Source organism: Stegodyphus dumicola, chromosome 3, assembly GCF_044657685.1.
Source record: "Stegodyphus dumicola isolate Sdum_Otavi_A_Nest chromosome 3, ASM4465768v1".
Lineage (NCBI taxonomy): Eukaryota > Metazoa > Arthropoda > Arachnida > Araneae > Eresidae > Stegodyphus > Stegodyphus dumicola.
The window spans coordinates 22,274,006-22,346,094 of record NC_140770.1 but is presented as its reverse complement, the minus strand read 5'-3'; the positions used below and the strand labels follow the sequence as shown (position 1 = coordinate 22,346,094).

The following is a 72,089-nucleotide window of genomic DNA, read 5'->3' as shown; positions in this document are numbered from 1 at the left end:
GCATATGTATATTTTGTATTAATAAAATTCCATAGTCAAAATTACACTTAATTTTCTAACTGAATGTTCTTTTCATTTTTAATGGCGACGTTCTCTTATTTGAAAGCACGTGGAATTAAATCTAGAGCCCCGTAGTCAAGTTGTTTTTCCCGCCTTTTCTACACGTACAGTTATAGAATGTTATGGAAATATTTAAAGCGAACTGGATTGGCTGACGAGGCTGACGTCATTTTTTTGAAGCTCCGCCTTTCCAGAGGCTATAAAAGGACTCTCAAATGAATATCGGGGGCTTTTCTTTAATGTAAGGATGCAGTAAACTTCATACAAAAAGTTATTAGTAATTCTTTTTATTTACTCCGGATATCTGATTTTGTAACTGCTATTACTCCTGAATAATAATAAATGGATCCTGTTTTGTAAACTTATCGTCTGATAATTTAAGCTAACACTACATCTATGATTCTTCAGAAATCTATTCCGGACAAAAGCTGGTACATCACATATATATATTATAATAAAAATATATTGGTATAGATGAGGTGAATACAGGTGATTCATCAGTTGATTCTGAATACAGGAAAGGAATGATTTTTTAGAAGAGAGATTTTAATTGATTTCAATGTTTCCATGCTTCCTCCTCCTGATGACGTGGCAATTTTAATTGATTCTAATGTTTCCTCCTCCTGATGACGTGGATTTAAATAAATTCCGCTTCTTTCGTATTCTTTTTATTCATTAATTTTTTAATTTGGGTTTTACTTGTTTGCAGTATTTTGGTTTTAACATTTTTTAAGTTCTTCTTTTGTACATTTATAGGATTTTGTTTTAAATTATGAATTTCAATTTTTGATCTTTGTGTAAAATTAGTTCTAAATTTTTTACTTCAGGTCTTTACTGATTATTTTTCAGCTGCTTAATGTGCGAAAATACTTGGCATAATTATTTAATTTTATTTTTTAAAATTCTTTTATCATATATATAGAATATATATGGAGGCAACTTCCTTTTGAAAAGATCTGTCTCCCGCCTGTTCAATAATTTTTCACTTTATGCAAATTAAATTTAGTTTTTTTAAACTTTTAAAAGGTTTTAAGATAAATGTTTGGATTGTATGATATTTTTTCACGTATTTACCTGCTTGCTCTGTATTTACTTATGTTTTCTGAGTTTGAATGGCATTCCAAATTAATTCGCAGCAGCAGTGATAATTTTATTTGTTTTATATGAATGAGATATTATATTATATTGTATTTTATATATATATATACAATCTTAAAGTTAAGGCCTTTCTACTATAAAAAGCTGTATTTCAGCTTTGCGTTTTAAAAATTGAATTTAATATTTTTTAATAAAATCAGCTCAGATATTTTTTAATGAATTCCTCACTTGGATTCAATATTAGCAGAATGCTAATCTTGCTTGTCTTACCGGAGCTAGCATGTGACGCCGCTCGAAGAGAAAGACTCAAATGCTGTAAAAATTCTCTGCGAATGGTAATTCGTCTGTTAACATGCTCAATCACTTGTTTAATGTTATACTACATTTTCTGTTGTGATATTTATCTGAATACCAAAACTTATTAACTATTTCTTCAGTTAGTTAATTAATATGCAAAACGAAAGCTTGGTGACTGAAGAAGGTAGTATTCTTTAACTAATCTTCTATGAGACGGGTGTTTTAAAAGAGAACAAAAATTCAATAAATATGTAATGTAGCCTTCATTAATAAATGTAGTATCAATCTCAAGTAGAAGTCGGCTTAAAATTATTATATGCTCTCATTTCAGTGTAATTTAAGTAACAATTTACAATTAATTCAGTGTAATTTAAGTAACAATTTACAATTAATTCAGTGTAATTTAAGTAACAAATTCAGTGTAATTTAATTAATTTAAGTAACAATTAAAAAAGCTGATGTGTACACCACATGACTTCCTTGCACGGAATATTAAATTATACTCATTTTTTCCTGCACTTCACTTACACTTATTTCGCCGCATCTCATTGGAGATATAGTATTTCTCATTCAATTAATTCAGTTCTCATTTCGCGGCAAGGCAAAATTGCATAAAAACTCAAAATATTTTCATTAAATATTAAAAAGTATTGAAAAACATAATACACCAAGTATAGATAAAACAATTAAAAAAGCAACTTTTTCAATTAAAATTACAGTTTCTACGCAAAAACAAGCAATTCGCCCAGGGGGCGAGAAAGCAAATTCTTCGGAGCACAAAATTAAAAGTTTCCTTTCGTCTCACTCGGCTAGAAGACACTAAAGCTACAGAAGGAATTAATTCATTATTCCGCTATGTTTCAAATGTAAACATATATGGCTGCTATGGTACAAAATATTAGGATTAGCCGCACTTAAAGAACTTTTAAATTGTCGATAATTCTACAACTATTGCATGCAGATTAACTAAAAGACTAAAAACCTTAATCAAAAGATAACAACAACATAATTTAATCATTTTTAAGGCGAAAATGCACAATTTACCAACATATAAGACTAAAAAACTGAGCCCACTGAGCCGAGTAAGAGTGGGTATATATATATATATATGATGTACCAGCTTTTATCAGGAATATATAGATTGTTAAAGAATCATAAATGTAGTCGTAGCTTAAATTATCAAACGATAAGTTTAAAAAACAGGATCCATTTATTATTGGTCAGGAGAAATAGCAGTTACAAAATCAGATATCCGGAGTAAATAAAAAAGAACTACTGTGATGTAGCCGTTCCTCAATAGACACTAATGCCGGCTAGCTTTAAAAAGGATTTATTAACAGAGCACACAGGAACGGTTACAAAAGAAATATACATAAAAATGAAACATATACCAAATGGAACATCAAACATTTGAATAACATAGTAAACTATCATCATGGCAGCTGGAGGTCGACTGACGTTTTTTTCATATCGCCACGAGATCGCGTTTAAATAAAATAGTTCGGTTACAGTTCATGAGTTCATGACATTGAATAAAATATTTCAATTACACTTAAATAGTTCTGTTACACTGCTAATAACATTTTGTATGAAGTTTACTGCATCGTGACATTTAAGAAAAAGCCCCCGATATTCTTTTGCGAGTCCTTTTATAGCCTCTGGAAAGGCGGAGCTTCCAAGAAATGACGTCAGCCTCGTCAGCCAATCCAGTTCGCTTTAAATATTTCCAGAACATTCTATAACTGTACGTGTAGAAAAGGCGGGAAAAACAACTTGACTACTGGGCTGTGGATTTAATTCCACGTACTTTCAAATAAGAGACCGTCGCCATTAAAAATGAAAAAAACATACAGTTAGAATTTTAAGTGTATTCTTGACTATGGAATTTTATTATTACATATTTATATATTTTTTGATTTGTTTTTGCAAAGATTGCATTATTTTTCTTATATTTTGTAATTTTGTAATGTTTATTTCAATTACTTTGAATTCTATTTCATAATGCCAATTTCCAATGTTTAATTTTTGCAAATAGTTTTGAACTAAAATGCATAAACACGAGGGTGTCGGGGGGCAATTATTCGAGTAATGTCAATTTAGCTGCAGAAATTGCTTTTCACTCAAAATTGAATTAGCTAAAATGCTTAATCGGAATGAATTCTTTGGTTCTCTGCATTGGTTCTTGGTCTCTTTTATTCACGGAAATGTTTGGCCTACCTTGATTTGCCGGTTTGGCATCGCCTTATTGCTCGAGTAAAGGACGAAACACCTTCGTTTTTATTTCTTAATTATTGTTCATTGAACGGGAGTTGGTTTGTTCCCCTTGAAAAGTCAACTGATTTCCGATCAATGGCAATGATTACTTGCATTTAATTTAATAACTTGCTTTTAATTTATTTCTTTTTACAATTGAAATTTTATTATTCATGATTTAATTCAAGTCTCCGTTAAACATTTTTAACAATTTATATTCAAGTTACTTTAAAACATTTTTTGAAATTGAACTTACTAAGTATGGATTCACTCTTTTAAGATAATTCTACTAAAATTAATCTTAGGAGATAATATAATCAATATTTCTTTAGTAAATAATACATACATATATATATACTTTTGGTGCGACCGATTGCAATCAAAAAGGGAGTTATAGCTACATGTTATAGCTGTCCTATATAGAAAATTTCAACGTTCCATAACTACTCGATTTTTTTTTTTTTTTTTTTTTTTTTTTTTTTTTGTTATGCGAGACACATAAATACGTAGGTAAGAAAGCCACGGAAAAAATGTCTTCTGAATCCATTTTAAATCAGTTTTATAATTCGTTTGGGATAAATGAGTTCTCTATTCTGTCCTTACGTACAGATGCTACGCAAAAACATCGTTCAATTGAATTCGATAGCAGTTAAAATGCATAATGTCGTTGAAATATGGTACCCGGAATATTTCGTGATTACAGTGCTTCCTTCACTTCGTACAGGGAAGTAAAACGTTTAAGTACTCTGAAATTTATCACAATGTTACCGAAAAACTCGAAGCGAGTATGGTGTGGTTGAAAAAGTGATCCGGAATGATGAATTCCATTCAGTGATTCTTTCACTGACCTCCAATTTGGTGAAAAGGTGTAATAATATTTACAAAACGCATTAAAACGAGTGAGATGTGCCTAAACATTTCTGGGAATACTTTTTCGAACGGAAAAGTACCTTTCGCGAGTGAACTTCCTTCTATGAAAACTTTTCAACCTTGTTAAACATTTCGAGATTGGATCTTTTTTTCTCGAAGATTAATGTTTTGTTTACAGAAAACTTGCCTCATCCATTATATATACCCTTTTTCAGTTTGCGTGAAAGCGGGTCTTCATTTAAAATCGGCTTAAGTCTCTTTCTTTCTGTTTCAGCGCCATTATTCTCAAATTCCTCTATGTCTCTTATAGATTACAGAGAATCAGTGTTTCCCTCCAGAAATCATAATGGGGTTTTTAGGAAACCCGGATCAGACCCTCTTTCCGCTTCGAGTAACCTCGAAGCTTCATCCTACTCCGCAGGCTATGCCAAGACCCGCAAGCGAGGATTAAGCATTTCGTGCTTACCCTTTGCGTGCACTCATAATAACAAAAGTAATTACATTAACCACCACTACTATTTTGAAATTTTTTTGGAGAAAAGTAATATTCTGTTGTGTGCTCGGATTATAAGGAATTTTGAAATGTAATGATATCAAAATGTTTTTCGCTCCATGTATTATTTGTTTGGGCACAGTTGCCATTAATCGTTGTTTATTGGGTTCGTAGTTTTGAATTTACTACTGGCAACAGAGTTCCTTCTGCTTTTGTTCTTTTGAGTAATTTTAATAATTTGCTAATGTAATCCGGATGTTCTTATGCTAATAATTTTTAAAATCGTAATTTCTGAAAATACGATTTAGGAAAGATAACCTTTCATACTACATTTACGTATGGGAAATTAAATGCTATTAACATTTAAAATATACTGTACTCTTTTAAAAGTATCTCCGGATGTCAGATAATCTTTGAATATAAAAAAGTTATATTATCTCTAAATAATGGGCAAATTATTCAAGAAAATCCTTGAAACTGAAAGATATAAAACCCCTTTTTGCGATTTACTATTATAATTTATGCACAAAAGATTCATTAATAATATAGTCATTAGAATTTAGTTAAAAAACGAAAATTTAAAAATGTAGAAAACCTTTGAAATATTTGAAACTATTAAAATTCAAGCAAATTTTTAATTTTTACTCCAAAGGGGTAATTTTCCTGGAAGGGCTATTAATTTCGTTTTGGCATTTTGCTTGGATTCACGATTAGCGTTGTTTCACTTTTGAAATTTTTGCCACAAAATATTATAAATATTATCGCCCTAAAGAAATTAAATAGTGTAGAATTTGCATGAATATGTATATATTTATCGCATTGTGATAAAGCAAAGGTACCTAGAGCCATCCAAATTTAAATAACGTAATCTTCCATAAAATATGGGCTAATCTGAATTTGAAATTTGATTTATTATCAATTTGATATTTTGTAACACTTCAACGAATTTTTGATTAACAAACTCAACGATTTCAAAACGAGCAAAAGCCACCACTGTACAAAAAACAAAAGCATTTTTATCTACAGCGCGCCAGAGTGTGTATCCGAAATTCTAATGATATGCTCATTTTAAAATTATTTTGCGATATTGCTGTTGAACTGAATTTTATGGTTTAAATGCGAAGAATATGATATTTAATAAATAAAGGTAACACACAAAATGTTAAAAAAAACGCCTCTTTGGACGTAATTTGAAATTTGAAACTTTTCAGATATTTTTATTAAAATTACGTTTACTTTTATTTTTTGTTCACTTGAGAAATTGTGCCTCTCCTTTTTTTTTAGCCCAAACGGACGTTAGCCCAGAAGAACTGTTATTCTCAAAATGCCATTTTACGTAGAATCACTAAAAGCTTTGAATTACTTTTCAAATTGTTGCCACCATACATTATCCCTATGTGTTATATTTAAAGAAATTAAATAATGAAGAATCTGCATGAATGTATATATGTTTCTCGCATTGTGAGAAAACGACGGCACCTAGATTAAATCCATTAATTTTGAATAACTTAGTTCTCCACCCGTATATGGGCATATGGAAGCCCGAATTTTAAATTTCGAATTTATTTTACTGTCTTTTCATAATTTCTAAAACTTTAACGAATGAATTTTTTATTAAAAAACTCAAAGATTTTAAAACGAGCAATGACAAAACTATACGAAATAAAATTTGGGGGCAACTTCCCCTTGATAAGTCTGTCTCCTGCCTGCTCAACAGTCATTCACTTATGCATTTTTTAAAAAAATTGTTTGGATTAATTTTAATTTGCTAAATTAGTGAATTTATTTTCATGGATTGGTTTTGCACTTGATTTGCTTATGCTTCTGAATTTAAATGATATTGTAGATTAGTTCGAGAATTAAATCTTTTAAATCTTTTTTATGTTTACACAATTTTTTTAAATATTTTTTTTAAATTTTTTTGGCTTTATATTTTTTTTTTGGCTTTAAATTTGCTTTTTTACTTTTAAACGTGTTTGTTAAAATTTAAATTTAATTTGTTTAAATTTATATTTAATTAAATTTGTATTTAAATTTAATTAATTTATTTAATTAAATTAAATTTTTTCTTACGGAATAAAATATTGTTATCTCCAGCTTGCGAGACTGTCTATCGGAGTTTCTAATGCTATGCTGTTTTTAAATATTTTAGCCCAACGGGACGTTAGCCCAAATGCTCTTGAAACGTGCATATGTGTGTAAATGAAAGACCGCTGGCGCATGTGCATTTAACATTGAATAAATGGATACCTCAGTAATTTGTATTTAAATTGAATAAATGTAATTGACGACTATGTTAGCTGTAACCGTAATTCCACTCTGTTTGCTTTCCAGAAATGGCGAGAAACAGAAAGTACTAGAAATATCTCGTGAGTGATTGAAAGCTATAAAAAGGCAGAAAGAGAGCATCTCACTTCAGTTGTTTTTAGTTGCTTAGTTACTGTTATTGCGGGTTGTTATTCCCGCGTGAATTGAGAAATCCGAGTTAGCTTTCTCTTTAGATGCGCTTTGCACTGCTTTATTTTTTAACATTTTTAGTAGTTTGAGACATAACTACTGATTATATTCCGTGATATTGTGAACACCTGTACGAATATCGCTGAGGAAAATTTCAGAGTTCTGATATATTTCTTTTGATAAGAATAAATTTTATTAACCTATAATCGAACTTATGCATTCAATCTATTACGAACTTGTACGTACGCAACAATAAGTGTTATATTTCAGTTTTTGAATCTGCAGACTTAAAATATATACAGCTAGTTAAACTATCGTTAGAATCGCAAGTCTGAAGGCAGATAAAGAATTGAATAGTTTTATTTGAACATTACTATGCTATATACTTATATGTGCATTATAACTGATAACATTCTGTTATGTAATTTCAAATATCTGGTTTTATATAGATGTAGTCTTGAGGAATTTTAATAATTTTTTCTTTATATTGGATGATAGTATGCAGTCAGCATGAATTCAACAACAGGTGTACATTCCGAACAAAAAAAAAGGGGGTAGATAGTTCTTCTATGCCTCCCATTCTACTGGGCCGATTGAAGAAACTTAACTTCATTTCTCACATCTCGAAAGAATATATATTAGATTTCTATATAGCATTATTCTAATATACGTATTTGGACACAAAATCGGATTTTTTTCTGAAATGACATACCGATTTTTTTTCCATATTCCTATTCCGAGACTTAAACTATGCGAAAGTGCCAGGTTTTGTAAAAAGCTTAACTGGTAGCTTAAAAAATTATCTCACAAAATTTTATCTCAACGTTAATTGAATTTGTCATATATTTATGTCATATAATTGTGGACTTTAATAATAACTCTTCCGAAAATTATTTTGGATTATAAACTATAAAACTTTTTCCATTACCTTAAAGTAAATGCATTTCTAGGAATACCTGCAAATAATTAGAATTTTTTATTCAAAATTTCCCGAGATACACTTCGATTTATATACTGGTGCGTTTTGAAATTTGGGCATATTTATTATAAGCGGTAATAACGCCAAATACCGTTTATGCACTTCGTTAAAATTACTTGAAAATATCAACCATGCGCCTTTTTTTCCGGTCGTGCATAATGACAGAGAATGAAAAATAGGTTACCATAAATTAAGAATTACGCCGGGTCAATCATTCTTGGCGCAAACTGCAAAAATTGCTACAAGGTAAATTTTTAATTTTCTTGCAAGTGTCTCACAAAATTTTACGAAATTTAATATTTAGACATAGTTTGAGTTGTAGAATCGATTTATTTAAAACCATCGGTATATCATATCAGAAAAAGTAGGATTTTGTATAAGAACTCTATGTTAGAACAATGCCGCATATAAATTTAATATATATCCTAAGTCGAGCTTTCGAAACATGAAAAATACAAACTAAATTTCGTATATCCGCCCAATAGAACGGGAGATATAGAGCTGTCCGTTTTTTTCAGCAGAGTGTATCAGTAAAAGGTAATCTGTAACAATTTGAAAAAGTAAATACACTGATTTTTAATTAATAAATTTTACGAATAACGTTTTTTTTTTAAGAAACTGTTATTAACGGCCTTCATAGATCTTGATGATAAACGAAGAATTTTCCCACATTATTTATTTTAAGTTGGAATCATTATCAAAATCACGCTTTCTAAAATTAAAATTAATTTCCTCTTATTATAATGAACAGCTCCTAAATGGTTGAAATACAAGATTAAATTTAATTACAGTTCTATTTTCTTTCAATAAGGTAAAACTTTATAAAACAGTCATAAAAAGTGTTGAGTTCTTTTTTTTTTTTTCTGCAAACTTAAAGTGAATCTGGCCGTGAAGTTTTAAATTGCAACTGTTTTCCAGGCACTAAAATCACTGATGCATTTGTAATTACATTTATAGCGTCTTGAAATCGCTTTTAGAAATCTAAATGTGTTTACGTAATTATTTAACGTAAATATGTGTGTTATTTTTTAAATAAATTCATTGCTATTTGCATAAAAGAAGAAACATCAGTAAATAAAGAAATATAATGTGTTGGCAGTTAGCACTCAGGCTTACAGTCATGGAAATTAAATTGCTTAGATAGATAGTTCAAATTTTTTGTAAATATTCGTGTAATAAAAATTATCCAAAATTACGGAAACACCTAAAAAGTGAAAAAATATCGCAGTAGTCTGGGATCGAATCAACTTTGGCTTCCAAAACTGCTTGAATTTTTCTTGAAATAGAAGCATATATGTTTTAGATGGGGATAAAAATACTTTATACTCTTCTTCTATCAGAAAATGTTCTAAATCCTTCAGAGATGCTGCAGAAGTAGGTAAGAAAAGAGGAATTCTCTATGTTTTCCAACAACGCAGGCCACAATGGTTCAGTGAATGCAGGCCGAGGAGAATAAATAACTTCAGCTTCGTCTTCGTAAAAACATGATTGATCATTTTGGCTTTGGTGAATTTATTTGGTTTATTTGTTTATGGCAAATCGCTCGACAGCTATCTCACTAAGGGAATGGTTGCCTTCGTGGAGGTCCTTTCTAAGGGAAACGGGCTCGTATATATGTTACACATTAGGAAAGGCACAAAAACGCCCACGCAGCCTATTCGCCGGGATTCGAACCTTTGAATGGAACTCCTACTTACTTACTTACCACAAAAGAGTTTTCTTTACATACTATGATAATTTGAAAAGTTTATTGTAGATTCATTTTTGGATCTTAGATTCTTAAAACAACGGACCTGAAGTGGTAAAATAAAACAGGAAATTTTTTTAAATCGCCCAAATTCAAACATTAACTTAAAAACTTTAGTATAAACTTCATTTGAAAGATATTTCCCGCTCTTTCCATTGGTGTTACAATGAAATTCTTTTCTTTTTAATCTATTTATTAAGCGAAGATGTGTGTAAAATGTTGGAAAAAATCGTTTTGAACGTTAAATAAAAACACATCGAATTTTGATAAAACAACTATTGCTTGGAGATGCCCGTATTCATCATCCGAACAACATATGTTGCAAATTTCACAGCTATGGCTTATCCGTCTCTGCGCTATGTAACGAACAAGTACAGACCCTTCATTTCATAATAATATATATTTTTCAAACTACCAAAGAATCCTTTCATAGGTGTACTTATCAATTCTACATTTATTAATGCACTAGCGGAAGTACCTGATGCCAGTTAAGTTAGATTGACAGTATTGTATCTAACAACAGAAAGAATGATACCGCTGGAATTCTTCTCCAATAACGATGCAAAAAATACGATTCATAGCCATACATTTTTCAGTCTGATGCGATATGGAACCCACATAAAAAATTTCAACACAAAAAATAAACTAATTCTTTTTCATTATCAGCAACAATGGCACGGAATTTTTAGTCCAAAGGGATTTGAATCCCGAAGGACTATTAGTTTCGTTTTGGCATTTTGCGTCGGACGGATAAATGTTGGTTCACTTTTCAAACTGTTGCCATAAAATGTTAGAGTCCTGCATTATATTTGAAGAAATTAAATAATGAAAATCTGCGTAAATGTATGTATATTTCTCACATTGTCATAAAATAACGGTACATAGAGTCATCGAATTTTGAATAACGTAATCCTCCAACGAATATGAGTATGTGGAAGACCAAATTTGAAATTTGTTTTATGATCGATTTCCTATTTTTTAAAACTTTGACGAATTTTTGATTAACAAACTCAAGGATTTCAAAGCGAGCAATGGCAACGTTGTGCAGAAAAAACATTTTTATCTCCAGCGCGTGAGTCTCTGTATCGGAAATTCTAAAGATATGCTCGTTTTAAAACTATTTTGCGATATTGCTGTTGCACTGGATCTTATGGTTTAAGTGCGAGGAACATGATATTTAATAAAGAAAGGTAACACAGAAAATGTTAAAAAACGCCCCTTTGGACGTAATTTAAAATCTGAAACATTTCAGGTTTTTTTTATTTTTTTTTTTTTTTATTGATTGATTTTGGTCTTTCTAATCAAATGGTCGTAAAAGCTCATCTTAATCTTGGTCGTAAAAGCCAATATTTAACCTATATTCAATTTTAGCGGATTAAATGTGGCAAAAAAGGACAATAATTGATCAGAAATCAATAATGCGAACAAACAAACACACAAACAGATATTCTTCTTAATATGTATAGATTTTGTAAAACTAAGATATTTTTGATTAACAAACTCCACGTTTCGAAAGCGAGTAGTGGCAACACTTTTCGAAATAAAGCATTTTTATCTCCAACGCGTGAGACTGATGCCACTCGGAAAAATGAGTACGAAAATCAGTGTTTTCAGAGTTTTTAATTAATATCTCGGCTGATTAAAGTCGTACGAAGATGGCAACAGTCGGAATGGCTTCCCCCGAGGTTTTGAAATCGGGAATAATGTATTTAATGCTTGGCAATGCTATTTTATTTCATTGTAAAACTTACAAATTTTTTATTAATAAACTCGCATTGAAGCTCGATTTAAAAGCGAGCAGTGGCAACAGTTCTCGAAATAAAGAGGATTTTTACTTCCTTATACGAGGTAAAAGGAAGTATTGTAACCGCGAAAAGTTTCAGGCAATATATTTCAACAAAAATATCCATTTTGACCGCTATCGAATGCAATTTAACGATGTTTTTGGGTGATATCTGTGCGTAAGTGCAGACTAAAGGACACCTTTCCTCCAAAAAAATTATAAAACTGCTTTAAAATTAATTCTGAAGAGAATTTTTCGTGGCGTCTGTACGAACGTATGTACGCACGTGCGTACGTACGTATCTCGCATAACTCAAAAGCGAGTAGCCTCAGAACGTTTAAATTTTGTATATAGGACTGCCATAACATGTAGATGTGCACCTCGTATTTTGGTTGCAATCGGCCGCACCAAACGTATATAAATATATTTATATATATACATATATATCCACTCTGTTACCCGGCTCAGTGATCTCAGTATCTTTACTCTTATATGTTTGTAAATTGTACATTTTTTGCTTTAAAAATGATTGAATTATGTTGTTTTTGTCTTCCGGTTAAGGTTTTTATGCCTTTAGTAATTCTGGAAGCAATATTTGTACAATTATCAACAATTTAAAAGCTGTTTAAGTGCGGTTAAGTTTTAAATAACATGGCGGACATATTTGTTTGCATTTGAAACAGCAGAATTGTAGATTTGTTGCCAATCTAGAGAGACTAAGCTTCGCAACACAAAAATAACGCCTTCATTTATTATTGCGAATTAAATCATGCTTAATACTTTCTGGAATTTTTTCCAGAAAATAAGTGCTTAAGACTTACTTTGTAATTTTTAATGCAGATATTTTGAGTTTTTATGTATTTTTGCCTTGTCGCCAAGTGACAGCTGAATTAATTGAATGAGAAATACTGAATCGTCTGTGAAAAACTGTTTCTTTTCTGTTTTGTTTGCTTAATTTCTTTCATACAACGTTTTAGCTTTATTATAGTATTTTAATAGAACATATGGCAACGATAATTCTTCAAATGATATAAATTTTGTGCATTCAGAATGTCGTTATAGTAAACAAATATAGTGAATTTTAAAAAGTGCATTTGTTCTATTGTGGTTTATGCGCTGTCGACGAAGTAGATTTAATTCAATCCAATCAATTAAATGAAATTCAAGAAAAAATGCGTATAATTTAATATTCCGTACAAGGAAGTCATGTGGTGTACACATCAGATTTTTATCTTTAACGTGTGAAATTGAGGACGAAAATTAGTGTTTTTAATTTTTTGAGTTTTAATCTTTTTTTTTTTTTTTTTTTTTTTTTTTTTTTTAAGTAGCCGTCGACCTTTTCTAGGATCCAGAAAAGAATGGTTGAGAGTTTAGTGACGATAACTATAGTAGTGACTCAGTTAATCCGAACAAACACACAGACATTCTCCTTTATATATATATATAGATTCTGCTTTCATCATACATCAAGAATGTTCTCATCCGAGCTAAAAGATAAAATATTAACAACAGTTATATTACATTTCGATGTAATTCACAAGACTCAAACTTTCTTGCATATATCATGCATTGTGCTAGTAGCACGCAGTCATTTGTATGAGTAAAGTAAACTGCTACACGTAAAGTAAATCTATGTAACCTAAAAATACACAATGCAGAATCTTTGTGATGTAGCGTTCCTTTTGAACCTGAATCTACCGATGCGGAACAGATGAGTTCCTGCTGCATTACCAAGCAGAAATTTACTTCAGAATAACAAATAAGTTGTCAAAAGTTGCCGCTATCGTGCATTCTTTTTACTATTTTAACCACTTTACGATACAAGTCAATTACAATAGCAAAACAGATACTTTACAATCTCGATCGGATTGTCTTCGTTCCTCGCAATTTAACTTTGCCCATCAAGAATGCAAACATCGCCGTCATCCGATTTGTGCCCATTTTTCCTATTTGTCACACGAAATGTCTGCAGACGTTACGAAAATTACAAAAAGATAGGGACAGCTTTTCGTTTTCAAAAACGCAAATGGCGCCAAAATTGCGAGGGGCGTACAGTGATGCTTCTATAGCCTTCAGGCAGAGAGAAAAGTTTCTTTTTAAACTCTTTCTGGAACGTGGGAGATAAGTCCTGGGGCTTGTCATCCTTCCGGAACATTCCAAACGGGGAAAGGCCTTGATACACATCAACGATTCCTGTCCCCCTCTTGCGAAAGAGGAAAATCCTCGAGGGAAAAATGAAGGATTTATGGTGAACTTTCCGCGACGATTTTAATACTTTGCATTTCAACCTCCTTATAAACTGGAAATATCCACTTCTGTAAATTCGAAACAAATAAATGAATTTTTTCCTTTATTATGATATTTTCAAGACTGTAACTTTAACCATGCCCGAAATTCGGTAAATTATTCTAACACGTCGGCTGCCAGCTCTGTGTAAACCGCAGTTTGTATTCTTGTCCAGGCCACCGACTACGAGATAAAGTTCTCATTGCTTTTAGTTCTTTTCATACAGCTATATTTATATTCTTAGAATATAAATATATATTTAAGGAAAAGTAGCTTCTGGGAAGAAACATAAAAATTAAAGCTAACTTATAAGAACTTTAATAAGAAATGAATACGAAAGATGAACATAAAATATTAATTTCGATATTATTATTTAATCAAAGAGGCTCGCCAGGGTCCGCCTGGTAAAATCATTGAATAGTGATAGTTGGACCTAGGTTCGATTTCAGGCTAACGGGCCCGCTGCATGGACGTTTTTAGGATTTTTCCCATGTGAAATACAAGCAGCTTCCGTTAAGAAGTCCTCCACGAAGGCCGTGGAGTTTCCTTCGTGGAGTTAGGTAGCACTCGTGGGCTTTACCATAATCAACTAAAGTAAACAAAATTATGTTTAAACAAGGTGTAAATTGAGAAGCAAAATAATTTTAAAATTTTTGCGGTGTTTTCAAAAACGATTCTTCGCATAAAGGGCATCTGGTCATGGGTTGCTGAGAGACTTACCCGCCACCCTCTCCAGCTAATACCATGGAGGTAGGAAGTAAGATGGAGTGGCCCGAAACAGGTTTCTCCCGTACCCTGCTGTGAAGCACCGGTGATCCCTACGTGGTGACCAAAACTTTTGGTCAGTTACCAGTAAGTTCAATGGGTTTTGACGCGATCGGATGTAAATATTTTGTAATTACGTCGTAAATATACATATAAATGTATATATTTTCTTTTTCTACAACACTTCAGAGTCCTAAGTATATGAAAACAGCATATTTTTAAACATTTCATTCTGAATGGAATTAAATGCTATACTTTTCGCAGAACAGTTTTCTCAGAATGGTTTAATTTGAATGAAATATTTTCACAAGTTTTCGTTAATTACATTAGAAAAAAAATTTAAGGTAATTCGATTTTATTCGGTTAAGGTACAAAAATTAAGATCAAAGCTTATTGTATTATTAATATTAAAATTATGCATTATTTCTTTTCTATTTATAGAGCTTCTTCCTAAAATACGTTTTTAAATATGACATAATTTTTTGGCTTCTGAGGCATCTTTTAAATCGAAAAATATAAGTCAATTTACAATTAATGCTCTATTCGGTTCATTTTAAATTAGAGAATTATTAGAAATTAGCGAAATACTTTAAATAGTACTTAACTTTCTCAGAATATTTCTGAAAGGTAATAAAATCAGTTTTTTTTTAAGTATTATTTAAAACTTGTAACTGAGTTATTATAAAATGTAAGGGGAATAATTCTTTTAATTATACTTATCAGATTTTTTACCCTTAATTTCAACAATACATATTCCAAAACTCTTTATTACTTTCTTACTCTTTATTACTTTATTACAAATGTGTGGTTCCAAATCAAGGGAAAGCTACTGATTGACATATCTGTGTGTATATTTATTAATTTGGATTGCAGCATTTGATGGTAATTTTATTTTTAATTAACCCAAATATGTAAAACGTGTAAGCCCAAAGTGATAATTTTTCAGATATATAAAATTAAAACGATGAGTTTAAAATGAGCAGCAGTAAAGCCTCTCCTGTAAAAAATTTTAAAAGTTACATGTTACAATAATATATGGATGTGAAAAAAATTTATTTTATTTAAAAAACATTTTGTCGTTTGAAACATAAAATAAAAGTAGCGAATACTCTATCAAGGGTATCGAAAGACGTATACAATTTTAAAGGTACCGTAAGGTATTTTTCATTCTTTAAGCATAAAATTTTTGTTAAAATCTATATTTTTGTAGCTATTTATATCACAGTTGAATGCAATAATTTCCATGGACACTGGGTTTACAGTACGAAGTTATTTTAGATGAGTAAGCCAAGCATCAGAGCGTCTTGCCAGAAGAAACGCTTAAGCGAAAAGGGACAGCTTAGAATTTTATAAAACAAATTCATTATCAAAATCGCTGTTGTTAGTTATCGAAAAATAACTAAGATGTGATTTTTGCGTAAATGTCACTAAACTATACAAATTGCTATTATCCATCAGACTATGAATGTTTCTTTCATGCGAAAGTGTCCCTTTTTCGATTTGTATGGAACTGTCGTGTGTCGAAATACTATCAGAACACTGTCAAGCGAGCTTCCGAATGTAGACGAAGAACACCCCATCTAGTGACCGAAGCTTCGAAGCAGTGCTTCACTTCTAGCGCCGGTTGGCCACTTCTTCCTTGGCAGCTGTTTTTACTTATTTTGCACCCCTGTGCTTACAAATTTATTCATTTTGTCTTCATGCCATACTGTTTACGTACAATAAATATCTTTTTTGTATTTTTCCTTCTTGCTGTTACAATGTTAATGGTGTTAGTTGGAATGATGAATGCATAAACCAAAAACTTCCAGATATGGCGGTTTCGAAACATAATTTTATTTCAGGCTAATTCACGTCAGATCATTTTCCTGTAGATAAGGTACTTTACAATCACAGTTGAATGCAATAATTTCCATGGACACTGGGTTTACAGTACGAAGTTATTTTAGATGAGTAAGCCAAGCATCAGAGCGTCTTGCCAGAAGAAACGCTTAAGCGAAAAGGGACATCGCAATTTAAAGAAGGAAGGGAGGAAGCCAAAGGCTTCAGTTCGAATTAGAAAAGTTTTGGTTTGCAATTGTTTCGATTGGACAAGAGGTATTTGCATTAAGCCTTACGTAGGATCGCATGATTAATTTCAATGACGCAGTTTAAACTTGTAGCGGTATTTTTAAAGCAGAGAAGAGGTTACACCCAATTAAATTCAGAAATTTGCTTTTATATTTTTTATCTTACATATATATATATGTAGCATTTTAATTGCGTAGGAGGAATCCGGTAAGAGTTACTTAGCCTAACGAAGGCCCTTTATGGTGTGTGTGTTTTATTTACATTTGAAACTCAACGTGGAATAATGATTTAAGTCAGTTTCTGCGCCTTCAGTGTTTTTTGCCGAGTGGAACCCAAAGTAAGCTTTGAATTTTGTGTACTAAAATTATATCTTCCTAACCGCTAGCCGAATTGCTTGTTTTTGCGTAGAAACTCTAATTTTAATTGTAAAAATTATTTATTTTTAACTGTATTTGGTGTTCTATGTTTTTCTGTATTTTACAGTTTGTAATGAAGATGTTTTGATGAGGCTGTTATAAATTAAGAATTTCGCCAAGTGAATTGTCTTTGGCATAAACTGAAAAACGTGCGCCGAGAAAAATTTTTAAATTTCTCTGTAAATTTTCCACAAAATTTCTATAAAGTTTAATATTTGGGCATAATCTGAGTCGTAGAATGGCAATATGGAAAAACATTCGTCATGCCATTTCAGAATTGTGCTGAACAACTGCTGTACATCCGGGTTCGAATCCCGGAAAAGGCATGCATGTAAAATAGTTTGTCACTTCATAGGATGGTAGCTGTGGCCATTTTATTAGGTGCCTCCATAATAAAATGGCCAGAATAGTAGTGGCCAATGCCGTTGAAGGCAAATGCCCGCACTTTGTGAAAAAAAAAATTTAATATATATCCTATGTCGCGCTTTCGAAACAAGAAAAACACAAGTTAAATTTCTTCAAGCGGCCCTATAGAACGGAAGGTAAGGTAGTGTCCCATTTATTTTGTGCAAGGTCTACATCAAGGCATTAATCAAATTCGTATAACATTTGCTGATTAATTGCGTAGGATCGTATGATTAATTTGAATGACGCAGTTTAAATTTGTAGCGGTATTTTTAAAGCAGAGAAGAGGTTACACCCAATTAAATTCAGAAATTTGCTGTATTCTCTTTATAACTCTCGCCGTAGCAACATTAAATAGTTTTGAGATTATGTAAGCTTTCGGACAAAGATTGCACAAACATAGTGTTGCGTTTTTCTTTTCTGACACCAGTTCGTACGGGGTTCGTAGATTTGGAGTGAATAACGACGACACTTGATGAAGTATTGAAACACACTTTATTGGCCAGTATTGTCAGGTCAGCTCCAAAGTCACGTTTTACAGTCGTCGGAGATCTACTATATACACTCGCTGGAACAATCAGCGACACAGCCTTCAGGTTATCAGGCTATCACGGGGGAGACAGCTTCACTGCAAAGCACCAGAGTACAGCTCCCGACTCTTCTCGGTCGTTCTCGGAACTCCACGTACTCTCGAGATTCTCCACGCTACAACTCGCGATGCACTCGACGACACACGAGCACAACTCCCGACTCTTCCGTTCAGTCGTTCCCGGAGCTCAACACGCTCTCTCGACGATGCACACACCGCGATACACTAACAGACTCCTTCGGTGCACTTGACGACCCACTCGGCCCTCGCTGCCCGGCTGTCAACTCGATCGACTCCGCAGGGATCGCTAGACGAGGCATATACTCAATGACTGACTATCAGCTCTCTCGACGAGGCACTCTCGCACTCTATGCGAGGCATACACTAACTGACTGCGGACCAGCAGGGTTTATATAGCTTTCGGCTTGTGTTCGAGAACATTCTGGGCTAAACCGGTAAGAATTCGTTCCAGAAGGTTCTCCATCCGTCCATGGTATATCGACAATTTTGTCGCCAAATGGGCGATTTCTCGCCAAATGTGGCAACCCTGCCTTCCCTTGCCATTTTATGGAAACCGTGCTTCCGAAAAAAATGCTGCCATTTTGAAACTCACTTTTTTCTCTTTCCATTTAACCCTTAAAAAATAAACACACTATAAACATGCAAAGACTTACATTCGTTTGAAGGCATGCCTGTCACAACCTAATGTTATATTTTGCTGATTCAATAGTTAATATAGCAGAACATTTACGTGATTCCCGAAACCAATGTTTATGCTTTCTCGACTTTCGTTGTTTTCTCCTTTTTAAAATAATCGTATATTTTCCAGACATTTTGCGATCGGAATAACCAAATGACTAAGGTAGGCAAAAATAAAAAGCGGATAATTTTTAAAGCGCCAACTGATTTACTTATTTACGAGTCAATAGCTTCAGTTTTTGAATTGGAAATTCTCTGCTGCAAAACACAATGCGCTATTTTAGAACCATCTTTTATTAAGATGCTCTGGAATCGTTTCGCTCAATTGATAAACCAAGACATTAACTGAGAAAAACTTTCAGCCATTTTTGTTTTTATACAAGCTGTTATTTTGAGACATGCCTTACGATTTTAAAGAGTTAATTTTCCTGCAAGTTAGATTTTAAACTTTCAGTTGGAAATATGCAAAGTCAATCGTATGAAGGCCATTCTTTCCAAACTTTTTTTGTGATATATCGATTTTAACCCAGTAATTTGAACGACCCGCGTTCCAATTAAAATCAATGAATTAACATCTGTTGCATTCATAGCAGATGAATTCATAGCATCTGTAAAAGCGAATTAAAACAATGGGCAGTATTTCTCCACTAAACTATCACTGAACTAGGAATTAAAAGTACTGGATAGTAATTATGGAACTCATCATTAATTCGCATTATAAATTATAAACACATAAAGCCGGCATTAAATAAAAGGAAGGTATTTCATCACTAAATTTAAACTGAAATTAATATGCAGTTGAAATGAATGTCTGAATTAAAAGCGGCAACGGACAATAACTCATCACTAAACTAGGAATAAAGTAATAAACAGTAATTTTTCATTCAACTCGAATTGAAAGTAATAGATGGTAACTATGGAATTCATCATTAATTCTAATTGTAACTAATAGACACACAAAGGCCGAATTAAATTTAAGGAAGTCATTCATCGCTAAATTCGAACTGAAATTAATATACAATAGAAATGAAAGTCGAAATTAAAAGTGGTAATAGACCATAACTCATCAATAAACTAGGATTAAAATAATGAACGGTAATTAGTCACTTAACTCGAATTAAAGTAATGGACAGTCGTTCTTCAGTAAACTAAAATTAAAAGTAATAGATAGTAACTATGGAACTCAGAACTCATCATTAATTCGAATTATAGGTAATAAAAACCCAACGCCTAAATTAAATTAAAGGAAGGTAATTCATCGCTAAATTCGAATTGAAATTAATATGTAGTAGAAATAAAAGTCCAAATGAAATTGTGGCAATGGATAGTAGTGCATCACTAAACTAGCATTAAAGTAATGAACGGTAATTTGTCATTAAAATTAAAAGTAATGAATAGTAACTATTAATTCATAAATAATTTGAATTACAGGTAACAGACACACAAGTCTAAATTAAATTAAACGAAGGTAATTCATCGCTAAATTTGAACTGAAATTAATATGCAGTAAAAATGAAAGTCCGAATTAAATGTGGTAATGGATAGTAATTCATCACTAAACTAGAATTAAAATAATCAACAGTAATTTATCATTAAACTTGAATTAAAGTAATGGACACTAATTCTTCACTTAACTCGAATTGAAAAGTAATGGACGTAACTATCGAATTCGTCATTAATTTGAATTATAGGTAACAAACACCCAAAGCCAGAATTAAATTAAAAGAAGGTAATTCATCACTAAATTTTTATTGAAATTAGTATGGAGTAGAAATGAAAGTTCGAATTAAATTGATAGTGAACCATAATTAATCAATAAACTAGGATTAAAATGATAAATAGTAATTTATCACTAAATTTGAATTAATGTAATGGACAATAATTCTTCACTTAACTCGAATTAAAGTAATGGATGGTAACAATGGAATTCATGATTAATTCGAACTATAGGCAATAAACACCCAAATCCGAAATTAAAGTAAAGGAAGGTAATTCATCACTAAATTCGAATTGAAATTAATTTGTAGTATAAATTAAAGTCCGAATTAAAGGTAATGGATAGTAATTCTTCTATCATCACAGCATAGTAATTCATCACTAGACTAAAATTTAAATAATGAACATTAATTTGTGGCCAAATTTGAATTAAAATTAATGGATGGTAACTTCATTACAATACGAATTAAACGTAAAGGGCTCCCAAGCCGAAACTAAAAGCAATCGATTTTGATTCATCGTTAAATTTTAATATTCGAATTGAAAGTAATGGACGGTAACTATGGAATTCAACATTAATTTGATTTAAATATAATAGACTTCCTGGCTCGAATTTAATTCAGTGTAGCTTATCATTAAATTCGAATTAAAATTAATGGATGATAACTATGGATTTCATTACAATTCTGATTAAAAGTGAAGGACCCCCAAGCCGAAACTAAAAGCAATCGATTTTGATTCATCGTTAAATTTTAATATTCGAATTGAAAGTAATGGACGGTAACTATGGAATTCAACATTAATTTGATTTAAATATAATAGACTTCCTGGCTCGAATTTAATTCAGTGTAGCTTATCATTAAATTCGAATTAAAATTAATGGATGATAACTATGGATTTCATTACAATTCTGATTAAAAGTGAAGGACCCCCAAGCCGAAATTAAAAGCAATAGATTTTAATTCATTGTTAAATTCGAATATTCGAATTGAAAATAATGGATGGTAGCTATGGAATTCATTATTAATGTGCTTGAAATGTAATAAACTCCTAACCTGGAATTTAATGCATTGCAATTTATCACTAAATTCGAATTAAAAGCAATGAAAGCTCGAATTAAAAGTAATGGATCATCATTCATCACTAAATTGGAATTAAAATTATGAAAGGAAATCTATCACTGAACTAGGATAGATTGTCAGGTCTAGACGACTTTTAATAAAAGGAATTTGGGGAACTAAGGCATTCTTTTTACGTGTTCTTACAATGTACGGATTCGCACATGGGTACTGCAATCGAGAAGAATTCGATTATTCGAATCAGAGATGCCTACTTCCTTACATTACCTCATTTCAATGTTTTATCTTCATGGTTTTACTTTCATTTTCACATAAATTATTAAACACACTGATCTAAAAATATTGCTCTTTGCTAACCAAACCATGTTGCGGATAAGATAAGATTAACAACCTGGGTAGTCGTTTCAAGTGCGATTAGCGATTCTTTTACTTGTCGTAATGTGTTCATTCACCTCCTCAATCTTTTTCAAGTTATTTCAGACATGCTAACAACAGTTATATCACTGGATTTCACTCGTGAAAGTTTCCTCTGCTGTATCTGAGACATCTTCCCCAGCAGATGATAACCATAAAATGATATGTTTTCAAAACTCTAAAAATAGGCCAAAATCGCCCTCCATGAAGCTTCGCTTCATCACTTTCCAAAACTCATCAATCCTGTCATCGCACCCGAAACTGACGCCCGACCCTGATGGTCACTCACACCGCGTCAATGTCCGTAGGATTAAATCTCTTTTTATTAAATTTCCATTTTTGCTTACAATGCATACGGATATTTTTGTTAGGTATTTTTTTTTTTTTTATTTTTATTTTTGGTAGATTTATTTCCTCCATGCCCAGTGAATTATGCAAAGAAGCTTTCGAAATAAAAAAGATTTTGTTTTTAACTAAGATTCCTTCTTTTGTTATTTCCATTCTTTATCTTCAACGTATAAAAATCAAGCTACCGAGACGATTTACGATTTTGTAAGGTAACTAATTAACCAATTATTATGATTTGAGACTTTACTACAACTTCTCCATTCCGGACTCCTCACCAAAATGCAAATTATTAATGTGCTTGAAATGTAATAAACTGCTTGTATATTTCAGCAGTATTTAAGTTGAATGTTTAGATCATAATTTCTGGCAACCTCGTTTTATTGTTACGTATTATCGCCAACTCTAAATTTATTCCCGGCTTTAGCATCTTTCTAGCCTTAATTAATGGAGGGTGTTTTTAAACATCCACTAGCATTATGCATTGCTAATCCTCTTTGCATCTGGATATAGTGGAGGGCGTGGGACATATGCCTGCTTACCAATATTAAACACCAGGCGACCCCGTCCTCCGTCACCTATCACCCGTTAATCATCTTGTGTCAGTTTGTCTTGTATCTAGTCTAAGATTACGTTACCAACGTTAACGTTACGTTGATTACGTTAACATTCTGTTATGTTAATCCGCAAGTTACGTAGGTTCATCTGTTGTACAAGCTGTGCCTTTCTGTTCAATGTATAAGGTATTTCCTCTTTCCTTCCAGCAAGTTTTCGGGGCGTAACGATAGCACACTCGGCAAGCATTCTAGAGGCCCAGGTTCGAGACCCGGAGAAGGTATTGCACATTTTTTAAGTCTCTAGTATTAAAAAAAGACCTATTGACTCTATAAATGGCGCCCGAACTAAAAGGTGTTGGACAATAATTCTTAGCCACCAAAATTTGGCGAGTCCCAGTCGCTCTTTAAAAGGGAGAGAATATAAGGTATTTTCTCCCACCTCTGTAATGTCAGCACAATCGGCGCTGTGAGTCTAGTAACTTTTTTTTTCTTTTTTTTTTTACTGCAATTCTAATTATCTGAACTCTTTATTCTTTGGTTTGTTTATTTTTCTTTATTTCTGGGTCAAATAAAATTAACGATGTTGATAACTGGCGCTATGTTTTCTTTGAAATATTTAATTTCATTGAAATGGGAATTGGATTATTTGAGCTACGGCAAAGTAAGAGATAGCTATTTGCTTAAGAAGACGAATGCCTTTGTGGAGGATTTTTTAAAGGAATCGGACTCGTATTTGTTTTATTAGTGTTTTGTTGCCAGTGCTAAGTATTCTTACCTCTCAACAGCTGACAGACCTTTTAGCTGATTTAAGCTAAATACTGTTACGAATTTCGTATGTATGTAAATAATTTTAAAAATAGTGAAAGTATGTAAAGTATATATATTATTGAAAGTATATAAAGTATATATATTATTGAAAGTATATATAGAAGTATAAATAACAAAATCATATGAAAAATTGCATTATTTTTTTAGTATTGTAATACGAAATGCTAGAAAACGAAGATGATCTGCCGGAAAAATACGAATACAGGGGCAAGTCTATTTAACATATTACAGAGGCAAGAATACAGTTACAGGGGCAAGAATATAGTTACAGTGGCAAGAATATAGTTACAGATGCAGGAATATAGTTACAGGGCCAAATCTATTTAAAATATTACAGGGGCAAGAATACAGTTACAGGGGCAAGAATATAGTTACAGGGGCAAGAATATAGTTACAGAGGCAAGAATATAGTTACAGGGGCAAGTATGTTTAAAATATTACAGGAGCAAGAACACAGTTACAGGGGCAAGAATACAGTTACAGGGGAAGAATATAGTTACAGAGGCAAGAATACAGGGCCAAGGCTTTTTAACATATTACAGGGGCAAGAATACAGTTACAGTGGCAAGAATATAGTTACAAGGGCAAGTCTATTTAACATATTACAGAAGCAAGAATACAGTTACAGGGGTAAGAATACAGTTATAGGGGCACGAATACAGTTACAGGGGCAAGAATATAGTTACAGGGGCAAGAATACAGTTACAGGGGAAGAATATAGTTACAGAGGCAAGAATACAGGGCCAAGGCTTTTTAACTTATTACAGGGGCAAGAATACAGTTACAGTGGTAAGAATATAGTTACAAGGGCAAGTCTATTTAACATATTACAGGAGCAAGAATACAGTTACAGGGGTAAGAATACAGTTATAGGGGCACGAATACAGTTACAGGGGCAAGAATATAGTTACAGGGGCAAGAATACAGGGTCAAGTCTATTTAACATATTACAGGGGCAAGAATGCAGGGGCAAGTCTATTTAACATATTACAGGGGCAAATCTACAGGGGCAAGTCTTTTTAGCATATTACAGGGCCAAGAATACAGTTACAGGGGCAAGTCTATTTAACATATTACAGGGGCAAGAATACAGTTACAGGGGTAAGTCTATTTAACATATTACAGGGGCAAGAATACAGGGGCAAGTCTTTTTAACATATTACAGGGCCAAGTCTATTTAACACCACTGAGTAAATGGTTATCTCCTGAATTGCCGATATACCAACAAACTGGAGATGGTTTTGGCGATTAAATTTTGTCACCAAATGTGGTGACAAATTGCCAAAAGTTGCCAAACGCTGGGACCATCTGGAGAAGTTTTGGTCTGGTCCCTGTATACCTGTAATGGGTATCATGATTAAATAAATGTAATTGATCCCCTTATGAAACTGTAACCGTATACGGCCCTCATATACTTTCTAGTTTCTTCGAGAAGTGGAAGGTACTAGAAGTTTCTCTGCGACGGGCGGAAACTGCAGTTCTTGCATCCCGGAGAGAGCGTCAATTTCTTTGTTCTTGAGTTCAAAGTTGTGCACGGGATATTGAGAGATTTCTGTGTGAGCTTCGCCTTTCACGTGCGCTTTGCATTAGGCTGTGGTTAACGTTCTCAGTCGTTTTAAGTGTAACTATTGGTAAAATAAATTTTATCAAGCTATCATCGGCTCTATGTGCATTCAATCCAATAAGAACCCTACGCACGCAACAACGCAAAGATTAATAACACTTAAGTATATACATTTTTAAAAAGCTAATCATCTTATGTGAACAACATGTAGTCTATGCAATGTTCAGCAAAACTGTCAACTAAACCAACAATGGAAAGCAGTTACGTTGTGCCAATTATTCCTAATATGAAGATATGAGAAGCCAATGTAATTAAGTAACTATTCGGTCTATAAATGATCTAAAGACTTGGCTATAGCTATAGCAAGGCTAATATATTACAGGGTTTATTCTTGTACGACATTTTTCAGGTGGTGTTAAGAGTACTTCAAGTCAGCTCGGGAGTTTTACTTTTGCTCTATCGGCGTTTTGTTGCGAGATTCTGTAATAATGCCAACGCTTTAGGGCCAAATTTCCAAAAGAATATTTAATCAGTAATAAGACCATGCGTTCAATGGTCAGTGGTCTTATATGGAATAACGAACATCTATTCCGCTTGACAGCAAGTACAGTATGTGCCACTGAATGTAATCGCGTTTGTTTACGGCTATTTTGATAACATTATAAACGATGAGACAAAAATGTCCTTCAAAACAGCGATAAAATATAATTAATTCAATATAAATATAACAAAAATATATAAATAGGTACTTTCGAAACATTTTAACAAAAAGATACAAAAGTTTGTTTATGAGCTTCTCATAATATTGTTTATGAGCTTCTCATTCATTTATGATCTGTTCATATAATTTGTGGAAATTGTTTGACCGATGCTGTTCCCCTAACCTTAATACTCGAAGGGCGTCCCTCACTGGACGAAAACACTCCAATCTAAAATTTTAAATCAAGGGGAAAAGTAACCTTAGTTTGACACAGAAGTTATCAAGTCTGTCGACTCTTCTTTTCTCTTGAAGAAGAGGAACCTGTGTCTGATCCCCTCAAAATCGATACAATTATGAAAAAATCTATGTAAAAGTAAGTTTTCTTTCGGATTGATTTTTTAAATGGTAATCAGTTGTGTATAGTCTTTGACTAGTAGGCTTAGTTTAACTTTTGAATTTGAATTTTACATCGCTAGAACCGCCCAGTCCGCTTAATGGTTAGTTACACTAATTGCGATACCGGTTGGGTCCAAGTTCGAATCCCTTACAAAGCATGCGTATAGTGTCAGTGCGTCAAGGGACCACTTAAAATAATCGGTAAGCCAAAACTCCTCTCGAGAAGATGGTGGAGGGAAAGAGAGGTGGCAGATCCTTTGACCGCTCCTTCCCGCGGTGTTCTTTCTTAATACCTGGGCAGCAACTTAACCGCTAGCTAGGTTCAGCAACCCTTGTAGTTACTACGGAAGTGTTGGCTTAGCTTGTACCTGTTGTTCTTGTGTTACATCACCACAAATGGTGGCTGATTTTGTATGCACGAGATGTGCCTTTTTTGTTCAAGTTCGGATTTAATATAAAGGTTACTTTAGCCTTTTCGAATCTATTTCTTTAACTTCATACACAGCGATAATTCGATTGAAATCTGTTAAGAGTTTGATGCTATTTTATGCTGCCAAAGCAAGTCAAACTTTGTAAGAAAGAACAAACAAAGAAACATAATTAACTGACCCTTACAGTTACTTTTTAAGGTCCGAAATTAGGCTTAATAGCAAAACGTTTAGTTAGTTAAACCGTTTTATAAGTTGCAGTTTATGTATGAAAATACTACAATGTTGAAAAACTAAAACATTTAATTTTTTTTAGCGCAGCAAAAGATACATAAAATTTCAATTATATAAAATAGGAAAATCTGTGCTTGAGTATCCAAATTAAATTCTGAAATAAATTTGACAGTCAAAACAACATATTACGAAAACAAAAAATAAGAACATTCATTCTATGACTTTATTTTAAAACGTCTGTACAATCTAAACAAGTACAAAATAAGTAATGGCCATTCAGTCTTTGCTGTGGCAAACAGCAAGTACGTGAAATCAAAGAATAAATGCAAACTTTGGGCTCAGAGATAACTAAAATACAATACAGAAAGTTTGTACATAAATAGACAAGAGTTCGAAAATATCTTTTGATGAAACAATGTTGCATTGATGTCTTCAGTTCACAAATTAAAACCTCTCCACAAAATACACATATGGAAGATAAAAATCAGGTTACATATTTCATATAGATTACTCCGAAAGAAATACAGAATTTGCCTAAAAGAAATAAACAGAATTTTTTTTTTAATCTGAAAGGTTTCAGATTTCACATTACGGTCAAAGGGGCGTTTTATTAACGTCTTGTGTGTAAACTAGCGTCTACATCTCAAAACGGCAGCCTATGAGACAGGCGATTCTATTATTTTCATCGGGGGTTTTCTGAGGAACGCCAACGGCAGTGCACGATGTTTGCTTACATTAGGAAGTTCAGAAAATTGCAAAGGTGGATTGCCTTAGTTTCTGCGGTTACTTTCAGAGAAATATTAGGCAGTTTTTTTTGGTTTGCTGATAGAGGGCAAATAGATAATTTACCTTTATAAAAAACAATACATCGATAATTAAAAATATTATTTATAGTTCATTATTAAAAACTTTTTATAAATGCATAGTTATCACATAAGTAACAATTCATCCATGCATTATCTCATTATTTATTATAATTAGAAGAGATGATATTTTTTACAGTAATGTTTAAAATTTTGCTGTTGTCCTTTAAAAGATTTACAAGTCTTAAGATTGAGTTCTGTTGTGTTAAATATATTCGCTTCATCTTAAATCTTCTGAAGTTTAAATAGATAAACGCGGATTATAAATGTACTGTCGTTGCATTCCTCAGAAAACCATTCTAACTCCCCTACTGCCCGATGAAAATAATAGAATTGCCTCTCTCATAGGCTGCCGTTTTGGGATGTAGACGCTAGTTTGTGTGTAACCTTCACCTTTATTCATTAAATATCATATTCTCCGAACTTAAACCATAAAATTCAACAGTAATATCGCAATTCTTTAGAATTTTCGATATTTTGTCTCGCACGCTGGAGACAAAAATGTTTTTCTTTTTTTTTTTTTTCGGACGGTGTTGCCATTCCTCGTTTTGAAATCGTTGAGTTCGTTAATCAAAAATTCGTTGAAGTTTTACAAAATATGAAATAGGTAATACAACAAATTTCAAATTCCAAATTTGGGCTTCGAGATGCCCATATTCGGGTGGAAACGTACGTTATTCAAAATTGGATGACTCTAGGTACCGTTGTTTTATAACACTACGAGAAACATACATACATTTATGCAGATTTTTCATTAATTAATTACTTTAAATATAATACAGGGCTGTAATATTTGATGGCAAAGTTTGGAAAGAGAAACGCAAAATGCCAAAACGAAATTAATAGCTCTTCTGGGCTAACGTCCTTTGGGCTAATAAATAAAGAATTAGACAGATGCTTGTAAATCAAAAAGTGGGTTTTCTCTCTTTTTGATTAAAGAGATATAATAGAAAGATAAATAGATACATAATGAGAGAGATAAATAGATACATATAGAGAGAGATAAATAGATACATATAGAGATAGATATAGATACATAGATATATAGATATTAGATATAGGTATAGATAGATAGATATATCAGAAATAAAGCTAATAAATAAAGAATTAGACAGATACTTGTAAATCAAAAAGTGGGGTTTCTCTCTTTTTGATTTGAGAGATAAATAGATACATAATGAGAGAGATAAATACATATAGAGAGAGATAAATAGATACATATAGAGATAGATATAGATACATAGATATATAGATATTAGATATAGGTATAGATAGATAGATATATCAGAAATAAAGCTAATAAATAAAGAATTAGACAGATGCTTGTAAATCAAAAAGTGGGGTTTCTCTCTTTTTGATTAAAGAGATATAATAGAAAGATAAATAGATACATAATGAGAGAGATAAATAGATACATATAGAGAGAGATAAATAGATACATATAGAGAGAGATAAATAGATACATATAGAGATAGATATAGATACATAGATATATAGATATTAGATATATAGATATTAGATATAGGTATAGATAGATAGATATATCAGAAATAAAGCTAATAAATAAAGAATTAGACAGATGCTTGTAAATCAAAAAGTGGGGTTTCTCTCTTTTTTATTAGAGAGATAAATAGATACATAATGAGAGAGATAAATAGATACATAATGAGAGAGATAAATACATATAGAGAGAGATAAATAGATACATATAGAGATAGATATAGATACATAGATATATACATATTAGATATAGGTATAGATAGATATATCGGAATGTATTTAGTAAGTTTTACAGGGAACATCTTCATGTTTATGACCCCATGCTTGTGTTTGCTTTCGTTATGTTAACATCACGTGAGTGCTGTTGAAATCAATTAACAATATGGCAGCTAATCAGATGAACAAAATTGTTGTTGTGCTTGAGAATATAAAAAAATTGGGCTGTTTTACAGTGTCATTTGAAAAGACGATATGGACAAAAATCGCCCCCAGTGTTGGATGGCCATTCAGTATGCTACAATATGAACCTGGCATGTTGTTTATCGAAACTCTCACATTTAACACGTTACAACTGCGTCTTTTGGGCATACATCCGCCTCTCCCTACACGTCTAGGCTGTTTAAACAAAGCATCACAGCATGTGTTGCAACTGTTCATATGGGAATGGGATAAGACGTGTTTTGCAACGCTCTGACATCAGTACAAAAGAATCACACTTAAAAATTTTTTAATTCACACATTAATTTAATTTAACACGTAGAAAATGTATAAAATTCAGGATATAATCTTCTAAACGCCTAAGTATTTCATCCGTCTAAAATTATTGCTTTTGTAACAGTTTAAAATGCCTGTTTCTTTTAGGAAAACCTTAGGTTACAAAAGTTCATATTTTTGCATTGTAAAGTTCTTCTTTTACCTCTTTAGCTCCTGAATAAGAAGTAACATGTTTCAATAAATTTTTTCATGAAATAAATAAATAACTCTTAAAGTTGAAGTTTTCTGTACAAAATGTAAACAGCATGAATCGCCAGAGACACATTTCTCAAGTAAAGTAATTCAGTTTGTTAAATAATATTTAAACAAACTTCGACTAAGTAAGGATAAAAATTTAATCATTGTAGAAAAATGAATTGAAAAATTGCAGTCAAATAGCATTAACATTACTTTTGATAATATTTTACTTTGGATTCAAACTCAGTTTTTAAAAGAAACAATTTTTTCTCTCCTTTGTTGAATTATAGCATCTATCTGGATCCGCGGAATAACACCTAGACTTGAAGTGCTGCCATCTATCGAATGAAACAGTAAATAAATTGAAACTGAATCTTAAAATCCCATTATAACAGTATATCGTCTTTCTAATATTTGCATGTCGTGAGTCGAATACTAGTTCACATGCATAATATTATTTCTACACCACATATTTTCAACTACGTTCTCAGTGGTGATGTCCATGATGATGATGTCCATGATGATGGTGATGGTGATTATTCACAACAATCACTTCTTTCTTGTGATGAACTCTGAAAAAAACAAAAGTTACCTTCTTTAAGAAAATGTTAGTTGTTAAATACGTTAAAAATATACTCAAAATATTTTTCAGTTCATTTTAGAAAATCAGTTATTAGTCTATATGCTATAAAAATGTGATAGTTTTTAAAAAATTTAAAAATAGAATTAATTTTATGTATAATTTAACTACAGTCAGTGTCAATTCTAAAGCTTTACTTTCAGCTTATCTTCAAACACCATAATTTTCAGTATTTCTCGGATGACCAGAGCGTTTGTATACATAGATTTTTCGAAGGTTTTAATTTGTTTGCTTGTCCATTCATAGTTTTACATTTTCATTTTATCATGGCATACGTTCTTAGGTAATAATTGGGTGTTATATAAGCCTATTTAAAACTTATTAAAATATTATAAAGCATTTAATTATAAATAATAAGAAAAACTGCTCTTTTACATGCATTTTGTGATAACGTTTTAGAACATAAAATTCAGTGTTCGATAGGATATCTTTAGGGGGGAAGAAATCATAATCCCAGATATCATGCTTTAAAACTTAATTTTAAATAAAATGAGTTCTCAGATATACAGTAAGACCTCGCTTAACGCTGTTTCGTTTAGCGCTGTTTCGGTTTAGCGCTCTTTTATTTTAACCTGGGGATTCCACGAAATCGCTCGCAGCATACGGGGATTCCCCGAAATATTATGCAGCGATAGGTTTCAAATACATATCCGAAAAAGTGTACTTGTATTTCTTGTTTGGTGCGGTATTGTACAGACATATTTTGAAGGGGTAAATGTGGAAAATGTCGAAGAAATAATTCAAGAAGCAGCGGCTAGTCTTTCTAATGATGAGCTCAAGGAATTAACTGAACAAGAAGAAAACAAAAATGTTGACAGCAGTGATTCAGAAGAAGAGCAAAAAGAACTTTCGATGGCGTTTGTAAAGAGGAGTTTGTCTACCATAACTGAAATAATGGATCAATTCATTGAAAATGGTCCGAATTTTGACAGGAGCTCAAAAGTAAGGTGTGTTAGAGATGCTCTATCCGTTTATGAAGAACTTTTAAGAGAACAACGCAAAAGAAAAAGGCAAACAACATTAGATGCTTTTGTCACAAAAAGGCAGAACACTGAAAACGCGGAAGGCTAACTAAATATGACTGAGAATTTTATTTGTTTTTTTTAAGAATATTCGTTTTGTTATTTATATTTTGTTTTTATTTTTGCAAGAAATAATAATGTGGTATTAATTTGGGCTTTAAGAAATAAATGTTTGGTTTTATTTTTATTAAAAAAACATACTTTTTAAATTTAATACCTAACCAATTTCCTAGCCATCTTCCCCTAACCCCAATATTTACATGTAAAGATAGCCTCGTTTGGCGCTGTTTCGCATTACGCTCTACTTTGATGGAAATACTAAGACGTATTGTAATATTTACATTTCGCTCACTATATACGTAGTGTCAAAAGGCTAATCTTCGAGTTAATAGTCTCTATACAGAATATACGTTTTAGTCCAAAAGTATTGGTCTCTGTATCCCGAAGTGTGGGAGTTCCACGCACACGCGAACATAGCTTAAGTAAGCTTCCTGTTCTCATTCAGGATTACTAGATGTTTCCCAAGAATGTTTGTAGATGTTTCCCAAGAAGGAATAGCAGTCATTTTCGCATATTTAATTCACTTGTCTAAATTTTTCTTAAAAAATCTTCGAAAGGATTTAAATTGTTTAATGAATCAAAATTTACACCATGAATGGAAAAGGATTCTTTTGCTGCAGAAACTTATATGCACTTCGTGATAACGTTTTAGAACATAAAATTCAGTGTTCGATAGCATATCTTTCGGGGAGGATCATAGTCCCAGATATCATGTTTTAGAACTTAATTTTGTTTAAATAAAATGAATTCTAAGATATATTATTACTGAACATTTTCGCATATTTAATTCACTTGTCTAAATTTTTATTAAAAAATCTTCGAAAGGATTTAAATTATTTAATGTATTAAAATTGGATGGAAAAGGATTCTTTGCTGTAGAATCTTATTAATTTTCTGAATCTTGGAATTGCATCAAGTGTACTATACTATACTTTGTGTACTAGTACCTAGTATACTATGTCTTCTATAATAGTACCTAGTGTACTATACTAGTAGTACCTAGTATCGTGCCCTCATATCTAATAGCATTATACCTATCGTACTAGGTTGTTATATCCTTGAACTGTACCTAGTGTACTAACTTACTGTGTATTTTAATTCTCCCTAGTATAATATGAGTACTATAGTACTACTAGCACTATGAATAATATGAGGATTATAGTATCATGAGTACTGTAAGTAATATGAGTACTTGGGAATTTTATTAAGTAAAAAGAGTTTTAAACAGTTTATGAAATACATAAAATCATCATCATCTTTAAGAATAAAAAATTATAGCAAAATGTTCTTTAATGATAAAAATGTTTCAAAATGTTTTGCAGGTAGTTTTTAGCTCAGAAGGGAAACAAGTCTCAAAACTGGATATTGCTTCGAATCACTTTAAATGCCCGAATCACTTTTCGAACTATTGCCATCAAATATTATCGCCCTGTATTACATTTAAAGAAACTAAATAATGAAGAATCTACATGAATATATGAATGTTTCTGTTGTGAAAACACAACGGTCCCTAGAGTAGTTAAAATGTGAATAACACAGTTTTCCGCCCGAATTTGGAATTTTGTTTATTGTCTGTTTCATATTTTCTAAAGCTTTACCGAATTTTTAATTAAAACGAACTCAACAATTTCAAAGCGAGTAGTGGCAACAACGTAGGGTAATGAAACACTTTTATCTCCAGCGCGCGAAACTGTCTATCGGAAATTCAAAAGATATGCTGTTTTTAAGTATTTTTAGCACAATGTGACGTTAGCCCAAATGTTCCTGAAACGTATATATGTCAGCAAATGAAAAAAAACGTCTGTTTAAGCGTAATATGAAATCTGAAAACTTTCAGAATTTTTTTTTGGGGGGGGGAGTGTTGTTTTGCTTTGTTTCATTGCTGCTTTTCCCATTTCGTCTTTCTTTTAAAATAATCTCAAATTCCATTGTTTAAATTTATTAACGAAAGAAAAACTAGTTTCATATTTTTTTCACTCAGTTGTTGTTATTTAATTTATTAAAAAATGCTTCGTAACATTAATTATTACAAATAATGTTTAATTATCAAATTTCTCAAAATGTGTTGTTATAAGAATTTACTTTATTCTAAACAGTTACTTTTAGTTGAACTTTGCTGTTTCTCCTGGTTTCAGTTTCCTGCCGAAATGTAAATTTTGTATGACATAGATGTAAATTTTAAAAGTGTTTCAGAATCAGTACTTAAGCTGCGTTTCAAAGATTAAAATTAGCTCTCTATTTCAGTGTTTGACACCTTTCAGTTTATAATGATAATCCTCGGTTCGTTTTTGCTGTGTGCAGTTGATTTAGCGTTAGTTTAAGCTAAGGAGCCAGTCGTTAGAATTCATAATTTACTAGTGATTTGTTACATTCTCACTTTCTGTTACGTAGCCACAAACGGTGGTGATTTGTGAGCATCTGTTTGAATTTAGATTTAATAAAAAGGTTATTCAAACCGTTCCTCTGCAGTATTTCGTTCTTAAAAACATTACAAGAATTCGCTCTTAGTCTTCCACGTAAAGTTTAAGAGTAATATGAGTACTTGGGAATTTTATTAAATAAAAAGAGTTTTAAAGCGTACACTCAAACCCTATAACATGACTTCCAAATTATTTCATAGTGTAAAGGTTTACTATGAACATACAGCCGGGAAGAAGAGGACTTCTTCTTAGAGTGTCATACATTTTTCAGAAAAGCTTTTAAATCAAAATAATCAATTAAATTTATATACTAAATTGCAAGTTAATACCTTTATACAATACGTATTAAATGCTAGTTGATAACCATTATTTGTTAAAAGGCGTTATAAGTAATAGCTTTAAAATGAAGAGGATATGAAGCTCGATTGCAACGCTCTGTGAGTCTCAAAATGTTTCAAGCACAACTACCTTAAAATTATTGTATGACTGAACAAAATATTTCTGGATCGCTTACTGGAAAGTATTTTCACGGATGGATTCGAAGTTGCTGCTGCAACATCATTTCTAAAGCATTCCTCTTTTAAGAATAATTTAAACTTTGTGATACGTTAGATGCTTTGATGAGGAAGAAACTGTATGAGTTATAGCATTTACTTTTCCTAGGTAATTGCTTACAAGATTAGATAAACGTTTTGACAGTTAAATAACAAGTATTAATTTGTAAACCCAGAATTGGCAGTATTGGAGTGAAACTGTAAGGCAGCGTTCAAACGGCGACGTAAATGTCACAGAGGCATAATCACAAGGAATAACATGCGGGAATTCCGTTCACACCTGCGACACAGAGTCTAAACCGCACCCGCTTAGAGAAGCTAAATTTTCCAGCTCCGGTTTTCCGTTCAGGTTTCACGCGCTCGTTCTGACTGGTCGACGCTTATCCCATCGGCATAAAGTTTAAAACTTCGAACTTTATTCCAAGAGCCCGAAACCAGATTTTGTGACGTAGCACAGACTGGTTTCCTGGCAACGCAGCTCGGCCTAACACTTTCCGCCACGCTACCTTTTAAAGTTGGAGTTTTGATTTTAAAAAAAAAAAGTAGGCAGTCTAATTAGACCTAGAGGAGTACACAAGTAAAATTTTGTGAAGATAGTACTTATCGTTTTAATTCTGTGGGTGTGCCCAAAGTGGGCACACTGATTGAATAGAGCTTCGAAAAGAATGCTGAAACGAGCATTGTTGTCAATGAACTGACCGTTGAGACGCGAAGAAACAAAGAATACAGACGCTCAGTTGTCCTAGATGATCGGTGAACCCGGTCTGGGCACACCTAGGGTTCGCCGTTTGATTTTAGGCAAGATTTCAAGGTAAAAATTTAAAACTAATATAGAATAAGGAGATTAGCATAAAGCCAAAAAAAATAACATAGAAATTTCTTTTCAAACAATTCCTTTTATACCCTAAAAAATCTGGAAGATTTCTTTGAAAAATGAGGGTCTTAAAAAACTAAACATGGCTAAAATATATGGGCTGGTTTTTGTTGAGCTGCCATCTACGATGAATAAAGAAGTTCAGAGTAACCTACAGTAACTTATAAATCCTTTTTCATTCAATTTTTATGTGCGTACAGAAGGAAATTTTAGGTGTGTCCAGACCTAACACACTGTGCCGCAAAGGGTTAAACCACTTATGTCCTTTATACCACCGTCTGAACGCAGCTTTAAGTAACAACAAAGCAAGCGCTTTGTCAGTATGTGCCTGCCAAGTTGCGCCATGGTAGCCTTTGGATGCGCAGAGTTAGAGATTCGTGAAACGTAATACTTCTGTAACACTTGTTAGGAATATGGCTGACACAAAATTCGAACTACTGTTAAGTACCTCACTAAATCGGGAAAAAGGCCTTCGGATATTTTTAACAAACTGCACACTATGTATACTAATCACAGGCACATGTTTATGAATGGGTTTCATTTGAAAGAGGGCCAAGAACACTTTGATATTCGTTGTTTAGTATGCAAAAGTTTCATATCAACGAACCAGACTAATGCAATCTTTCAACGTGAAGTTTTGGAATGTTTAAACCGTCGTGTTAGGCGGATAAGATCAGATTTGGTGATGAGACGGTTGATCTTTTCAGTTCATCGTGTTGGCAACTAAATATTTGGAGGGAAAATATTCTGTATTTCTTTATGTATCGGTTCAACAGTTTAGATCTTGCACCCTGCCCCCTCTCTCCTTCTTTTCCCTTTCAAAAGTCTTGAGATTTGCAACAAAAGACATCGATTTAGTGATGCTGAAGAGAATGAAAAGAGCACGATGATGACTTTTAACCGCATAAAAACTTTATGCAACATCCGCATCCGTTTTTTGCTTAGCCTGCATTGAATTGCAGGGAAAATATTTTGACAGTACGTTGGATTGATTTTCGGCTAATCGCTAGTAGTTTTGTAAAACAATTTTCGTTTTAGTTTTCTTACTTATGAGAAGTTAAATACTTGAAAATATAAGTTGCGCCATCGCATTGTTGAGGAATAGGACGTTTTTCTTAGAAGCGGCTTATCCATCGGGGCATTTTAAACGCATTTATTCTCATATTTCCCCTCCCAAAAGAAAATTTTAAAAAATATAAAAATCTGTAAGCTTTTACATTAGTCCCAAAGAGGCTTTTTTAACGTTGTCTGTGTTATCTTTATTTATTAATATCATGTTCTTCGCACTTAAATCATAAAATTCCGTTCAACAGCAACATCGCAAAATAATTTTAAAATGAGCATATCTTTAGAATTTCCGACACACAGTCTCGCACGCTGGAGATAAAAATGTTTTCTTTTCCTGTACAGTGTTGCCGTTGCTCGCTTTGAAATTGTTTAGTTTATTAATCAAGAATTCTTGAAAGTTTTACAAAATATGAAATACTTAATAAACAAATTCCAAATTTGCGCTTCCAGACGCGCATATTCGGATGGAAACGTACGTCATTCAAATTTTGATGGCTCGAGGTACCGTTGTTTTATCACAGTGCGAAAAACATACATGCATTTATGCAGATTCTTCATTAATTCATTTCTTTATATAAAAAACAGGGCTCTAATATTTGGTGGCAACAATTTGTAAAGTGAACTGACATTTCAGCGGAAAATACCAAAACGAAATTTATATCCCTTCTGCGCAAATTGCCCCTTTGGACTAACAACTACAGTTAGCATTCCTTGTTGACCATTAAGCCTTGTTGAATGAACTCATATTACGATTGCTGAATGACTGCTTTTGTTGCCTTAAACTTCAAGCGAATCTTTCAATTTCTTTTCGCTCTGATCTTTGTAAGAATGTATATGTTAAGTTTGAAGAGGGAAAAGTTAATGTCACTTTTCATATTTTTTCGAATGATTTTGTTTAGAATCCTTCGTGCCATTATCAGCTGTATTAGCGAGTTTACCATCTTTATTAACAGTCACTGATATTAAAGCCGTTATTAAAGAACAATACAGGCAGTAGATAATGTTAAATGCCTTTATTACTTAATAAATCCTCCCCTCCCCCCAAAAAAAGAACTTAAATGTTTTGATGGTTGAAACACTATTACAGATGTAAATATGGCTAACGGACAGTATGGATGTTAGAAACGTCACTAATTTAACCTTCTAATTTAAATTAAACTAACTAACTAATTTAAATTCTCGTCTGCTCTGCAAGAATGAAAAGCATTTACCATTTCTACGTTCTCTCAAATGTTGACCTTCTCAAAGCCCCTTTTCATCTAACATTTAAGCAATCAAGCAAAGTGCTCCAGTCTTACAGATATAATAACGTTGTGAGTAATTAACTGGTTATTTTTAACTAATAGTTAATTTTTAGTACTTTCCTGTCAGTCTCTTTTCACCCACACGTTTCATACCAGAATGTAAATAAGATAGCGAGTTTATTCCGATTTGAGAGAAAAAAAAAAGTGCTATTTAAGTGAGGGATACGCAAGTTATTTTTAGAGCGTGTTCTGCCTATTTTAGGCCACGTTGCGCCGTGACTTATTTACATCTGACGTTGAATGCTTCTAGCCATTTACCTTTTCTCGCCGGTTATCTATAAACCAAAGCCTTTCCTGGGCGTCACTTTATCCTGTGAGCCATTAGCATATTTCACGAGTGCACATCTGTATAGCCACCGAGGGAGTGGCTTCTAGGATGGATCAATGAGCATCCAGTAATATTTCTGTCATGTCACATGACCTTTCGCGTGCTTTAAGATTTAAGTAAGATGGTTGAAAATATTCTTCCACGCAATTTTCTGTACAAAATAATTAAAGCATCGTCGATTGCTTCTGAAACTTTTCATTGCGAAGTTAAATCAATTATAGGAAATTATGAAGATTTCACTACCTGGTTGAAATAAATACAAACACGTGTTGGATACTTCGCAAAAATATCGATGTGAAATATTACTTAATAAGTGGTAAATAAGATGAAGAAAGAAACATATGATAAACATCTGAGTCCAAATGCAGTCTTTACATAAAACTATGCGTATGAGAAAAATACTTACACCAATTATATATGTAAATAGAAGTCAGTACTTTTTAATTCAGTCTATCTGAAAAAGATGTTCTATAATAATAAACAATGTAGAATTTTATTCAAATTGAACTTTACTAATTTGCATTCGTATTTATTTAGTGTGTTAAATTTCACATTTAATAATTGCTGACTCTTATGTACTGTCTACACAAAAAATACTCGTGAAACAGAGTGAATTTATCGTATTCACAACGAGTATATTCAATTTATTCACATATAATTTTTAGTGCTAACAATGGATATAATCAGATGATATATACTCTGAATCTTACACTTTAAAATCAAAAGAATGCAAGTACTGAAATAAGAAAACACTAGATTCATTGTAACACTTTCAGTCATTCTCATCTCAATTAAAAAAATATACACTTGAATTCTCTTAATCCACATAATATGCAGTGAACAACAGTCCTAATATTAATGCGTGATAAAAATCGCGATGCCAGCGTGAAATGCCAGCGATTAATCAAATCAGAAATCTAAAGCAGTACGAGATTTTCTACTATTACGTCATATATTTATAACTGTGAAACAAGTGCAAATTAAAACGTAAACAACATACGCTCACATGCACGAAGATTTAGCATCACCAAAAACAATAACAGCTCATTCGTCCATTTTCGAAACCCCTCCCGCAGTGGCTACCCTGATGTGCACTTGTGAAATATGCGAGCCGTTTAGCTAATCTTACTACATTTTGTTTTAGTTCAACGTTACGTATTTAAGTTAAGCCAGAAGTATTGGCCTGTATAAACCCAAGATGGGTCATTGTTATTTCTTTGTGTTCAAGTAACAGGGCTTAGACACACTTTTTCTGACTTGTGTTCCTGTATTCACAAGACCAGAAAATAATTCTTCTAGAGTCTTTTTAAAACCCCTTCGCGCCGACTGTCACGTATACGTGCCAGCAACGAACACACTTACCTACCGGCCGACACGCAGGCGTGCCAGAGGATTGTTGCGTTCTCTACCGACTGTCAGTATTTGTGCCAGTACTTTGGAACGTTTTTCAAACTATAATTTCTGCCACAAGATGGCACTGTATGTCCATATGGTTTCAGATACATGTAAAGTAGACCTTCTACTCGAAATGAGAGAAGCATGACTCACATACACGTGTTTTTGATTATATAAACAAACGGGGAAATAAATGTTTCCGAGTGGCGTGATTTATGACGTCTCTTTAAATCGCACTTTATTCGCACGTGGTAGTTGTTTACTGTAAGTACAGAAGTTTTATTTGCTCTAAAGCGTTGGGTATTTCGGTTTGCAGTTCAGTTTTTAGAAAATAATTAGATCTTGTTAGACGTGAATTCTTTGTTTATACCGTTGCAATGTCGAAGCGTCGAAAATGTTTAACAGAGCATGAAATAGCAGAAATGATGCAAAATATTTCAGATATTGATTCTGAAATTCTGATATTCTGATACTGATTCTGAAAGATTAACTGAAAGACATTTTCCAAAACTTTGTTCAGAAGAGACTGATAAGAAAATGAGACGACGATGCTTCGTTTGTTCACATTCCCGGAAAAATCCTCCAAAACGGCAAATGAGTTATTACGAATGCAAGGAATGTAACGTAGGACTGTGTGTAGATCCCTGTTTTCAAATTTTTCATACGAAAAGAGAATTTTAAGTAATATATTTAGTTTTCAGATGTATAATGTTAAAATTCATAAAATGGTGAGTAATTAAAATAAAATGTGTAAAATATGCATTTAAACAAGAAATAAGGTAATTAAAGTATATATATATATAAATATTTATAAAGCATAAGCCGTTTAAATACTCTATAGAGCATTATTAAACAATGCGTTGATACTTCGGAAATTTCATGGATTTAGGCTTAGTAGCAAAAAAGCCCCCGGCCCTGGAGAGACGCTCGCGTAAGACACTGCCGGCCTCAGCGATAAGCGCGCGTTTTCGCTACCCGGCTCGAAGGGGTTAAAGTATGTAGTTTATGCTCCCAAAGAACACCGCACTTTATAACTTTTTATACAATAAGAACTTAAATGTATCTTTACCAAGAAGCATATTCGACGCGTATTCCAGAGATTCAGGGTTCGAGTCCTATCAGGAGCAATGCACATTTTTCACCTCTCCTGCTTCAAAATATCCTAACGACTCTACACTGCCTCTCCGTCCATCGTCACTAGAATACAAATGAGGGGTACTTACGTATTACCGCAGTCGCCTTAGTAGAAGCCGCCAAACTCTGGAACCATGAGCATAACACCTCTTTAAGTAACCACTGTAAACTGCAATCTGAAAATTCCTCGAACTAACTTTTTTTTTCCTGTGAAAATTTTCCAAACTCCTCCAAGGTGGCTACGCTAATACGTAAGTACCAAATGGGGTTAAGTATAAATAGCCTCTGCAGCCAGAGTCTGAGTTATGATGTAGCACAAATCACAGTCATGAGGCAGTCTTGTTCTCTGTTGGATATCCAAATTATTAATAAACTTTAAAAACTGTAAACATAACTCTCTGCCTCTGCCTTAAGAACTCGACTGCCCCAAAAAAAAAAAAAATTCACGGGAGATGAACCGCATACTACTTAAACCTGCAGTGAGTGTAATCAGTATTTGAAGAGTGTGAAATGGAACGCAAAGGATTTTGTTTTCCTTGCAATGCAGCAGCGTCAAGCCCCTGATTTGCTACCTGCTATCTTGCTGACTTATAACAAATAATTATTTACCTATTCATAATTTAGAGATGCGCATAGGTTACCAGCTTAGATATAAGCATCACAGGTTATGGGCAGCAGTGTTTTTGAGTATTTGAATTGCACTCTACAGCACATATATTTTGTTCTCATTTGAACTGTACAACTAGCAGTTCATAGCTTTATTAATACTGGATTTTAACTCTCTGAAGACCATAACGCCCCAGACGGCCTTTCATTCAAACAGCCACAACCGCCCGAAACGGCCGAAATTCTGATGTTGTCTTCTTCCCTTCCTCAAGGTATGCAGTAGCAGGTGCTGTTTCCCCAGATGCATTGTATCAGTTTATTGCAGACAGCTTGTCCTAAAAGGACTTATTTGTGGTTTCTTATCTTTATTTGTTAGGAAGTAGACAGGATGACATTTGAAATCTTCAGTCTTCTTTGTGCGTTAATGGATGGGGAGGGGAGGAAACTGCTGTGACTCTCGAAAACCTTTTTGGGGGGTTCGGTATTTTATGCATACCGGTTAGCGAAAACTGCGGTTTTCAAAGAGTTAATAAATAATCTACAAACAATAGCAATTAATACTTGACTGAGTACGTTATTCGAATATGACAAAATATGCAAGAGGTATCTTGCTTGAGGAGAAGGATGTCTTGGTGGAGAACTTTGCAAAGGAATACCGGCTCGTATTTACGTTACAAATGGAGAAAACCAGGAAAACCAACCGCGCAGCTATTCTGATCGCTTGGATAAAACAAAGGCCAAACTCCCAGTGTTCAGTAGTCTTCATTATTCAGTCACTGATAGGGCAAATCTTTAATCGAGTTTTATCACGGTACTTGTTAATTGAAACACGCTGCATACCTTTATTTAATCTCGACAACAGAAAGATCAAATCATAGAGGCATTAGGATATATTGAAATAGGAGACGTGGAAAAAGACCAGTGCCCTCGCCGGGACCCGAACCAGAACCTCTCAAATACGCGTCGAGTGTGCTATCATTACACAACGAAGGCATGCTGGAAAGAGGGACAGAATACCTTATCTACTGCCCATTTTAAAAGGCGACTGATTGTGGGACCAATCGCCAAATCCTGATAGTGAAGAATCATCATCCACCACCTTTTTAGTTCAGACGCCACTGTAGAGACATTAGGTTATTTTGAAGTAGAAGACGTGAAAAATGACCAGTGTCCTCGCCGGAACCCAAACCTGAACCTCTCGAATACGCGTCGAGTGTGCTATCATTAGACCACGAAGGCATGCTGGAATGAGGGACAGAATACCTTATCTAGTGCCCATTTTAAAAGGCGACTGATTGTGGGACCAATCGCCAAATCCTGATAGTGAAGAATCATCATCCACCACCTTTTTAGTTCAGACGCCACTGTAGAGACATTAGGTTATTTTGAAGTAGAAGACGTGAAAAATGACCAGTGTCCTCGCCGGAACCCAAACCTGAACCTCTCGAATACGTGTCGAGTGTGCTATCATTAGACCACGAAGGCATGCTGGAATGAGGGACAGAATACCTTATCTACTGCCCATTTTAAAGGGCGACTGATTGTGGGACCCAATCGCCAAATCCTGGTCGTGAAGAATCATCATCCACCACCTTTTTAGTTCAGACGCCACTGTAGAGACATTAGGTTATTTTGAAGTAGAAGACGTGAAAAATGACCAGTGTCCTCGCCGGAACCCAAACCTGAACCTCTCGAATACGCGTCGAGTGTGCTATCATTAGACCACGAAGGCATGCTGGAATGAGGGACAGAATACCTTATCTATTGCCCATTTTAAAGGGCGACTGATTGTGGGACCCAATCGCCAAATCCTGGTCGTGAAGAATCATCATCCACCACCTTTTTAGTTCAGACGCCACTGTAGAGACATTAGGTTATTTTGAAGCAAAAGACGTGAAAAATGACCAATACTCTCTCCGGGACTGGAATCTGAATCTCTCGAACACGCGTCAAGTGTGCTATCGTTACACCACGAAGGCATGCTGAAAGGAGGGAGAATATACCTTATAAAATGTTGGTTCATAATAAGGGTAAGCATTGTGATAACCCTAAATGAAGCCAAATGTTGTAGTTAACTGACGATTTGAAAGCATGTGTTTACTGCTTTTTATTTTAGATATTGTTTTATTTTTAATAAAATCTCAAATTATAAATTAAAATACACATAGTGGTTACTTTTCCTAAATCTTTACTGTTTATTGCAAATAATAAAAGACGTTTCTAATAACTGTGTAAATGACTTGTCTGAGTTCGTAATAATTTCCTTGCAAAGTCACCCGCCTCTTCTGAGGTGGAGATGTAGAATTTATTTTTTAAAGCATTTTGGCAATAATGAATTTTGGCAATAGTGGTTGAACTTTTTGAAACTACTACATAAATATGTCTGTCGCTGTTTTATTTTACGATCCTTGAGACTGCCAATGCCGGTCGTACACAAAGTCTCAGTCTTATTTTAGGTGATGGTTCAATTTTTGCTTAGCTAATATCAACTTCGAAAAAGAATCCCCCCTTGCCTATTGTCATCCTCTCTAGAAGACTTTCAACTGGATAGTATTTTACCAACAATGTACCTTTCTGGAACTGCTCCCGAAACTTTTATTTTACTTACGCAATAAATGCTTTAAATATGTGAATTTTAAATGATCTAGCTTTGTAATATATTACCAATTGTAAAATAAATGTTTGGAGAAAATGTAATAAATAAAATTAAATAGCAAATAAGATATTTTTAAGGTTAAATCTGTAACAAATGTAATGTTTTCCTGAAGTATGTGGCCACATATTTTTTTTTTTTTAATTTCAGTAACAAGGTATAAAACTTCCCTTACGTAAAACTTACGGTTGAATGAGGTGAATGTGGGTCACGTGCTTTTTTCCGCCCCCGACATGTACTGGATAATATACAGGGTACCAGGAATGTCCTGCCCTCAGTAAGGAACAGCAAGAACAAAAGATTAAAATGAATACATACACCTGCAAAAAAATAATTGAAATATTGCTATAAACAACTGTTTTTAAATGATTACACAAGATAACTGTTCATAAATATTCATTAAAAAATAATATATACATATATATCCATTATATCCTTTTAACTTAAAAAATAGTGTTATAAGATATTCTTCATAAATTGGAAAGTGACTTATAACTTTTTTAATCAGTTAAGAAAAGCATATACGTTATCTGTTTATTGGAAGGGGTGCCTTCGTAGAGTACATTCTGAGGGAAACTGACACCACGTCGCGTTACACGTGGGGAAAACGGCGAAAATGCCCACACAACCAGCGACTCCTCTGGGACTCGAGCCTGAATCGAAATACCAATACTCATTGCACGATAGATCCTTCATTGCTGCTGGATTTGATTGCCTCAAATCATTCACTGCTGCTAGATCTTCTGTCCGTGTCGTCTGTAACAGCTTCCAGGTCGTCGCCATTATCACCGTCATAATCATTCCCTACGCAATGATCTTCAGAATCGTCAAGAGCATCCGTTTCCCTGAAGTTCTTCACTATTATTGCTTCATGATTCCATGTATCCAAAACCCACAAACAAATAAATTAGTTAGACGAAAGCAATAATTGTGTGGATGCATTCATTTTAAAATTTGGGGGAGCTCGCTTTTTGAACACTATGAGGAATGAGAAAATTACGTTAATATTTAAAAACTTTTCAGAATTTTGTGCAAAATGATAAGGAGGAGAAAAACGGGAGTAAACAGAGTATTTATTTTGTAAAACAAGGTAATACATTAAGACGAAAATATGTAATGATAAGTACTAAGGTTTATTAATGTTTTCATTTTATTACATTTTTGTTGGATATCTGAATTGCTGTTGACGTTGCGTGTACAACTACAACATTGAATTACAACACACTCTTTAATAATCTACGAAAAGCTGAACATCATAACATTACTCGAAGTATTAGCATTAAATCAGCAATCGAATATTAACGGCATAGGAGCAGCATCTTGGTCGCTTTCAAAAGTAACTAATATAAAGACAATTCTAGCTAGCAGCAACCTTATTCTCTAGCTGAGTGTTTCAGAGCGTTTTGCTGCATAGCCTCTGTCTGGTACATTTTGAAAATTGAACTAGCATGCTCTTTTAATTTTTCTGTTGTATTTTGTGTCCTGTTATTCATCATTTTTTCCCAATGGCCGGCCTAAACCGTCCACAAGTTGGCCACTACTAAAGACAGAAGCGATTGTCACTTTATTAAGGAGGCACCTAATAGGTGTGCCACCTTTGCCTCCTATGAGGGGACAGGCAGGTACAACGATGCCATCTCCGGGATTCTAATCCAGGCCATTTGGTATAGCAGTCGGCTCCCCTAACCGTTATACCGTCTGGACGGTCTGTGATTCATCAAGATTTAAGATGATATTAGAGGACTTGGCAGAATCCAATGAGAATTCCAGGGTCAATGAACCCTGAAATCGAAATTATTTCTTGCCAGACATAGGTAAGCAGATCGCAAAAACACTTAGACACTATTCATGAAATTGTGATTTTTGTAATGCAAAGCAGAGATATTTTTTAATACATTATTGCTTCAGTAATGTCAGATTATGCAGTTTAACACCTCCTAATGTTCGACTGTGTCCTCGACTTCTAAACTGCGATTCTGTTAAGATCCCACATGAATTTTTAATCTTCACGTGGTTTACTGTGCTATTTTCTACAGTGTGAGTCATCATAAAATGCGTATGACGGAACTTATAAGGATGTTAAGTTACCTAACCCATATCGTATCTGAACTTTGATTTTCCTTTTTCCATAAATGAGAGCTATTATTTTGATCAGTAGTGTTTTTGATCATATTATTTTGATTAGTAATGTTTTTGATCAATGGTGATTTTCATTAGTGATCAATAAGTGAATATTTCATCAATAGTGAGATGCGATTTATGATAGTATCCCACGTAAATTCCTAACCTTCATGTGCTTGACCACATGGTTTTCTACAGCGAGATTCGACAATTATGCTATAAACCATGCATGAAGCAATTTGTAAGGATGTACTATAAGTCAAGTTACCTAACCTATATCCTTTCTGAACTTTGATTTTCCTTTTTCCATAAATCAGATTTAGTATTTTGGTCAATAGTGTTTTTGATCAGAGCAATTTGATCACTAGTGATCAATTGTGAATATTTTATCAATAGTAAACTGCGATTTCTGGTGGGTACCGTATGGTTTTTTTTACAGCAAGATTCGGCAATTATGGTGTAAAACATATATGAGGCAATTTATAAAGATGTATTTTAAGTTACCTAACCATATTCTTTCTGAACATTGATTTTCCTTTTTTCATAAATGAGAGCTAGTATTTTGATCAGTAGTGATTTTGATCAGTGCAATTTGATCAATAGTGATCAATTGTAAATATTTGATCAATAGTGAACTGGAATTTCTGATGGGTACCGAATGGGTTTCTACAGCGAGATTCGACAATTATACTATAAAACATGTATTAAGGAATTTTGTGATATATTAATAATGATATATTGTATGTCAAGTTACCTAACCCATATCCTTTCTGAACTTTGATTTTCGTTTTTTCATAAATGAGAGTTAGTATTTTGATCAGTAGAGTTAATGATCAGTAAAATGTTACTGATCAGTGCCATTTGATCAATATTGATTTTTGGTACTGATTTTGATCAATTTGGTGCATCGAACAACTTGATCAGTAGTGTTACTGCAAGCATAGATAATTTCTGTAGAGCTCACTTTTTCCTTTTTCTTATTATCGCACAAATTGTTAGATTGTTATCATTAATCACTAAGAAAAACATTTTTAAACTATCAAAATGTAAAAACGCCAGAACTCGAATCCGTTTTCCTTGTAAACATTTTATTTTTTGGTGTCAGACATATTTTTTTCGCACAGTCTCGCAGCAAATTTAAATCAAATGCATGGAATATTTTATCCTTCGCAATAATCGGCTTTATTTTTCAACACTAATATACAATCAAAAAGGAAAATTCAGGAATATCTCCACTGCCTTTTCTGTCACTAAGATTTTAAATCCTTGCATTCCATGCGAGTATTACGTAAGTATTGAGAACAATGTATTAAGAACACTTCTGTTATTCATAACATCGGAAGCGATTTGGAAATTCGATGATCATGATCATCTTAGAAAGTCATGCTTGTATGCATAAAGTCAATTTATCGATTTTATTTGAGAGAAATCTTTCGTGCTCGAAAAAGGACCTGGATTCATTTCCAGATATTTCATCTGAATATCTAGGATGAAGATTTTAATAGTCTTCCAGGATTTTGCAAGCATGATTTGTTTTGGGGATTCTCAGTGAAAAAGGAAAATTAATCAAAGCGTGTAAAGCATTTTATGTAAAATATACGCATTCGTAATACTTCGGGCTTTGACGTACGAATCAGAATTCTTCATTGTTACATCAGTGAAATTTTGAAACTTAAAAATGATGAATGCTTTGCATTTGTATCTTAAAAGAATCATTAGAGCAGACGTTTTAAATTCAAACTGCATGCTGGTCAAACGCACAGTGTGATAAAGTATCTGACGAGCCAGACACTTTTTCTTTACCAGAACAAAAAATTTTATTAACAAAAAAAATCTGAAATGTTTCAGATTTTAAATTACATCCAAAGGGCCGTTTTTTAACATTTTGTGTGTTACCTTTCTTTATTAAATATCATGTTCCTCGCACTTAAACCATAAGATCCAGTGCAACAGCAATATCGCAAAATAGTTTTAAAACGAGCATATCTTTAGAATTTCCGATACAGAGACTCACGCGCTGGACATAAAAATGTTTTTTCTGCACAACGTTGCCATTGCTCGCTTTAAAATCCTTGAGTTTGTTAATCAAAAATTCGTCAAAGTTTTAAAAAATAGGAAATCGATCATAAAACAAATTTCAAATTTCAAATTTGGTCTTCCACATGCTCATATTCGTTGGAGGATTACGTTATTTAAAATTCGATGACTCTATGTACCGTTGTTTTATCACAATACGAGAAATATACATACATTTATGCAGATTTTTCGTTATTTAATTTCTTCAAATATAATGCAGGACTCTAACATTTTGTGGCAACAGTTTGAAAAGTGAACCGACATTTATGAGTCCGACGCAAAATGCCAAAACGAAACTAATAGTCCTTCGGGATTCAAATGCCTTTGGACTAATAAAAAATACTTTTAACTAATTTTAAATTCTGCTTACTAAATATTTATCAAAATATAATAATAATATCGCAAAGGGAAATTTTTTTTTTATTTATTAGCCCGAAGGGTCATTAGACCCAAAGGGCTATTAGTCCAAACGGCATTTTGCGTCGCTTCGCTTTTCAAACTGTTGCCAACAATTATTATCGCCCTGTATTATATTTGAAGAAATTAAATAATGAAGATTCTGCATAAATGTATGTATGTTTCTCGCCTTCTAATAAAACAACGGTACCTACAGCTATCCAATTCTGAATGACTGCGAATATGGGCATCTGGAAGCCCAGATTTGAAATTTGGAATTTGTTTTATTATCGATTTCATATTTTGTAAAACTTTAACGAATTTTTGATTAAAAAACTCAAGGATTTCAAAGCGAGCCATGGCAACGTTGTACAGAAAAAAGATTTTTATCTCTAGAACGCGAGATTCCGTATCGGAAATTCTAAAGATAAGTTCAATTTAAAACTATTTTGCGATACGGCTGTTGAACTGAATTTTATGGTTTAAGTGTGAAGAACATGATATTTAATCAATAAAGGTAACAGAAAAAATTTTAAAGATCGCCCCTTTGGAATTAATTTAAAATCTGAAACTTTTCAGATGTTCTTTTTATTATTATTATCAATTATTATTATTATAACTGTGGTCAAAAGATGAAATGCTACGTTGCGTATGCATTTTGTATATTAGAGCTAAGTAAAATATTTATGTTATTTGTTGTACAGAATTTGGTTTCTATCCCCTTATTCAAAGTTTAATATATAGTAAAAAAATTGGTACTTTTCCGTTTTGCCGGCGCAAGCGATAAAGTCGCCAATAATGGTACAACCGATGCCAAACGGAATATTCTCGCTGGTAATCTTTTACGCATTTTCAAAACATTTCGCAGCTTTTTCTTATTAGATTGATTGTTTCTTTCAATACTGGCATATAATTACATAGAATTTTTATCAGATAGTTCAGTTTTATGTCTAAGGCCATTCTCGGCAATTAAGTCAATCAGGATGCAATCACAGCGCTTACCCGAAGCCGAAAATATAGAAAAGGAAAGTCAAGGGTTAAATTCATCAATTCTAATGAGAATGCATTAGGGATGTAGAGCACTGCAGTTTTACATAATTTCTTAGTAAGCTATTCGTAAGCATTGAAATATTTCTTGCATTTAAACTTGTGTTCCAAATTAAGATTTAACTTGAAATTAATGTAGATAATTACTGACAGCATTAGATTTTTGTAGAGTAGTTAACGTGAAATGAGATCGCTTGGGGTCACGTGATATGAACCGGCGAATCAGGATGTTGAACCATTAAAGCATAGTAAATTTTTAAATTAATGTCTTTTTACAAATTTATTGTCTTTATTTATTGGCTTTTTATAAAGTTTTAAGCGATATTAAAATGTTTATGCCTTCAAAAAAAGAATTCTTAGAACTAAAACTTTTTAAATATTTTTAATTTGTATACTGTATGTTGTCGTCAATAAAGTCTGCTTGGCGAGATTTGCGCCGGCGAAACGGAAAAGTACCAAAAAATTAACTTAAAATAAAAATAAACTAATCATGAAAACTTTCTAAGTCTCCTTAGTAAATTAATTTGATAAATAATAAACAGTTTTAAAAGAAATTACCTCATACAGTTACTCATCTTCTTTTTTGTAATCTTTTTTTAATTTATATTTTTCATGAAAATTTACCAATTTGCGTTCAAAATATAGAAATGTTTTTCTACTTGGTACACGCGATTTTATTTCGAATCAATCTCTCTGACACTCTGTATTCAAATTGAAAGAAAATTTTTCTTCAATAGCCCACATGCAGCCGAGCGGTTAAGTAACTGAACACTGGTAGTTCGATCTCAGATTCAAACCCCTGGAACGTGCTGGCTCATATGGGCGTTTTCATGTATTTCCTTACGTGTAACGTGTATAAGAGTTAGTTTTCCTTAGAACGTCCTTCACGAAGGCATCCCTTTCCGTAGGCAGGTAGCCCTCTATGCTTTGCCGTAATCACATAAACCAAACCAAACCAATCTACCTCAATATACATTTTGATGAGCGCTGTAAAACTGGTGAGCTTCGAATAAATCAAAATAACACATTATCTCTCCTAAAAGCTGAAGCATATTATAACACTTCTTTTCTCTTAACACTTTTAAGATCGCTTTTTCTAAAACTTAAACTCTAACTTTACACAGTGCACAAAAAAAAGGGGGGACAGCTCTATATCTCCTATTCTACTGGGCCAACTGACGAAATTCAAATTGCGTTTTTCATGTCTCGAAACCGCGAGTTAGGAAATATATTAGATGTATATATATTCCAAAAGTCATGGGATACTTCCTAATATTTTCTCGGTCCTCCTTTTGCCCGGCGAAGTGCAGCAACTCGACGTGGCATGCACTCAACAAGTTGTTGGAAGTCCCCTGCAGGAATATTGAGCCATGCTGCCGCTATAGACGTCCATAATTGTGAAAGTGTTGACGGTGCAGGGTTTTGGGCACGAACTGACCTCTCGATGATGTCTCATAAATGTTCGATGGGATTCATGTCGGGCGATCTAGGTGGCCAGATCATTCGCTGGAATTGTCCAGAATGTTCTTCTAACCAATCGCGAACAATTGTGGCCCGGTGACATGGCGCGTTGGCATCCTTAAAAATCCCATCATTGTTTGAGTACGTGAAGTCTATGAATGGCTGTAAGTGATCTCCAAGTAGCTGAAGGTCAATGATCCAGTCAATCATCGGTTCAGTTGCACCAGAGGACCGAGTCCATGCCATGTAAAAACAGCCCAGACCATTATGGAACCACCACCCGCTTGAACAGTGCCTTGTTGACAACTTGGGTCCATGGCTTCGTGGGGTCTGCGCCACACTCGAACCCTACCATCAGCTCTTACCAACTGAAATCGTGACTCATCTGACCAAGCCACGGTTTTCCATTCGTTTAGGGACCAACCGATATGCTCACGAGCCCACGATAGTCGCTGCAGGCGATGTCGTGCTGTCAGTAAAGGCACTCGAGTCGGTCTTCTGTTGGCATAGCCCAAGGAAGACAAATTTCGCCGCACTGTCCTGTCGGACGCGTCCCTCGAACGTTCCACATTGATTTCTGCGGTTATTTGACGCAGTGTTGCTTGTCTGTGAACATTGACAACTCTACGCATACGTCGCTGGTCTCGGTCGTTAAGTGCAGGTGGTCGGCCACTGCGCTGTCCATGGTGGGATGTTATGCCTGAAATTAGATACTTTCGGCACACTCTTCACACTATGGATCTCGGAATGTTGAATTCCCTAACGATATCCGAAATGGAATGACCCATGCGTCTAGCTCCAATTACCATTCCGCGTTCAAAGTCTCTTAACTCTCGTCGTGCGGCCATAATCACGTCAAAGCCTCTTCACATGAATAACTTGAACACAAATGAAAGCCCTGCCAAAGCACTTCGCATTTATACATTTTCTACGCGATACTACTGCCATCTGTATATTTGCATATTGCTATCCCATGACTTTTGTCACTTCAGTGTATATAGTAGCATTCTAACATAGATATTTTGATTCAAAATCGGAAGTTTTATAAAATAATATGCCTAAAATAATTTTATAAAATAATATGCATTTAGTTTATGGTGATAATAAAATTTTTATAGGTAACAGTTCAAAACGTTTTTGAAAATTTTAGAAATGTAACTGAAAAATATAGCGAATTTCAATTGTAAATTTCGAATTGTGAAAGAAGGAATCCGGTAAGTTTAACAACAAATAAGATATATTAAAAAATATATACCAAATTCAATTAACACTAAATTTTAAAAGCTAATTTTTTAAAAATTACTTGTACGATTTTTAAAAGCTTGTCATTTTGGCATAATTTGAGTCGTAGAATCGAAATATGGAAAAAGAATCGCATATGTATTTTCAGAAAAAGTCAAATTTTGTGTCAAAATACCTATGTTAGAACAATGCTATATATAAATCTAATATACATCCTCAATCGCTCTTTCAAGATATGAAAAACACAAGCTAAATTTTTTCAATCAGCACAGTAGAGAAGATGATATGAAACTGCCCCTTTTTTGTGTGTGAAGAGTGTACGGAAGTTTAATTCAATGTCCTTTAGATTCTATTAGACAGAAAAGCGAGTTACTGATCCAGTGATTGTAAAAATATTTGTGGCAACACAAAACGTTTTGGTTACTACTTCCCAAAGCCCCCACATTATGTAGGTCCCGCATATTATGTAGTCAGCTGTAAAAAGTTGAAAGTAATTGCTTTTAACATAAATAAAATATCACAATTCTTGCAACAGTCACATAGTCGAAGATCATAAGCGGACTCATGCACCATAAGATCCCATAAGATCTTCGGTGCCGGATCTTCGGATCTTATTGATCCGGTGCCGGATCTTCGGTTCGATCTTCGGATCTTATTAAAACCCATAAGATCTTCGGCTATGTGGCTGTTGAAAGAATTGGGATAATTTATTTATTTTAAAAGCAATTACCACCACCTTTTTACAGATGATTACATAATATAGCTGCTTTCTGAAATAGTAATCAGAAAGTTTTTGTTGTCACAAGTATTTTTATAATATAATCCGCTTTTTGACAAAATTTTCGTCATGTTTCCACCTTGCGCGCACAATTTGAAACATTCTGTTGCATAATTTAACATATAGCTTTTATAAGATTTAGAAACTTTTGTGAACCAAAAATTCTAAGAATTTCACGTTAAACTTTTATTTTATTTGGAGTTGAGTTTATAAAATGTATTTTATTAAAAAAATCTGTAATGTTTCCGTGCATAAAATTTTTTAATATTAAAATATTCATCAGATTTTGGGTTCAGTTAGAAAATAGTGCCCATATAAAGAAATTTCATCCAATTTCAAGTATGTACCATTAGCTATTTTTAAAATATTATGCGCGCAAGGTGGAAACATGAGGTGAATGCATAAAACATTTTGTCACAAAGCAGATTAAATTATAAAAATATTTGTGGCAACACAAACTTTCTGGTTACTAGTCCCAAAGCCCCCATAATTACGTAGGTCCCGCATATTATGTAGTCAGCTGTAAGAAGTTGGTAGTAATTGCTTTTAAAATAAATAAAATATCCCAATTCTTGCAACAGTCACATATTTGAAGATTTTAAAGGGTTTTAAGGGTATGAGACGCTCTAAATATTCAAGCAAATAATTTTCATTTTGGTGAAAACTGCAGAAAGAAGAAGTTATAATAAAGTTTCAGGTCATTACCCCTTAGTGGTACTATTTCGTTTTAGGGACCGTAAAAAAATTGCAGCGAAAATATAGGCGCAAAAGCGCCAAATCTAGCAAACGCGCGCATTTAACCACACACCAAATATCTAGCGAACGTGCCGAAGTGCGTAAATTTAAATAGTTTTATATTGTTACGTTATTTTCTTCCTTCACGTTCATACGGGGTTCTTAGATTTGGAGTGAATAAGGACGACACTTGATGAAGTATCGAAACACACTTTATTTACCAATATTACCAATATTAAACAGATAGCTTCAAAATCACTTTTACAGTCGTCGAACTTTTATAAACAAGCTGACACGTTCAGCGACATGGCCTTCACATTGTCAGACAGTAACAGTGGAAACAGCTTCACTGCAAAGCACCTGAGTACAGCTCCCAACTGTGCTTGGTCATTCTCGGAACTCCACGCGATGCACTCGACGATACACAAGAGTATAGCTCTCGTCTCAGCACAGTCTAAGACAAAACTCGACGATGCACTAATCCGCCATGCACTAAAAGACTCTCTCGATGCACTCAACGACCAACTCGGCGCTAGACTTCGAGACACTTGCTCAATGACTGACTATCAGCTCGCTAGACGAGGCACACACACTGACTGCGGACCAGCAGAGTTTATATAGCTTTCGGCTTGTGTTCGAGAACATTCTGGGCTAAACCGGTAAGAATTCGTTCCAGAAGGTTCTCCATCCGTCCATGGCATATCGCCAATTTTGTCGCCAAATGGGCGATTTCTTGCCAAATGGGGCAGCTTTGCCTTCCCTTGCCATTTTATGGCAAACCTAAAATTGCTTTGCCGGGAAGCCATCTTACCGCGCTTGTACATTTCGTAACAATATTTATAAGTCGCCATTGAAATACTAGTTTGATTTTTTAATTCTTTTCTAATAACTCTATGGATTTAACAATTTGTGTATTGCCCAATGACGAAAAGTCTGCTACAGAATTTTTTCAAAAAACAGGCATAGAAATTTATGTTCGAACAACCACGAAATGAAATTATGCTTTAGCGGTAACTCAGTAGCGAAATGGCGGTGCAGGAAAGAAACTTTAATGAGAAGAAAGGATTAAGAAGTCAAAATTGGTTCGAAGGATCGAAAATCCTCTTCCTTACAACCGCTAGGTTCATCTGTTTTTGATATCAGGAGATGACATCTATTGAATTTTGTCAACTCCAGCTGAAGATGAATCACAATACAGCTGTAGACTGGAACAGTTACATGCGTGAGGTGTGACGCAACTTTATTTCTTTTCAGTAGAAGAAGGAATAACTAGGGTTACCGTAATTATTTTTGGCAGCATTGGCATCAACAGTGGTTTGACGATTTTTTACGGCCCTTATAACGGAATTGTACCTAATTAATTAACTAACATAAAAATTTTACAATTATAATAATAAAATAATCTGTGAATGATTTGATCTATTTAATTTAGGTAACTTTATTCAGAAGTTGGATATTTTGTTAGGTTAGCGTTTAATGCAATATGAAATGAAACACTCACCTTTCCTGAAGACATGGCTGTCAACGGAAGGAAGCAAGCACCAGTGTGTCTCCAAAACATACGGATGAAATCCTTTTTATTTCCTAGAATTTAATTGCTGTTAATGAACCGGAACTACTCATGAGGATGTGACGTGAGAGGGAGTGACAACAATTAATCGGTCATCATTCGGACCGTGTCCAAGAGGCCTGCCTAGAGACATCGCAGGAAACAGATCGGAAAACAATAAGAGGTGATTTTTCACTCTCATTTGTCAGAAATTTTCTTTTCAGTTTTCTCTAGAGAATTCAGGCAATAGATCGAAAGAAAGGATAATATTTAATTTTTCTACAAAAAATAGTTGTTTGGGTTCTGCCCCCTCCCCCCCCCCTGTTTACGCATGTGACAGTCACAGATGCATTCTACATTAAGGCGTCACCTTTCATTAACTAGCTACCGTAACTAACAATTCATTTAGAAAGTAGATCACTCCGTATCGATTTTAACGGAAATCTGGCGTATTTTTATCCTTTTAAATAGGTTAAAATTTGATTCGTTTTGAACAGCATTATTTTACGGAAATTAAAATTAGCAGTTTAAGGATATTTCGTAGATGGCAGGCAAAATCAAGGAGTATACATAGACAGGTAAGAGACATAAAAATCTGAAAATTTTACTTTTTTACCCTTTAAAAATTAGAAAGTTTTATTAAATTCACGAATTCGCCAGAACAGATATAAGCTATTTTTTGTGTCTTAAATATTAACCAGAATGCAGAAATCTAAAAAAATTCCTTACGTGTGTGCTAATATTTTATTAACTTTAATATACCGAAAATACGTGTAACTTTATATACCTCATAAACTTTAATATACTAACAAGTAATATAAAAAAGAATTTTAAAATCTATTCCTACTTAGGTCAACAAAGAAACATTTTATTTTAGTTGCTTTTTATTAACATTATTAATCATTATAGTTGTATTTTCAAATTACATTATTAAAAATTAAATATTAAAAATTGCATATTATCAAATCGTACTGCATTGCACGGGGATATAAACCAATTTTAATTACAAATAGTACATGACTGTGATATTATTAAACAATTTCAATAATGATTTAATAAAAATGCAATCAAATTTTCATTTTTATTAACACCATTATACTTACATATCTTTAGTTCTGATAAATAGGAATAAATAAGTAGGAATTGAATTTACTATGTAAAAAATCTACATTAACATCAAGTGTCATCCACTACAAGTTTAAAAAAATGTATTTGAACTTAAGTGGTTAAATAAAAAATATTTTATTAATGATTGAAAATTTGAACAAGATATAGGAAGAGTGTGAAGCTAATAGTAGGAATTTAAAAATACATAAAACTTCATATACTTTACAAACTTTAATGTATTGAAAATATGAATAACTTTATATATGTCGTGTTTACTTTCATTTCTCACATAATTATATTACCTCTTTTCGTTGCCCTACGTTGGCAGCACGTTTTTGGAAGTTATCGTCTTTAGAATTCGACTGTTAAAAAAATTGCTTTTCAGAAATAGTGTTATGACGCCACTGTGTGTCATGAATGAAATTAAACTGTATGTTCAATATAATAAATAACTATATTCAGTAAGCACCTAAACTGATCTAATGATATTCTGAATTGCTGTATTTTATTTTGACCATATCATTAAACACGATATAAACTTTAATATATTGCAGTTTAAGAAACTTAACTTAAACGAAACAAAATATGAAAATTATAAAAATTCAATAATTTAAAAATTTGCATTTAAATGTCTTTATGAATTTAAATAAAGATCAATTTGAAATTTTATTTGTTTATTCACCAAAGTTCTGTTTAGTGAGTTGAAATTTTTCACAATATTTATCGTAGTTAAACTCAAATATTTGTAACAGGAAAGCTCTCTCCAGTTTAAATTCCGGCTCGTAAATATTTTAGCTTTTTAGCAGAGATTTAGCCAGTTATGGAAAAAGATTTTTCTAATTAATTATAATTTCGTCAATTCTGCTTTTATCCTTAAACTCGTTGAGAAAATCTAGTACAGAAATATTCTATTACACTTCAGTTCTACTTAAAACTTGAATGTCTATTATTTCTCTGTATACCCTTGTATTTTGGACAGACGAGATCTGTTTCATCAGAAATAATTTAAGTAAAAATTTGAGAATGCTTCTATTTTCAAAAAGCACCAATTCTACAGTAGATAAGTATTTACTCAGCCAAATCTCGCGCTTTACATTTTAAAGAAATCCCATTAAACGAAGAAAATTTATAACATAAGTTTGACTCTTTTTGCAAATTTACAACTTCTATAAATTTATAATTTAAATTCTGAATAATTTAATTATTAACAAAAATATATGTTGATGTTATAAGCTTAATAAAATAATGCAGTAAATCAAAACGTTACTTTTAATAACTTCTTTAACTTTTAATCATTTCTTCTCCACTGAGAGAGGAAACGTTTGGTTAATATATTATTACGAAACAGACTTGAAGAAAATTCCTGGATATATCTTGCAGCAAAAGAAAAGAATATCATTCTTCATTTCGTCACTTTAGAGACATAATTGAATGGTCACTTTAGTGTTTCTGCCGCTTCGTCTGGCAAGCGGTATGGGGTTAAAATCATGAAAATTCATGACGCAGAGAGATGTCGGATATATACGTATGTAGAGGTGTACACAGATTACCTTAACATAGTTTTCCTCAATGTTAATATACCAGAAACTTTATGTCACGAATATTGCTTTATCTAGCCATTTTGTCTCTACGAAACCTCGTTTATGCCCATAATTCCATACCAGAGGTGTACATAAAACATAAAATACTTTATTATAGTTTTTTTTAATTTTTCCATACCAGATGCCTTACGACGCTTAGCGATTTGTTTCTTAAAAGAATCATGTATATGCACAATAATTCGACGACAAAACAGCACGTAGAATGGTTACATATAATCGTTTGTCAATGCTTACATGTAAGAAATTTTCTAGCTATTTGTCTTTACCAAATCAGTTTAGGCCTAGACATTTTTTTTCCATTTGCCTTATTTAAGTATTGCTGGTAATTATACGATGCTATCTAAATGCTTGTACCAGTCTATGCTGGTTTCTATTGTCAGTAATAGTAGTCCATTGTCAGTAATAGTAGTCCATTGTCAGTAAAAGTAGTCCATTGTCAGTAATAGTAGTCTGTCAGTAATAGTAGTCCATTGTCAATTGTAGTTCCATTGTCAGTAATTGTCAGTAATGTATTCCTGCCCACAATGGAACATTTATTTCCTTTGTCTTCATTCAGCAGATTGCCCCAGAATTTCCAAGCACTAACAGTTTTGATAATTACTGAGCTAATAGAGCCTGATTTTCTTCCACTAATCATGGCTTCATAAAATTATCCTTCTTTCTTCATGTCATTCATTGATTTCACACTCCAACTCCAACTATTTCTCTAAGATACTTTGATACTATTGTTATTATTCTGCATGCAGCAGGAAATTCCTGTCCTGCTCTTTCCAGATTCCTGAGTGAATCCCGAATTGGGCTTGACGTCTGAGGAAGTCCGTAAATAGTATTCTCCAGATGAAATATAAGCTGAGGTGGGAAAAACTTTGAAGCCCCTTGCTTCATGAAAGAAGATACCACGACTGGACGGAGCTGTAGAAGGGGCTGTGGTCAGGCACTGTTTAGCTGGTCCACGTAGCCTAAAGCAGCGAATCTAATGTCATGAAGGAGCGTGGCTTGCCAACTACTACACTAAATGAAAAATATATGCACATAATTTAAAATAATTACATGAAATACTCAGAAATTGATCTGTACGCTATTTACATGGTGAAGAAATGTTCGTTTAAGAACAGCAATGAAATGGCTGTTACCTTTCAGGCTCTGGGGGCCGGAGATTGCCTGCCTGAGAGGTGGCATCTTAAGTCCAGTATGTCAAAAATCACAATAAAGGAATAAACAGTCTTAAAATTACTTGGTAGTCAGTTACGGTGCACTGATTAACGAAACAAAAGAGTTAATTAAATCTGACGACCATAGAAGGCTATCTGCACACTCATTGGCTGGCCTGATTTGTTTGTAGTAGGTGGACGGCGAATGGACGTAGAAGCTTGCCTTTGCTCAGGATTTCGTAGGAAAACCTCTTTAAGTTAAGTTATCGCCGTGATATCGCGCGGACCGCGACGTTTCCGGTTCAGTCAGATGGAGCCAGATGGGCAGATAACGTAGCAAGATCATAACAGATGAGATCCAGGCTAATGAAGTAACAGGGGGGGTGACTTAGGACTTGCAAGGAGACACGAGACCAACGGAGAGGCATAGCAGGACAGAAAACCTCTTTAAGCCGAGGCATTGTGCAATCTAAGCACAACGTTTTCCGGCTCTCTAAGGTTTTGCTACTAACAGCCAATGACGATGAAGTTCGCTGCAAGTGATGCTACGTGACTGGAATCGAAGAAAGGGGAAAGAGGGTGAAGCATTGTCACATGAACCCTGGCTCAGCATCTGATTGGGTTTGATTACTAACCTGTGGCGTCTTTATATGCATTACAATGCTGTAAGAGGGCGTTCCTGTCATATGTGACGTCATTTCCTTTACCTGTGAAACCGCCTATTGCATTTGTAGGAATGGTCATTTTGTTCCAGTTTCCAATAATAACAGCATACGTCGTTGGCACCACGTAAATAACTTGAGTTTGCAAATGCTGTTGCAAGGAAAAAGTGTTCATAAGGATTCGACATATTTGAGAATGTGGTTACGGCTCTTACATTATACTTATTTCACAACTGCTTCAAATAATAGGCGTTTCTGTTTTGCTTTTTAATTTAGTGTAAAGTGTTACAAAACTATCAAGAAATTGCAACTAACTGAAAACAGAAAAAAAAAAAGGAAATTCGTGATTTTGGTTCGTTGCTGAAGGTCTATTAATTCCATTTAATGGAGATCTGTTATTTTCATTTTAATTCGGGAAATATAATGTTATCTTCTGAACTCTTTGCTTTGAAAAAAAAAAAGAATCTTATTTTTTAATCTGAATTACTTAATATTTACAACTAAATATCTTACTAAACTAGAACTTTTATTATTTCAAAATATTTAACATAAAATGGTAATTAATATTTGTTGCAAATTTATATTCAACTCTATATGACAGGGAACTGAAAGCTGACATCACTGATATCTGCTGACAATTGCAACCAACGAAACGCGAAGTGCATTAAGGTAAAGATCCACGATCTACTTGCATGCGATCTGTAGCCCTGTCTTCTTTCTTCGACAAAGATCTATAGAAGAGCCTGATCGATCTGTAGGGCACTGATGGCCATTGACGAACTTTGATGCCGGCCACAGAGTGTTCTCGAAGGGTCTACGGAGTTTTCATATCCTGTGGCTCTTCCAGAGTGAGGACGGTTCCTTCGCCAGATTGGTCATCATTACTGAAAAGTTTGGGATTACTATATAAATGGTTGAAAACGCCAACAAAAGTTCCAGTATCGACGACTAGCGGAATATCTATCTTTACAAAACATAGTACCAACACAAAGACTATGTTACCACTGTTCCTTATAACAATCCTTCTCCCATCACAGTCCCTGATTATTTGGATTGTCTAAACATCCTAATTTTTATTACCTATTTTTTACTTCAACCATATTCAGAATTGAGATTACGTTTTATTTAAAAATAATAAAAAAGATTTTTGAAAAAAATAACTGATATTATTTTAGAAGATCATTTTGTTAAACCGGTTTCATGTAGCATTATACTTACTTTAAGTGAATTAAGAGCTACCGGAAGTATTTTTAGCTTTCTTTCATTTTGTTAAACAAGTTTCATGTAGCATTATACTTACTTTAAGTGAATTAAGAGCTACCGGAAGTATTTTTAGCTTTTAAACTAGCACTGCGAAATCTAACTCGTTTCACTGCAGTTCGAACAAAACCCTTTCTTGCATAAATCAAATTCTTGGTGTGTTTTCCTTCCTGTTCATTTAAATATTAATAGATGAAAAATGACTTGTATTAATATTTATTTTTGTTGGGCTAGGTTTGCTTAGAACAGAGTTTGCCAACAATTTTATGTAAAGGACAACTTAATAAGTTAGCACATAACTCGAGAGTTGCTCTAATAATCTTAGGAATTAATACATTAATACTTTCTAATAAGCTTCTCTGAATACTTTCATATTAAATACATCAACATTGAAAGTAACAGGTTTCTTTTCAGTAAGTAAGAAAATTTCCTAATGAAAGGAAGGGCCTATAGTAAGCCGCATAAGATATTTGAACGATGGTAATCGATCCAAGTTAGGTTCTGAAAAACAAGATAACTGCTTCTACATTTTCAAGTGATGTAAATGAGTCAATTTCCCTTAAAGCATTCTTACTCTTAAGCAGATATTGTTTCGTGTACTATGCCATAATGAGTTAAATATACACTAGTGAGAAATATGCGAATACGTGCGTGTCTGCAGAGCTGTGATTGAGGGGGTATAAATGCACGAAGGGTTTCCGGAAAATTGCTGCTCATACTCCTTCACAACCTACGCCGTGTTTCTCGCAAGAAGTTTGTAAATTTTACAAGGCATCGGGTAACATGAATACCCACAAACGTATGGACGACGGAAGCTGATGGAGAATTGTCAACAGACTGAAGGCAGGTCAACCACAAGTTCAGGCTGCACAGCTCAATGTAACGTCCAGCGTAGTCTTCAATTTGTGAAAACTGTTTCAGGACACTGGATCCATATCGAGAAGACCTGGACAAGGTCCACCAAGATCCACAACGACGAATGAAGATCGTTATTTGGCACCTTCAGCGTGATGACACAGGACTGCTACAGCTGCACAGCACTCACATTAGTTGTACGATGCCACTGGAACCCGAGATTCATGGGCCGATAGTTGCCCGAAGGATTCATGAGATAGGATTGTACCCAGAAGGCTCGCTATTTGCTTCTTACTCGCTGCAGCACACAAGAGAGAGCATTTAACATGGCACGGACAACATGCGTCTTGAACCAGACTTGAGTGGAGCACCGTGCTTTATATAGATGAGTCCAGATTCGACCTGACCACTGATTCTCAGGGTACCTGTATCTGCAGCGAGCTTGAAACACGATACCATCCCTCCTCTCATCAGGGAAAAAGATCATTATGGTAGTTGAGCAGTATTAGTTTGGGTAGGCATTATGTTGAACGGCAGCACAATGCAGCATGTCTTTGGCAAACGCTCCTTGATTGCTAGGTGGTATAGAAAGTAAATCTTAGAGCGTTATTCAACTTTTCAAGGGAATAGTTTGTCCTGGGTGTGGTATGTTCTGTTTTTACTCTTTGTTAATAAATAACAACGCTTGTGCACATAGAGCTCAATTTATCGACGATTATCTGGAAAGCGAGGATATTCGCCGTATAGACTGGTCAGCCAGATCTCCTGATTTTAACCTTATACAACATATTTGAGACGCTCTTGGAAGGGTAATTTCCTCTTGCCATAGCCATTCGAAAACCATTCCAGAGATGAAAACTGCCTTGCCGGAATGGGATCAGCTGTCACAGGGACTCCGCAACTGCCCTTTGTCCAGTATGTCGTCAGACTGCGTGACCTGTCTGGTTGTGATAGAGGACCACACATATTAGACTCCTGTTCAGTTCGATATCACATTGTAGATTTTGGACATCCCTGCACTATGAATTATACTAATAATCATGTGTATGTTACCGTGAAAGACCGAAATTGGAGAATGTCGACTTTCACGGGAGAATGTCAACATTCACCAAATATGTCGGTGAAAGATCAAATATTGCATTACATTCTTATACATTCGGACCCTCACCGGTGTATGTCTACAATCACAGATATGCTCTGGTGTGAGTCGAAAAGAGAGGAAAGTCCCTGATGTCGACCGTGGTCGTACACATACCCAAAAATGTGTTAGCGGTTGTTGTTGGAATAAAAGACTCCGACTTCTATAAACTGTCAAACGAAAATGGTACCCTCAAGCAGTTTTACACACGTAATTAGTTAGTTATTTGTAAAGAAAAGTTACTTTCCATAGATGAGATTTATTTTCAAGAAATGTTGCTGAGAGAAGCAGGTGCAGCTAATTCGAAAAGCGGTGGGCAAGACTATACACGCTGTCATTGCAAAAACAAGTGTTCCACAAATAAATGCAGTTGTAAAGCAAGGGCCTTTTGTGCAATTCAAAGTGTCATAATAGTTTAAGTTGTTGCAATAAATAAGATTTGAATCACATAATTTAGTAAGTTTTTTATTACTTTTATTTTATTTTCTCATTTAGAACGTACTGTATAATTAAGTACGTTTTTAAGTTCTATTATTTTCCTTTCTCAATTTGAATATACTCAATTTCAATTTCTCAATTTTAATTTTAAATTCTTATGTTCTTAAGTTCTTATTTTAAGTCTCAATTGCGTTTTTACGCAACTAATTACGGAGAAGAAAATATAATGTTCTTATATGTTCAACATTCACCATTAGTACATGATGAATGTCGACATTTACCGGTTTAAGTCAGAAATAAGAGTACTTATAAAATATTTCGGACATACATCAAGCGACTATGTGAATGCTGACATTCACCGGCGAAAGTCGACATTCTCCAGATTTCGGTGTTTCACCGTAACATGTACATAAAATAAGTTTTGAATGGTATATGCTTTTCCCTGTTATACATGTACTAGAAAGCCCGGCGGTGTTTCATACGAAATGACCGCTGTTTTAGATATTATAAATTGTAATTAAAATGATTTGTGCAAAGGTGTCTGCTAATTTAAACTGAATTACCCAGGGCAGGCGGCGAGGATGCCCTTTCCTTATTGCTCCACGGGGTTTCCCCCTTCTACTTGCTCAATTGCTTAAAGAAGAGTGAAATGAAGGAAACCACTGGCGGTACATTTCTTAAGAGCCACCGCTAGCTCAATCAATAAAGGTGATTTAGATAATGAAATATTAATTCACAAGTCAAATATCTCTTTGCGCACAACATTTCTTGTGTAGATCTTTCCGTCATTTTTAAGCTCGCCTTACAGAGGACCATCCATTATTTTAATTTTACGTCCGTTTTTTCACGAACTTTTGAACAGGCAACATAAAGTTGACCGTGTCCAAATGCAGGCTCAGGTAAAAAAATGCCAACACGCTTAAGCGTTTGGACCTGAGACTTATGGATGTTCATAGCAAAGGCAAATTTTACAGGAAATTGTCTACGTCTCAATTGAAACAGCAACCCTGTGCCGTGGCAACTTCACTCCATTGGCTAGTACAGTTACGCAAGCAACCAATCAACTATCGGCGACAAACAGACACTTAAGCCACATATATATAATGGGGTGAAGTAACATCATCTCCTCTGAAACGGCTGGCTCCCGGGCTTAGCGAAGCACACCGTTGGATTTCGCAGGTCCGTGGTACGTCATTTTGACCATTCACGTCTTCTGGGGACTTTAATTAGCCGAGATATTAATTAAAAACTAATTTTCACCTACGTTTTCCCTACATTTTCCACTTTCTTTCTTTGGTTTTCCCTATTAAAGGGATTTGACTACGTGCCAAATTATTTTTTCTCGAATATCTACGGAACGGCGCCGAGTTGAAATTCGAGACGCGTATCCTCGGATTCCAAAAAATTCTCCGAATCCATCGATATTGTTCTCATCTTCGTACAACTTTAATCGTCCGAGATATTAATTAAAAACTGCGGAAACGTTAATTTCCGCGCTCATTTTTTCGAGTGGCAACAATAAACTATCAACGACACACACTTTAGCCGCTTATATATATATATAAAGATATTCGTACCAAATTTGATTAAAAGCTGTCCATTAAGTTTTCAGAAAAACAACATAATGTGTTAATTCTTGTGATTTTTCAAACGGCAAGGCCGTATATATGCGGCCTAGAATATTTTTGTGATATCTGTACGAACGTATATATACGTGTATATTAAAATATGTCGAAGATATTAAGGCAATATATCAAAAGTACACGAATCCGGGCATGAAATAACAGCAGAGTTTTTACATTAAAATCAAAAACATAATATGTTCTCGTAATAGTTTGGAAAATTTGTGCTTTCTTAGCGAAACCCGGGCAGCTCAGAAGGTTTTAAACCTAAAGAAATTTAAGGGGGCTGTATACCTTAGAAACCGAGATTTTGGTCAAAAAAACTCCCTTTTTTTCTTATGCTAGATGAACGTTTTATACAAGACGTAAATATTTAAAAGGATGAAGTGGGTGTGTCAGCGTTATTTACTTTTACCTTAAGGGCTTAAAACTTTATCTAATTGCATTTTAAAGACCAAAACGTATTTTTATGATGGCAACATAACAAAATTCTAGCTTATTTTCAAGCTGTGTGTTATGAATTCACTAACACATTTTCTCTCGTGTTTTGATTCTGTGTTTACAATGCTGATAAGCGCTTTATTTATTTATTACTGAGTAATATTCATTAATTGTTATAGGTATAGATTAGGTATAGATATGGTAAATTACGTATAGGTATTGGTTACTACACTGCAAACGAGTATGAAAGGTTTCATGTTAACCGTATCGACAATGCAAAACGGCATTCACTGATTTGGCTTTAAAAAGCGGAGAAAATTTTTAAAAGCTGCGAGAAAGCAAAATAAATATTAATTCTGAAAAGCAAGAGGGCATTAGTTATAAATCAGGGGAGTTTTAAGTTTACAAACTGATCAAAAGTAGTTAATCGAATGTTTGAATTCTAAAAATGCGTTTATCTCGTTTTTCATTTTTCGTGCTTTAACGCTAGCATGAAACATAATATCTTTAACAATTACGATTGAAATCTTTTACAAATTGGTATGCATGTTTAGAACACTCTATGTAAAAAGATAGACTATTTACTTATTCATAAATGCATTTTATAGAATTATTATGGGTTAAACATAAATTTTAATGCGAAAATATCCTTTTCCTTCGTTATATTACACATTCTAGCTTAAAAAAATTTTTCAATATCTTCCTAGCTTTAAAATAATAGTCTACCTCTTTGAGAATACCATTATGATGAGTTTGTATTTTACAAAATATGAAAATATACTATACTTTTTTTTAACACAGTGTTTCTAATTTATTGAAAATATTGCTCTTTTTTGGTTGTTTTCTTAGTTTACTCCAAAAATACAAAAATAATGGTCATTAAATAACTCAGCTTCTTCATTTTTTTCATCATTAATTACTTTAAAGCCAAAAATAAATGCACAAACTTAAAAATTTTAAAAAACGTGTTTGAAGGTATACATCCCCCTTAAATTTGGAATTTTGACATGGAATTCTAAGTGGTCAAATGGACAATTAGTACGCAATTGACTGGAAAAAAGTTAAACTATTATGACGTAGAAAGTCTTGGCCTTCTTTACTTTTTCTGATTTTCTATTAACTACATACGTTTAAAGCTTTAAAGAGGTTCAGAATTTCAAATTTCATGCATTTCTGTTTGATAAACGCCTCCCATTTGGCACTGATTAGCCTTATTCTAGTGTAACCGTAATTTTTTTCAGGTTTGTGGTAAAACTGTAATATTTTTGGTCTGTAACGCTACTTTTACTAGGAAAGGGTAGCTCCTATGTTCTAGCGTTTTTGGACAAGTTTATTTTTCTGCAATTTTTTTCTGTTTTAAACCTTGAAATTTAAAAATTTTACTCTAGCCTCTAGCTTGCTGAATTGGAATCTCTAACTAGCTAGACTCCGACTGGATGGCCATATGTTTTACAACCCTTGTTTAGAAAATTCACTTTAATTTAAATTCAACGTAACATCTAAATACCTTTATTACTTTGTGCAGTGTTTATAAAAAAAAAGCTTGTCTTTACGCAACACTTCTTATTTAAACAAACAGTTTTATTTGAGTGAACGACTTTCTTCTTCACATTGTTTGTGGCACAGCAAGCAATGCTGATTAGTTAAATACCTTTAAAAAGTTCATTCGTGCGTTAACTAAAACGGAACTTTTCTTTTTTGCTTTCTAGGTAATAGTGTCATTTCACTTTGTTTATTTACAGACGAACAACAGAGTCAAGGAATTTTATTTTTCCATTTAATTAATTAAATGTAACTATGCTAGGAGCATTGAAATATATGTACTATAAGTTTTTGATCAGAAAAAAAAATGAAATCTGAAAGGTTCTGTTTCAGGTTTTCTCCAAAGGGGCATTTTTTTAACGTTTTGTGTGTTACGTTTATTTATTAAATATCATGTTCTACGCACCCAAACAATAAAATTCAGTTCATCAGCAATAACGCAAATTAATTTTAAAATGAGCCTCTTTTTAGAATTTTCGATACAAACTCTCGCGAGCTGGAGATAAAAATATTTTTTTTTCGTAGTGTTGCCATTACTCGGTTTGAAATCGTTGAGTTTGTTATTCAATGCTTTAATGTTTGGAAAAATATGAAATAATAATAGATGATAAAACAAATTCCGAATTCGAAATTTGGAAGATGCCCATATCCGAATGAAGGACTACGTTATTCAAAATTCGATATCTTCTAGGTGCCATTTTTTTTCACAGTGCGAGAAACATTCATGCAGATTCTTCATTAGTTAATTTCTTTAAATATAACTGGCATGGCTCTAATATTTGGTGGCAACAATTGTCAAGACTGCTATTCCTTCTTGGGAAACATCTGCAAACATTCTTGGGAAACACCTAGTAATCCTGAATGAGAACAGGGAGCTTACTCAAGCTATGTTCGCGTGTGCGTGGAACTCCCACACTTCGGGATACAGAGACCAATAATTTTGGACTAAAACGTATATTCTGTATAGAGACTATTAACTCGAAGATTAGCCTTTTGACACTACGTATATAGTGAGCGAAATGTAAATACTACAGTACGTCTTAGTATATCAGCAGGAACTAAATTCTGGCCTTAAAGGCAGATATGAACTGACTGTAAAGCACGCGCGTGGCAGAGCAGCGGGAAGGCTCTTCTTATCTCTTGGCTGGAAGCCACTTCTTAAATACAGTAAGACCCCTCTTAACGCGGGGGATACGTTCCATCAAAGTAGAGCGTAATGCGAAACAGCGCTAAACGAGGCTATCTTTACATGTAAATATTGGGGTTAGGGGAAGATGGCTAGGAAATTGGTTAGGTATTAAATTTAAAAAGTATGTTCTTTTAATAAAAATAAAACCAAACATTTATTTCTTAAAGCCCAAATTAATACCACATTATTATTTCTTACAAAAATAAAAACAAAATATAAATAACAAAACGAATATTCTTAAAAAAAAAACAAATAAAATTCTAAGTCAGTCATATTTAGTTAGCCTTCCGCGTTTTCAGTGTTCTGCCTTTTTGTGACAAAAGCATCTAATGTTGTTTGCCTTTTTCTTTTGCGTTGTTCTCTTAAAAGTTCTTCATAAACGGATAGAGCATCTCTAACACCACGCCTTACTTTTGAGCTCCTGTCAAAATTCGGACCATTTTCAATGAATTGATCCATTATTTCAGTTATGATAGACAAACTCCTTTTTACAAACGCCATCGAAAGTTCTTTTTGCTCTTCTTCTGAATCACTGCTGTCAACATTTTTGTTTTCTTCTTGTTCAGTTAATTCCTTGAGCTCATCATTAGAAAGACTAGCCGCTGCTTCTTGAATTATTTCTTCGACATCTTCCACATTCCTTTTTCTTTTGCGTTGTTCTCTTAAAAGTTCTTCATAAACGGATAGAGCATCTCTAACACCACGCCTTACTTTTGAGCTCCTGTCAAAATTCGGACCATTTTCAATGAATTGATCCATTATTTCAGATATGATAGACAAACTCCTTTTTACAAACGCCATCGAAAGTTCTTTTTGCTCTTCTTCTGAACCACTGCTGTCAACATTTTTGTTTTCTTCTTGTTCAGTTAATTCCTTGAGCTCATCATTAGAAAGACTAGCCGCTGCTTCTTGAATTATTTCTTCGACATCTTCCACATTTACCCCTTCAAAATATGTCTGTACAATACCGCACCAAACAAGAAATACAAGTACACTCTTTCGGATATGTATTTGAAACCTATCGCTGCATAATATTTTGGGGAATCCCCGTATGCTGCGAGCGATTTCGTGGAATCCCCGGGTTGAAATAAAAGAGCGCTAAACCGAAACAGCGTTAAGTGGGGTCTTACTGTACCTATAAAGTTTGCAAACTCATTAGCATAAACAATTCTTACTCGCGCTTCTTCCGGCCGGAAATGAAAAATAAGAGAGGATAGCAAAGTTTAAAATAATAGTAAACGTTAGTAAAGCTTTAAAATCCTTATACAATTTGGAAAGTGGACCGACATTGATAGTAAACCGACACAAAATGCCAAAACGAAATTTGTTTGCCATCAATAAACTTCGGGAGATATCCACGAGACTTTGTTTTATGAATAACTTCGTTGAATGAACACGAGACTTTTAATGTATTAATGTTTTAATGACACGAGTTTTATGTATCGTTTTTTGTGGATGGCATCAGTTTTCGGCGTTGCCATGCACGTTCTGATCCGTGTTTGCTTAGTGATATAAGGGTTCTATGAATTTTAATGTTGATATTAATTGAATTGAATTGTATTGTATTTTGTTCTGTTTACTGAATAATATCCTAGTAGATAATTCCTGCTTTAATTCAAGGAAACTGTGAACTTGCTGTTTGTCAAGCGTTAATAAAATTGTTATTCGTCACGAAGAATGTGCAGAATGCAAGTAGATAAAATGTACTTCTTTTTCTATAAATATTGAAATTATAAACAGATATTCTAATACTAGACTCACTGTGTCTAATTATTATTAAGGTTGTGATGTAGCCGTTCCTCAATAGACACTTATGCCGGCTAGCTTTAAAAGGATTTATTAACAGAGCACACAGGAACGGTTACAAGCAAAAGAAATATACATAAAAAGGAAACATATACCAAATGGACACATCAAACATTAGAATAACATAGTAAACTATCATCATGGCGCCTGGAGGTCGACTGACGTTTTTCATATCGCCACGAGATGGCGTTTAAATAAAATAGTTCGGTTACAGTTCATGAGTTCATGGCGCTGAATAAAATAGTTCAATGGCACTTAAATAGTTCTGTTACAAGGTTTATATACGTATATTAAAAGCTTGTGCAGAACAAGCGTTGACGGGTAGTCTCGGCGTAGTTCTGATATTTTAGGTATTTTGATAAATTTTCGTTACAAAATTAATAGCCATTCTGGGCATTGTTCCTTTGGGCTAACGAAAATTTTTTATTAATAAAAGAACAAGAATTATGAAAGCGGTACTGTTGTATATCCTTATAGATGCTTTTTTTCTATTTTAAATCGTTATGAGACTATTCCAAATGCTTGACAGAATGCAAAAAGGGTCACACTTCCCGTGGTTGGACGGCAGCTAAAATTTTACCCTTTTGCTGCACAAGAAAATTAAAGACTACCTGTATTCCTAATTCTGTAAACTTTTATTTTTCACTAAGCGATTAGCAATTAGTGTACCTCTGCAAAACGCTTGACTGAAACGATTAAGGCGTTACTTCAGTACCTGGGAACATTCGACATTTGTGACAGTCAGAAATGTTTAAAAGGAGGGGCGAAACCTGTAATTTGCATAGCGAACGTTATAAAAAAGGGAAAACGGTTTTTCGATCGAGGTCGAATCTCTGCGCCCTCTTTTTTCGTTCTCGATCCCAGACGACCCCGAAGGTAGACGAAGCGGAAAAGTGCTTTCGGCAGAAAGTAAAACCTCTTCTGGGACAAAAAAAAAAATTATTTGTGTTTGTTTCTTTTTAAAGCCATTAA

At 33.7% G+C, this 72,089-nt stretch overlaps 1 long non-coding RNA gene across 1 annotated transcript; it reads right to left on the bottom strand.

Moving 5' to 3' along the window:
* Positions 1 to 29,524: 29,524 nt before the first annotated feature.
* On the bottom strand, positions 29,525 to 56,345 carry LOC118192708 (uncharacterized). The gene is made up of 3 exons (XR_015040148.1): positions 56,258 to 56,345; positions 45,087 to 45,220; positions 29,525 to 31,414 (listed from the first exon to the last, which is right to left on the bottom strand). It is a non-coding gene; the product is annotated as an uncharacterized LOC118192708 (long non-coding RNA).
* Positions 56,346 to 72,089: the final 15,744 nt, after the last annotated feature.